This window comes from Thamnophis elegans, chromosome 14, assembly GCF_009769535.1.
Source record: "Thamnophis elegans isolate rThaEle1 chromosome 14, rThaEle1.pri, whole genome shotgun sequence".
NCBI classification, from domain to species: domain Eukaryota; kingdom Metazoa; phylum Chordata; class Lepidosauria; order Squamata; family Colubridae; genus Thamnophis; species Thamnophis elegans.
The window spans coordinates 11,476,592-11,548,680 of NC_045554.1; the positions used below are offsets into that span (position 1 = coordinate 11,476,592).

General features: G+C 44.0%; 2 protein-coding genes across 4 annotated transcripts; both read right to left on the bottom strand.

The window, feature by feature from the left end:
• Positions 1-7,015: 7,015 nt before the first annotated feature.
• PIGQ (phosphatidylinositol glycan anchor biosynthesis class Q) lies at positions 7,016-46,146 on the bottom strand. Of its 3 annotated transcripts, XM_032230306.1 has the most exons (12): positions 46,080-46,146; positions 44,427-44,671; positions 34,125-34,818; positions 25,402-25,533; positions 23,268-23,388; positions 21,356-21,482; positions 19,384-19,537; positions 15,252-15,363; positions 12,749-12,829; positions 11,548-11,662; positions 10,050-10,111; positions 7,016-7,390 (listed from the first exon to the last, which is right to left on the bottom strand). In XM_032230306.1, the coding sequence occupies exons 3-12, from the start codon at positions 34,805-34,807 to the stop codon at positions 7,238-7,240; spliced, it is 1,740 nt and encodes a 579-aa protein (XP_032086197.1). In that variant the 5' UTR covers positions 34,808-34,818; positions 44,427-44,671; positions 46,080-46,146; the 3' UTR covers positions 7,016-7,237. The 3 variants fall into 3 exon arrangements, with proteins under 3 accessions (XP_032086197.1, XP_032086199.1, XP_032086198.1); XM_032230308.1 differs by lacking the exon at positions 44,427-44,671 and having other exon boundaries at positions 46,080-46,143; XM_032230307.1 differs by lacking the exons at positions 44,427-44,671; positions 46,080-46,146 and adding an exon at positions 38,028-38,148.
• Positions 46,147-51,411: 5,265 nt separating this feature from the next.
• Positions 51,412-51,861, bottom strand: NHLRC4 (NHL repeat containing 4). Its single transcript, XM_032230434.1, has one exon. It carries the CDS (start codon positions 51,859-51,861, stop codon positions 51,412-51,414), a length of 450 nt encoding a protein of 149 aa, XP_032086325.1.
• Between the last annotated feature and the right edge of the window lie 20,228 nt (positions 51,862-72,089).

The window sequence follows — 72,089 nt, forward strand, 5'->3', positions numbered from 1 at the left end:
AATTAATCAGCTTGCCTCCAGAAGTTGTGGGTGCTTCAACACTAGTGTTTTTTAAGAAGAGATTGGACAACCATTTGTCTGGAATTGTATAGGATCTTCTGCTCGAGCAGGGGGTTGGATTAGAAGATCTCCAAGGTCCCTTCCAGTTCTGTTACTCTGTATTATGATATCAAGAAGAGAGGTGTCACATGTATTATGACTTCACAGGAACTATCATAGGAACTGGGCATGGCTAGTCTAGTGAAGAGAAGGACCAGGGGAAACAGGAGAGCAGTCTTCCAATATTTGAGGGGCTGCCACAGAGAGGAGGGGTGGTGGTGGTCAAGCTATTTTCCAAGGCACCTGAAGGCCAGACGAGAAATAATGGATGGAAACTGAACAAAGAGAGATCCAACCTGGAAATAAGGAGGAACTTTCTGACAGTGAGAACAATCAATCCATGGAACAGAAGTTGCCTTCGGAAGTTGTGGGAGCTTCATCCCTGGAGGCTTTCAAGAAGAGACTGGACTGCCACCTGTCCGAAATGGTGTAGGGTTTGCTTGGGCAGGGGGTTGGACTAGGTGACCTACAAGGTCCATTCCAACTCCGTTAAACTTCAGGAAAACGGCCCTTAGTATGGCCATTTACATAAAGTTCCATGGATGTTCTTCTAACACAGAGCTCTCCAAATTTGGCAACTTTTAAGACTTGTGGACTTCAACTCCCAGCACAGCTGCCTGAGGAATTCTGGGAGTTGACATTCTCAAATCTTAAAAGCTGCCAAGTTTGGAGAGCACCGTTGAAACCCAGGAGGTCACCATGGCGTCCACCACTCATCTCCTCCGGCATCTGCCTGCTTTGTTTCTCTTCCTGTCCTGACTAGCCCCGGAGCCTTTGGGGAAGGGCATCTTTTCACACCCCCTGCCTAGGGGATCCTTTTCCCAGGAGAGGCCAAGGCTCAGTTGTGCCTTGCATGCAAAGCACCTATCCTGCCTTTCTCTTATTCGAGAGACCGTGACTGAGCAATGGAAGGGACAAACGGAAGGCCAGGGCCCTTTTCCCCAAACAGCATTCAAATGAGCTGAGGGATGGTGCCAACTCAACTGGATCCAAATTTGATCCAAGCAAGGAATTCTTTGCCGGAAATGCTCTTGGTAGCCCGCAAGGTGTCACTAGGTTGGGAAAGGATAGAGAGAAGGTGGGGGAAACATTTAAAAATGCACCTAGAACCAGGAGGAGAGTGAAGGGAGAGGGAGGGAATGGTCAGGAAAGGGGAGGGGGGAATAGAGAGGGGAGGGAGGTGAATGGATGGGGAAGAGGAGGGAAGGGGGAGGGAGAAGAAGGTGAATAGAGGGAAGGGGAGGGAAGGGGAAGAGGGACGGGGAAGGATAGGGAGGTGGTGGTGAATAGAGGGAAGGGAAGAGGAGGCGGGAGAGGGACGTGAATGGAAGGGGAGGGAAGGTTCGGTGGGCAAGGGAGAGGAGAGGTGGGGAGGGGAGGGACGTGAATGGATAGGGGGAAAGAGGAGGGAGAGGGAGAAGGTGAATAGAGGGAAGGAAAGGGGAGAGGAGAGGAGAGGAGGGAGGGGAATGGATGGGGAAAGGGAGTGGAGGGAAGGAAAGGTGGGAATGGAGAGGGAGGTGAATGGATTGGGAAGAGGAGGGAAGGGAAGAGGAGGGGGTGAATGGATGGGGAGGGGAGGGAAGAGGAGGGAGAGGGAGGTGAATGGGAATGGGAAGGGAGGAGAGGGGTTAGAGGAGATGTGGGGCAGGGGAGAGATTTGACTGGATGGGGAGAGGAGGGAGAAAGAGGAGGAGGAGGGAGAGGAAGGTGAATAGAAGGAAGGGGAGGAGGGAGAGGGACATGAATGGATGGGGAAGAGAGGGGAGGAAAGGTGGCAAGGAAGAGAAGTAGGGAAGGAGAGGGAGGTGAATAGATTGGAAAGAGGTGGGGAGGGAAGAAGAGGGAGAGGGAGGTGAATGGATGGGGAGGGGAGGGAAGAGGAGGGGAAGAAGGTGGATAGAGGGAAGGAAAGGGGAGGGAGAGGAGGGAGGTGAATGGATGGGGAGGGGAGGGAAGAGGAGGGAGGTGAATGGGGATGGGAAGGGGAGGAAAGGGATAAGGTAGAGGAGATGTGGGGAGGGGGAGAGAGGTGACTGGATGGGGAGAGGAGGGAGAAAGAGGAGGAAGAGGGACGTGAATGGATGGGGAAGGGGAGGGGAGGAAAAGTGGGCAAGGAAGAGGAGAGGTGGGAAAGGAGAGGGAGGTGAACAGATTGGAAAGAGGTGGGAAGGGGAGAAGAGGAAGAGGGAGGTGAATGTATGGGGAGGGGAGAGAAGAGGAGGGGAAGAAGGTGGATAGATGGAAAGAAAGGGGAGGGGAGGTGAATGGATGGGGAAGGGGAGGGAAGGGGAGAGAGGTGAATGGGGATGGGAAGGGGAGGAAAGGAGTATGGTAGAGGAGATGTAGGGAGGGGGAGAAAGATGACTGGATGGGGAGAGGAGGGAGGAGGAGGAGAAAGAAAGTGAATAGAGGGAAGGGGAGGAGGGGGAGGGACATGAATGAATGGGGAAGGGGAGGGGAAGAAAAGAAAGGTGGGGAAGGAGAGGGAGGTGAATAGATTGGAAAGAGATGGGGAGGGAAAAGGAGGGAGAGGGAGGGGAATGGATGGGGAGGGGAGGGAAGAGGAGGGGAAGGGGAAGAAGGTGAATAGAGGGAAGGAAAAGGGTGGGGAGAGGAGGGAGGTGAATGGATGGGGAAAGGGAGGGAAGAGGAGGAGAAGGGAGGACAAGGCGAAGAGAGGGAAATGAAGGGAAGGGGGAAATCGTTTGTAAAAAAAGAAATAACCCCCCACTTTACAAAAATAAAGACACTCATTGGGAAGATGTCGGGTAGAAGTTTTCCACGTCCAGCTGAGAAGTTCCAATCTCTCTTAACTCTGGACATTTGCAGCCACCCCACCACCTCCCCTGAGCTCCCGTTGTTATCTTACGGGCAACACTAATTTTCTCAGCCCACTTCCTCTCTCTCCAGCAGTTGCTAGAAAAACATCAGGACAATGAACTCCGATCTGTCAGCCAAGATGGAGCAGCTCGGTGAACTGTGAAAAGCCAAATAATACTTTAGACCTTCCCTGCTTGCCTGGGAAGAAAGCCTCCTTGTCATCTGGCCCAGGAGTGACATTGAAAAAAAACACAAAAACAAACTCCTTTTCACGCCTCCGTGGAAGTCTTTAGCTTAAGCCCCTCTGCAGCCATTGAGTTGATCGGATGTCACGTTGAATGTTGAACGTCCAAAAAGGTCTCCATTGACAGAACACTGGGGGTGGGGTAGGTGGGTGGGGGAGACTGTCCTTGAGAGACCCAAGGACCGCAGAAGGATGAACGGAGGAGGACGTTGCCGTCTCTATTTTTTCCTCTTCTTCCCAAATTTGGAAGCGTGTGGGGACTTCAGAAGCATTGTGCATTTTTTAGAAAGTACTAGCCGATAAACCCAGCGTTGCCTAGCTATTTTATTTCTCCTAATCCATACATTTGTCCTCGAAAATAATTCCAGACCAAATGTAACTTCTAATGTTGGATATCTCCCCCTTACCAGAGGGAACCCCCTTATGGAATACTGTGAAGCCATTACCATGGCAACTCCACAGCACTGTACAGTAGAATCCATTTTACAGAAGTACAGTAGAAGCCATTTCAAGGCACAACAGGCTGTATTTTAACAGAATATATATATTAGATAGATAGATTTTGCAAGAGACAGGATGGTGTAAGAAGCTGGAGTAAGATCTGAACTCAAACCTCTGTGCCCAACAAACACAGAGAGACAGACAGAAAGAGATCGCAGCTATACTGTGAAGCCAAGTAGCTTCCTCTCTGGCTTGCAAGGAGGTTTATGCACAAAGGCTCGATAAACTAAAGTAGAAAGTAAGACATCAGAGCACTCAAAATTGGCCCACCACAACAAATACAGGGAGCCCTCGGCTTACGACCACAATCGAGCCCAAAATATATGCTCCTAAGGGAGACATTTGTTGGGTGAGCTTTGCCCCATTTTACGACCTTTCTTGTCCTGGTTGTTAAGTGAATCACTGCAGTCAATAAGTCAGCAACCTGGTTGTTAAGTGAATCTGACTTCCCCATTGTATTTTGCTTGTCGCAAAAGGGGATCATGTGACTCAGGAACACTGCAACCGTCATGAACATGAGGCAGTTGCCAAGTGTCCAAATTTTGATCAATGACCACGGAAATGCTGCGTCATAAGTCTGAAAAAAACTGCCATTTTTTCAGTGATGTTGAAACAGTCACTAAATGAATGGTTGTAAGTTGAGGACTACCTGTAAAAATCCAGGTCAGGTAAGTAATAGCCCTTAAAATAAATAAAATCATTCATATATATGTGTGTGTGTGTATATATATATGTGTGTATATATATATGTGTGTGTGTATGTGTATGTATGCTGGTCTTGTTGTATTCGGGTCTTTTCCTGTGTAAGATTGAGATTGTCTTGGCAACGTTTCGGCAAGGTCTAACTCTCCATCTTCAGGCTGGTGTTTTTGGGTTTGTGTTTGTGTGAGTAAAGTGTGATCGGAGCTGCCGTCTTTCTATAAATCTTGGTGTGTGTGTGTGTGTGTGTGTGGAGTGCTGGCTTTATTTCAGTAAGTGGATTGATTGGCTGTGTGGTTGTATCATGATTGGTAGATTGGTGCTGGCTGTGTGTCCGTTGTTTTGTGTTGTAACGGTCTGAGTGGTGGGCGGGGCTCATTTGTTGACTAGGGCTGGTTTCCAGATGTCTGGTAGGCGTGAGGTATCGTCACGTTTATTCATGTTGTGGGAGTGTTTCTCTATTTCAATAGCTTCCATAATTATTCTCTTGTTGAAGTGTTCTGTTTTGGAGATTAACCTGGTTCCTTCAAAATTAATTTCATGTCCTGTAGCTTTAAGGTGCTTAAAGAACTGAGACACAGAACAGGAGAACGGCATCGCCCTCCTCCCTTACATCAAAGGCACTACAGATAAAATCAGCAAAATTCTCCACAAACACAATATCAAGACAGCCTTCAACACTGACCAAAAAATAGCCAACATCTTAAGAAACCCCAAAGACAAAATCCAGCTAGAAAACCAAGGAGTCTACGAAATAGCATGCAAAATCTGCCCTGCAACATACATAGGACAAACGAACAGGAGAATAAATGCACGCATCGCAGAACACAGTAAGAAAAAAAGAAAAAACTTCCTCCCTTTTCCAGCATCTTAAAGCTACAGGACATGAAATTAATTTTGAAGGAACCAAATTAATCAGGGGTGAAATCCTCCTTGGCCCGGTTCAGCCGAACCGGTAGGGATGACCGTTGGTTCTGTGAACTGGTAGTAAAAAAAAAATTCCGAGGATTGTGTGGCTCACAATTGTCGGAAGCTTTCCCCCCGCTTTTTAAAGCATTTTTTTCCTGCCTATTCCCCCGAACTGGCAAGAAAAAATTACGTTAGGGTGAAAAAAAGTTGGCCACGCCCAATGAGTCACATGACACACCCCTACACCAAGCCACGCCCACAGAACCAGTGTCAAAAAAATTAGATTTCACCACTGCATCAGATGCAGACTTCAGACACTTGACTATTAACCTTTTTTTTTCTCTACGTCAAGGTGCACATAAGTGCAATGGTGTGATAAAGCTAATTATGATTGCCCCATTAAGCAAAGACACCAAATCCAGATCCGTCCCCCTCCCCCACCAGGAGAGGTTCAAAGGAAAGGTGCATCTTATCTATGACATATAATTAACGGGCAGGCGGGCGGGCTTAAAACCAGTTTTTAAAATAAACACCAACTGATGCACAATTGGCGGTGAATTCTAGTTTTCGTCAAGGAGAGTTTGAAGAGGATGAATAGCTAGGAATCTTTTGGGAGTCTTACTCCTGGCCTGGACCACCGACATGGCTTTTACACGCAGGGAAATTGCATTTCCCATCCTTTTTTGCTTAGGCTCAACACACATAGAGGGCATCCAATTAGCCAAAATAAAAGGTAAAGGTTCCCCTTGCACATATGTGCTAGTCATTCCCAACTCTAGGGGGCGTTAAAATCATGGCCTAGGGGTTGGGGATCCCTGCCCTAAAACCTTGCCACAGGAAGTTTCTGTGTCTGTGATTGCAAACACCAAGTTTTTCTCCGAGTGTTGACGTCCAAGCCTTGCTCCCACAATGCAGTATTTTTTCCCAACCTAGTTGGCTGGGGAATTCTGGGAGTTTAAGTCCACTTGTCTTCAACTCACTGAGGTTGGGAAACACGGCTCTTAGGCGTGCAGCTACACCTTTACAGAAGGAGCGGCAGAAAACGGGATGTCAGTGCAGGGCAGGAAGAGGCTCTTGAGAAACGGAACTGCACACAGAATCGCCAAGAGGCCCCCCAAACCCTCGAAAAGAATAGCCGGCAATTCTGTATTCCGGTGTTTCCACATAGAAGCAGTCCTAATGGCAAGTTACATCAGATGACGTGACCAGAAAGGACAGCTTGGTGGTGGCAGCCGAGTGAGGAATTCATTGACTCCGCAGGTGATGTGGCCCGCCAGACAGTGAGGAGGTTGGGGAGGAACATGGGCCAGTCCTGAAGATGGAGGAAGGCTCTGATGAGGGCTCTGCATTGGCTGTCCGACAGTTATCAGCTGCCTTCAGAGTCAGACATCAATGAGGCAGACGAGCAGCTGGAGCCTGTTCCCAGTGTGCGCATGCACAGAGTTGCCAGACCAAAGGAACAGCTAAAGAACAGGGGTTGACTTGGGAGTAAGGCCACAGGTGGACGGTGAATGGCCCCTCCCATAAGGAATAAAAGAGGAGTGAAAGGGGAGTGGAATTTGCGGTAGATCATTTGTTCGTTTAATTAGTGTGAAGATTTGTTCGTGACTCTTAGAGACTCCTTGCCAAGTATTTCCTTGTACAGCGTGGCGTTTGGAAGATATCGGCCTGGCTGCTCTCCAAGCCTGATAAGGTCTGTGGTTGTAAATTCACCCTTGAAAGACTGTTTGCTGGGACTTTGCTGGATGTGAATGAGAGGAATTCAGGTTAGCTTAATAAAAAGGGGTTTTGTCGGGACAAGGAGTCCCAACTTTGTGATTTGGGGAAGCCTAGGTTAGTCTTACCCTCAAGTTCTTGACAACGGAAGTTGCAACAAGGTTTAGTCAGTCAAGAGCTGCTCCCAACCCTGATAAGTTCTGAGTAAGTCTTTGGAGTTACTCCTGGTTGTCCCGTGCCCCCCAATCAGTCTTGCTTCTCCTCCTTGTGCTTCCAAGGGTAAATGAGCTCTCCGACGAACAACTTCTTGCACACAGAAGCCCAGGAGTCTTTTGGGTAGCCGCTGTAGGTTGGAAGCCTATAGATCTGTACCACGCGGCCGTAAGCGAGAGGGTTGATCTGGCAGGTTGAGAAGATGTGGGAAAAGAGATTCAGAGTGAGTAAATCAGGAGCAGGCCAAAGGGTGTACAGGGAGTCCTCGACTTACAACAGCCGTTTGAAGTTACAACGCCAAAAGTGAAAAAAGTGACTTGTGATCGCTTTTTACACGACCCGTGGCAGTATCCTCGTGTCCACAGTCCAAATTCAGACATTGGAGAACTGACTCAAATTCTGCAGTGTCCCAGGGTCACTTTTTGCGGCTTTCTGCCCAGCAAAGTCAATGGGAAAGCCAGATTCACTTAACGACCATGCCACTCACTTAACAGCTGCGGCGATTCACTTCGCCGCCGTGTTACTCGCTGAACCACTGCAGGGGTTCACTCAAAGAACTGCCTCAAGAAAAGATGGTAAAGCGGGGCAAAATTCTCCCTTAGTGGCAGAAATGTTGGGCTGAACTGCGGTCATAAGTCGAGGACTGCTGGTACGACACAATCACAATGCAGCTTGTGCAGATCGATCAAGAGATGCGGTTGTGGTTGTGCCTTTCCTATATAAAGGGGAATCTGTTTTGGGGAATCTGCTTCCAAGCCAGCCTTTAAAATGAAGATATTTTTCTTAACAGTTGGATGATTCATCTTCCCACTCTTAGAATAAGAAGCCCAAATGACATCACCAGTGGCGGGATTCAAAGAATTTAACAACCTGTTCTCTGCCCTAATGACCAGCTGGGTAGGCGTGGCTTGGTGGTCATGTGACCGGGTGGGTGTGGCCAACTCAACGTCACTCAGGTCGATGGGCGCTTCGCCTTAGCTGTTAGCACGTAATAAGGGTTAACCGGAGAGGCAGTTTCTGTAAGCAGGGCAATAAAGATGAGGCTAGAAACAACACCAGAATGTTTCCTTCCTTCCTGCCTTCCTTAGAGGATGAGCCCACTAGAGTGGCAAAAAACAAAAGGAGATTTCTTCCTATAACCGGTTCTCCCAACTGCTTAGAAAGTTAACAACTAGATCTCCCAAATAGGTGCGAACTGACTGAATCCTACCACTGGACATCACAATAAAAATGCACAAATAAAAATAGTAACCCAAGTAAATCTCATATTATAACTCCACAAGGAAGAAACTCTACATGTGTCAGAGATAAAGAGTGTGATTTTTAGAGATGGGAGTTTACTAAAACCAACCCAAAGAGTCTTCCTTTGAGGACAAGGCACTCAGCAGGTTAATATTTCTACGCAACTGAAATGTTTGTTTGCAACCCACCCCCTCACCCCCAATATGGTATATTTTCTGGCCCTGATCCAGCAAACCACTTCCATATAAGCTTGGCTCAGCATCTGAGAATTGAACCGTACTCAAACTGAACGCAATCCAAAATTTAATGCGGCCAGACCTGTTTGTTCCTGCCTCCCCCAGCGCGTGTAACCTAATAATTTATCCGGACAAGTGGCTTTCCACTGGCACTCTGGTCAAACGGCACTGAAATCTGGAAATGGCTTCCGGGTGATTTCACAGAAGGCCACTAGACCCAATAAAATATCTCCTCCCTGTCTTTGAAATAATGAAACGTTTTTGTGCACACACAGCTTCTTTTTAAAGATGTCAGGTTTGAAAGCCAATGCATGTTTTGTACATTTATTTTCCGGCCCGATTTCACATCAGGAAACACAGCAGAATGTTTTTCCAAGGAAATATCTGTTCAATTTGACAGGGCCACCAACCCTGTAGACATAGACTTGTTAATATGATGCCCTCAGTGTAAAACAGGTAAGAGGACAAATATCTGTATTGAGTTTAGTAACATACACTACTTGTTTAATTAAACATTATACTCATCTATTGCCAGTGGTAGGATTCAATTTTTTTTACTACCGGTTCTGTGGGTGTGGCTTGGTGGGCATGGCAGGGGAAGGATACTGTGAAATCTCCATCCCCACCCCACTCCAGGGGAAGGATACTGCAAAATCCCCATTTCCTCCCGATCAACTGGGACTCGGGAGGCAGAGAATAGATGGGGACGGGGCCAGTCAGAGGTGGTATTTACTGGTTCTCCGAACTACTCAAAATTTCCGCTACCGGTTCTCCAGAACTAGTCAGAACCTGCTGAATACCATCTCTGATTGATACAATATCTTGAGATTAAGGCAGCGCTTCTCATCCTTGGCAAATTGAACTAATGTGTGGACTTCAACTCCCAGAATTCCCCACAATTGCTGGCTCTCTGCTGCCACCTACCTAATGGTCAGGCAAATTCTTACAGTCCAATTGTGATGGCCCTACTCAATGGGAACAACACAACCATCCTTCCATGATTATTCTGTTGGACCTCAGAAGGATAAGACATAGCAGTAGCATTTAAGACTTATATATCAATGCTTTACAGCCCTAAGCAGTTTACAGGATCAGCATATTGCCCCCAACTATCTGGGTCCTCATTTTACCCACCTCGGAAGGATTGAAGGCTGAGTCAACTTTGAGCTGGTCAGAATCGAATTGCTGGCAGTCGGCAGAGTTAGCCTCCAATACTGCATTTTAACCACCCTGCCACCAGGAGTCATATTACTAGGATATTAGTAAATGAAGCATTGAGGATGTGTCGACGGTAGGAGAGAGTTGCAAGGTATTCTGAATATGAGCACATTCCCCAAAGAAACCAGAAAAAAAGAACGAGGGTTTACCTGCATCAGAAGTCGAAGAGGTATCCCAGTTTCCTGCTCCAGAACTCTGAATTTGACACCAGCTGAAAACACACAAAATGAAAGGAGGTGTGGGAAGGGAGAGGCTTCATTGACTGACCACTGCAATGAGCTGTAGGAATTTTGTAAAAATCCAAATTTGGTTTTAAAAACAGAGAACAACATGGAGATAAAAATCTCGCTTCCCCGCAGGAAGTTTAAATGCAACCAGGTTTGTCGATAGGAGTTTACGTTGCGAACATTGGTTATACGCCAACTTATCGTCGTTGAAACTCCACTTATCATCATCCTTTAACGACCCCATAATCCCTTGTGGGGTGGAGTCTGGGCAACTGAATGGAGCTAGTGGAGCGTTTTCATGGCCGGATGCCCTTCCCTGTTGCCGATGCGGAGTTTTGTTCGGCAGATATATTCTCAGTGTGCCCAGAGAGAGAAATATCTGCCTCTCCCTAGGATCGAACTCACAGCCCCCTGATTGTGAGGCGAGAACTCCACCTCTAGGCCATCGCACCACTCTGGTGAAACTCAACTTATAGGTCAGTGATGGCAAATCGTTTTGGCGTGAGTGCCCAAATTGGAACGCACATGCATTGGTGCACATACATATGCCGGAGCACTGGGAACCTGAAGACTAGCTGGCTGGCATGCACATGCTTGTTTTTTGGCCGTTTTCCCAGCCATTTTCTGGCCTTTTCCAGGCCGTTTTGGGGGCATTTCTCAGACTAAAACCAGTCGGAAAATGGCCTGGAAAACAGCCTGGGTTTTTTTGCCAGTTTTGGCCATTTTTCGGGCTGTTTTCAGGCACTCCGGCACCCATGAAGACCGGAAACCAGAAGAGCAGCTGGCAATGGCATGCATGCCCACAGAGAGGGCTCTGCGTGCCCTAGATTCATAATCACGGTTATAGGTAGTCCAATTACAACTACAATGCAGCCTCAAATTTCCATGGCCAACTGTGGCAAGAAAGATCATGAAAGGGGGCAAAACTCAACTGTCTTGCTTAGCCACAGATATGCTGGGCTCAATTGTGGTCGTAAATCAAGGACTATCTGTAGTGAGTTGGAATTTACAGGACTTAACCTGTTAGCTGGTAGCAAGTTAATTCTCTGTCCAATTTAGCAGTTAGACTTATATACCGCTTCATAGGGCTTTCAGCCCTCTCTAAGCGGTTTACAGAGTCAGCATATCGCCCCCAAAGTCTGGGTCCTCATTTCACCCACCTCGGAAGGATGGAAAGCTGAGTCAACCTTGAGCCGGTGAGATTTGAACCGCTGAACTGCAGATAACAGTCAGCTGAAGTGGCCTGCAGTACTGCACCCTAACCACTGTGCCACCTTGGCTCTTTAGTGTATATATCTATTTGTGTGCCATGGATTTCCTGATTTTAAGCCCGTACGATCAACATAAACGAGAGTCCGGGCAAAATGTTCAACCCCACAATTTACTTGTTATCACAACAATATAGATTGGTAGAGCTTACAGGCGAGTCTGTAGCCTCGGCAGAGTCGAAGGACGATGGCATAAAGGGGCAGTGAGTTGATGAGGTCCACCAGCAGATGGATTAGGCCTTGCACAAGGACCACCAGGAGACGAAGCTAAGAGGAAAGATTCGTTTCTGTTAGATCTTGGTGTTAATATTCACTGGCCAACCCCTGGCAAGTTCTACAGCCAGTATAAAAGTTTCCATCTTAACTGCATCCCTGTTTGGTTTGGTGGCAGCAGTGCCTCAGATAGAAAGTCCCTACAGAGAGTAGTGAGGACAGCCGAGAAGATTATAGAAAGCTTGCTTCCCTTTATTCAGGATACTGCTTATCACTTATAAAGCCCTTCATGGTATTGGACCTGGGTACTTGAGAGACCGCCTGCGGCCAATTACCTCCCAAAGACCCATTAGATCACACAGGGTTGGCCTCCTCCGGGTTCCGTCTACCAGCCAATGCCATCTGGCTACTACCCGGGGGAGGGCCTTCTCTGTGGCAGCGCCGGCCCTTCGGAACGAACTCCCCGCCGAGATTCAGACCCTCACCTCTCTCCAGGCCTTCCAAAAAGCCGTTAAAACCTGACTGTGTCGGCAGGCCTGGGGTTGATGAGTTCCCTTCCCCTCTCGATTGTGTGTCTGTTGGTTATTTTAAATATTTGTATTTGTAGTTCTAATGTTTCCCTTCCCCTCTTGGGTTTGTGAGCCGCCCTGAGTCCCACTGGGAATAGGGCGGCATATAAATAAAACGAAACCTGAAACCTAAACCTGCTTATAAGCGCTATGTGCTTAGAGCTCAAAGTATCATTAGAGACCCCCACACACCCACTTTATGGTCTGTTTCTGTTGCTCCACTCTGGGAGGAAGTTTCGAAGTATCTGTAGCAGCACTCCTAGATTCTGTAACAGCTTTGCCTCCTATCCCATCCATCTAGAAACTCACAAGATTCGTTTTTCTTACCATAAACACGTATACATCTGAACTAGACTGTTGTTTCTCTGTGTCATATATCATATGTCGGTATATACATAATTTTGTATGTATTTATTTATCTTGTCAATGTTTATGTAGTGTAAAACTGGAGGTGGTGACCCCTTTAATTCTCTTGACGTTATCTGGTTTTTAACAATCCTTCCAACTTTTCACATTGCTTTGAATGCAAACCCCCTCAATCATGCATTAATTCCAGAAAAGGCAGACTCACCAAAGTAAAAACCAAGTAATACAATGCAGTTGTGGGTAGCAGAAACAGCAAGATGGTAAACAGCAAAGTACCAATGAACAGCTGGAGAAGAAAAGACAAGTAAAATTATCAGAGATTATCAGTAAACAATAATTTTAGGAAAGGAGGTAATAGAAAGCTGCCCCATCTTGAGTACATAAAAAACCCTAATATTTCTTAATTGATCTGAATTTTGACATGGGTATGTTTTAATATGACCTAGATTTACGGTGATAACATGTTAAAGGGCTGAGCTTTCTTGATAGTAATATTATTCATTACTGGACTAGCAGATCTTCCTTTTTTCCCCCTCTTTGTCTATCTCTGCTCTCTGTTGTCATTATTCCTTTTGATTGTATGCATGTCTTCAAATTTCTTGGTTGCAAGCATGTATTCAAATCTGTTGGCTGCCCAACTCCAGGTTTATCACTGTGTTTTTGATATGTTTTGCTCTTAATTATTAATTTTGTTTGGCAAGGGGGAGAAATGATTTTTCTATCAGAGGAGAGACCATCCCAGAGTTCTCACATGAGGTATAAATGACCAGCCTCAAAACCTCCTATTTTGGGTATATTATTAAGCCCAGCTTTTTGGAGAAGGCTCAAATGCTACCGTGTTTTCCCGAAAATAAGACAGGGTCTTATTTCCTTTTGACCCCTGAAATAAGCGCTTGGCCTTATTTTCAGGGAGGTCTTATTCTTTTTGAGGTGCAGGAGGCGGCGAGTGTGGTCACCTCTTGGCTGCTGCTGTGTTGCAATCTTTTCAGGGAGGGTGTCAGGCCTGCAATTATATTCCTTTTAGAATTTTGGCCTGCCACATTTTCTCTTATTTCATTATGCTGTTTCTTTAGGATAGTTGATGGGAGGGGGGAATAGACAGGAGTGAGATTGTGGAATGTATTGTTTTCATTCTTTACTAGAAGCCAAGGTCATCCTTTGTCTCCGCACCAGTACACCTGACCGGAAGCAGCTGGGCGTGGATGCCAGTGTGGAAGAAGAAGATTGGACCATGTGATGGATTGTGGGGTTGGGGACAAGATCATGAACTTTTAACTGGGTGGAATTCTGATGTCATTTCCAGTATTGGGATTCCATAGCATGATGCCAACATGTCTGTCTTATTAAATTGGAACTTTAAGGATAGTTTTGCCTTGGTCTCTGATTTAATTCTGCATGATATTTGGAACGCTGACAGAGGGCTTATTTTCAGGGGAGGGCTTGCGCTCAAAAGCCCGATTGGGCTTATTATCCGGAGAAGTCTTGTGATCTCTTGTTTATAGGGTGACCAAAAGAACAGATTCCTGGGGCCCAGAGATTTTTCCAAGACTTTGCCTTCACTCCTTTTCTTTCAAGAAACTTAATGGAATTGGGAGCCCTGCAGCTGATCAGGCACTTGTCTTGACGTCTTAACACGGGGTGGAAAAAGCAAAGACTCTGTCGCAAATAAATTCCACCCTCCTCACCCTCCTGTTGGGAATGTGTGGGCCCAGCTCCCTTCCAAAAGCCCGTGAAATGGGGGGCTTTTAATAGAAACACAAATCAGCAGGTAACTATGGCAACCCTGTTGGCTATGGCTGTAATTATTTGGTGTCTTGTTCCCTACCGCCAACCCATTATCACACACGGGCTGCGACTTACGTAGCACCTGCAGCAAGGGGTCTCTTAAGACTAAGACCCCTCCTGCTATAATTGTCTGAAAATGGGATGGGAGAGAAAGGTGACATTCAGGGCTCGGTAATAAACAGGCTGCATCTGGGTAAAGAGTGGACCTGAGTTGGCGCATTCGGCACTTTGATCCTGACAGGGCTCAAGGTTGACTCAGCCTTTCATCCTTCCGAGGTGGGTAAAATGAGGACACCAGATTGTTGGGGACAAGAGGCTGACTCTGTAAACCACTGTAGTACTATGAAGTGTGTATGTGTATATGTATGTATGTATGTATGTATGTATGTATATACATACACACATCTATATATACTTATATACTCCATCCATCCATCCATCCATCCATCCATCCACACATACATACACACACACAGACACACATACTTTGGAGTCAGACATCAGCGAGGCAGAGGAACAGCTGGAGACTGTTCGCATTGTGCACCTGTAGAGTGGCCAGACGAAGGGAGCAGCTAAAGAACAGGGGTCGACTTGGGAGTAAGGCCACAGGTGGACAGTGAATGGCCCCTCCCAGAGGAAACAAAAGAGGAGCGAAAGGGGAGTGGAGTTTGCAGGAAACAATTAATTTGCTTAATTGGTTTGTGACTCTCTGAGACTCCTTGCCAGGTTTTGCAGATATAGGCCTGGCAGCTCTCCAAGCCAGAGAAGGTCTGTGACTTTTAATCCTCCCTTGAAAGACTTTGCTGGATGTGAATGAGCAGAATTCACAGTCAATTAACAAAAGGGTTTTTTGTCAGGACCAGGAGTTTGCTGCATGCTCTTGGGAAGCCTCGGTCAGAGCGGTGCCCGCAGAGAGCCTTTACCTGGTCTAAGTCATAGGAGCAGGAATCTACGCGTTGCCTCAAGACGTTCCATTTCTTCCCTCGGAATAAGCGCCACAGAGATGACAAGCCATAAATCTTGAAGCAATACAGCCTAAGTCCCAAGGAGGAAAAGAGAAAGTCAGGACGGCCCTGAAAATAAAACCCCACACTTTTACCCAAGGCTCCGTTCTAGTGGGGTCCATTCAAATAACCAAGGCTCTGTGAGTGACAAGCAATCCGGACGGCTGAAAATACGTTTATTCACTGCTGATGAAACTTTACAAGAACCGTGCCAGCAATGCTCAATTGGACCATGTGGGTGTTAGGGAAGGGTCTTGAGCTTTCAACCGGGTGGGAAACACCTGGGGGGCTTTCAGATTCGGGTTTTCCCAGATGTGTCAACATGACATCTCTTAATAAAATGGAAACTCAAGCCTCGGAGTCTTCTTTCGTTGGGGGCGTCACTTGGAACCCTGACAGTATAATTCTGTTATTCTGATCGCTGCAAACACCATAAAGGTGAGGAGGTTGCCAAGTGTTCGAGATGCAGCCATGTGACCAGAGGGGGCTGCCACTGTTGGAGCTCCAGAATTGGGACATGAGTATCTTTTGAGGGGGATCTGTCGTAACTTTGAATGGTCACCGAAGCAAGGATTACTTGCACTCTGGTTTGGTCCCCAGATGTTGACTGCAGAATTTAGGTTATGGCCTGGATGTTACCACATCAGTGGTGGGATTCAAATAATTTAACAACTGGTTCTCTGCCCTAATGACAAGCTGGGTAGGTGGGGCTCAGTGGTCATGTGATTGGGTGGGCGTGGCCAACTCAACGTCACTCACGTCGAGGGGCACTTCGCTGTTACAGTGTCATAAGGGTTAACCGGAGAGGCAGTTTCTGGAAGCAGGGCAATAAAGATTAGGCTAGAAACAACACCAGAATGTTTCCTTCCTGCCTTCCTTACAGGATTAGCCCCGCAAAGTGGAAAAAAAACAAAAGGAGATTTCTTCCCACAACCGGTTCTCCCGAATAGGTGCGAACTGGCTGAATCCCACTACTGTACCACATGATGGGTGATCAGGTTTAGGATTGCCCACTCTTGTAAGAGGTGCGTGGGCAGCATATAGATTTGAAACCACAAATATTTTTATTGGGCATTCTGCTGAAAAAAATTGATAAAAGAACTATATATTTGATTTTACATGGATTAACTGCAGCTAGAATTGTATTTGCACAACAATGGAAGAATGATGAGATCCCGACAGATGAAAATGTCAGTAAGAAAATATTAGAATTCGCAGAAATGGATACACTAACGCTTACTATTAAGAACAAAGAAGAAAATGATAATCATCAAACAAGGAGGTATATGTATGAAACAATAGGCCTTAGAATGGAAAATTAGAAATTATTAAAAAAAAAACCTATAGTAGAAAGCTGTAAAAGTGTAACTGTAATTTTAATGTTTAAAAATGCTGAATAAAAATGAAGGATTAAAAAAAAAAGGACGAAGAAGAAACTGAATATTTTTTGATAGGGGACCTATTTTACCAATGGTTAGACAATAGAAACAGAAGTTAGAAATGTGGGGACATAAAAAGGATAAATGTTAAAATGGAGGTTTGTTAAAGTAGATAAGTATTATTGTTACTATAGTATTACTATTATTATGATGTAAACATTTTGATTATGATTATTTTGATTATGATGTAAACATTCTGATTATAAACAATTGTACCCAGACAACACAGTTTGATGGAAATTGAATTTTTATATGTCATATAAATAAAATAAACAAAACAGGACGGAAAAAAAAGGTGCTTGGGTGGGACAGTACTTCTAAGAGGACAGGGATTTTGGCTACGAGACCAAGCCGCAGTCTGAATGGGATAGCAATAACCTTTATTGCACATATATATGGAAAATGGAAAATTGTGAGGGTTGGCCGCTGGCAGGCTTAGCAAGGGTAATATGAGATCCTGAGGTCAGGGCAATGGGGAAAAAGGCAGTCTGAGAACTGTCCGGCTTGCGAAAAAATTCCCACATGTAAAAAGTGGCCTAACAATGTGATTCCCATGACTTCCTATACTTTCCCAAAGAGAGAGAGCGTTGGGGTTTTATTTTGGTTTTGGCTACTTCAAAAGAAAAGCCTTTTCAAATGGAAATCAATCTACGAAGCGGGCTTGCTTAACGAAGGGATCGAGAATGGAATGCACGGGCAACTCTTAGCTTGTTTCTGCGCTTCTGAGGCTAAATATTGGCATTTTTGTATTTTGATAAGCATACGTGGTGGCTCAGTGGCTAAGACGCTGAGCTTATCGATCAGAAATGTCGGCAATTCAGAGGTTTGAATCTCTAGCCCTGCATAATGGAGTGAGCTCCTGTTACTGGTCCCCGCTTCTGCCAACCTAGCAGTTCGAAAGCACTTTAAAAAATGCAAGTAGAAAAATAGGAACCGCCTTTGGTGGGAAGGTAACAGCGTTCTGTGCGCCTTTGGCGTTTAGTCATGCCAGCCACATGACCACAGAGACTTCTTCAGACAGCGCTGGCTCTTCGGCTTTGAAACGGAGATGAGCACTGTCCTCCTAGAGTCGGGAACAATTGGCACATATGTGCGAGGGGAACCTTTACCTTTACTTTAAGCATAAGCCTGCCGGGGGCACTCAAGTGTTTGGGGCATTTTCAAGTCTGCTAGAAGGCATTTATAGGAAATATATCATCCAGATCTGGTTTCCTTTGTCTGCTTGCTTTGGATTTAGTCATAAATTAAAAGAAGCTCTCTTTAATCTGTACTGTCCTCTTCGTTCATTATCTGTCTGCCCATCTCCCTTTTAATTTCTTTCTGACTTGCTTTCCAAACAATGAGAAATTGTTTCTCCAATCTCTGATGATTTCTTTCGTGCAAGTGTGTGTGTCTTTTTTGCCTATCATTCCAGGAACAGTTTTTTTTAAAAAAACAGGTTTTGGTTCCTTTTTCTCAACATTTACGTTCAAAATATCATTTTCCAGATCGGAAGTCAAGTGCTTTAATCAAACTGAAACTATTAATAATATACAATAACAGAGTTGGAAGGGACCTTGGAGTCCAAATACCTGCGCAGGCCGCAAACCCTATACCGTTTCAGACAAATGGCTGCCCAATCTCTTCCTAATTCTATTCTTAATAAAATATTAATAGAATTCTTAATTTTATTGAATTAAGGCACAGGAGCAGAAGGAGTCCTGGCCTGAGAAACCTTAATGGAGGAGCCTGGGAAGAATTTTAGGCAGGCCGATGTCTTGTTTTTTGTCCACAGTTACAAAACACAATTACTCTTAAAAAAAACCACAAACACTGCATGCACACGCGAAAACGTATTACTAGTTTTTTTCTTTTTCTTTCTTCCCCCCTAATTACTTGCATAAGAATTCTTCATTATACTATTTATGTTGCTTGTTTTTGTCATCATGGATTGCACCAGTGAGGCTAAAACCAATTTCATTGTATACATGATGTACAATGACAATAAAGGCTATACTACTACTATTTACTACTCCTACTACTACTTAATACTACTTAATACTACTACTTACTACTACTTACTACTACTACTTACTATTTATTACTACTACTACTACTACTACTACTACTACTACTACTACTACTACTACTACTGTGTTTCCCAAAAACTAAGACAGGGTTTTATTTTCTTTTGACCCCTGAAATAAGCACTTGGGCTTATTTTCGGGGAGGTCATTACTTTTGAGGTGCAGGAGGTGGCGAACGTGGTCACCTCATGGCTGCTGCTGTGTTGCAGTATTTTTGGGGAGGGCTTATTTTAACGCATATGCTCAAAAGCCCGATTGGGCTTATTATCCGGGGAGGTCTTATTTTCAGGGAAACAGGGTACTACTCCCTCATTTAATAGAAGGTGAGCAGAAGGTGAGTGAGGAGAACTTCTTTAACAGAATAACAGAAGGGACCTCTATTCCAACCCCCTGCAAAGCTAGAGGAGATCCTATAGCATTTCGGATGAACGGTTGCCCAATCTCTTCTTAAAAGCCTCCAGTGATGGAGAACCCACAACCTCTGGAGGCAAGTCGTTCCATTGATTCATGGTTTGCCTGGTAACCCAGGGAATCTAGCACACCTACCTGGCTCCATAGACGTAAAAACAGTAGATGTGGAATGTCAGGAGTGCAATGATGTCGGAAAGGATGGAAAGGGCCACTGTTAAGCCAAGGCAAGCTGACAAGCCAACATACCACAGGATCTTCTCAATGAATGGAGACAACAGATGGATGTAGCCTGAAGGAGGAAACGGCAGCACTTAAAAAAGAGCAACCACCCCTCTTCAATGAGAGTTATCACAAATAACAGAACAAAATAAAAGAATTGGAAGGGACTTTGGAGGTCTTCTAATCCAACCCTCTGCTGAAGCAGGAGACCATATACCATTCCAGACATGTGGCTATCGAATCTCTTCTTAAAAACTTACAGTATTGGGGCATTCACAACATCTGAAGGCAACTTCTGTTCCACTGGTTAATTGTTCTCACTGTCAGGAAATGTCTCCTTAGTTCTAAGTTGCTTCTTTCCTTGATTAGTTTCCACCCATTGCTTCTTGTCCTACCTGCAGGTCCTTTGGGGAATAGCTTAACTCCCTCTTCTTTGTGACAGCCCCTGAGATATTGGAAGACTGCTATCATGTCTCCCCTAGTCCTTCTTTTCACTAGACTAGACAAACCTGCAACTCTTTCTGCAAAGAGCGCTAAAACTTTCTATCTCCATCAAGATAAAGATCAAATCTCTTACTAAATGATACTGGAAATGATAACCATAAAGATTATAATTGGTTGAGAAATAAATAAAATCTGATATCTGAATTCAACTTTGCCTGTCTATTAAAATAACCTTTCAGGTGCTGTAACACCAAGGTGCTAAGCAAGTCCTAAATATGAACCTAAACCTTAGACATTTGGGGTGCATCATGCCAAGATAAGAGTCAATGGAGAAGATTCCCAATACTTAGAAAAATCAAATGGAAAAAGAGACTGAAAGGAAAGATGGTCAAATACCACCACTGATGACCCAAATCTGAGCTTATAACACTCCAAAGGAACAATCAATGCAATCTTGATGAAACAATGGTCATCGAGGATTTGGAATTACTGAACAAGAACAAATAAAACAGAGCCTAAAATGACATCTTTGTATCTCACCAACAGTCCAAAGAACAAACAAGCATGACCTCTATAACAAAGTAGAGTAGAGTAGAAAAGAATAGAATAGCAATATAGAATATAGAATATAGAGTATAGAATAGAATGTAGAGTAGAGTAGAGTAGAGTAGAAAAGAATAGAATAGAACAGAATAGAATAGCAGTATAGAATATAGAATATAGAGTATAGAATAGAATGTAGAGTAGAGTAGAGTAGAGGTATATAACATATATATAATATAAAGTATATAATAGAATGTAGAGTAGAGTAGAATAAGAATAGAATAAGAATAAGAATAGAATAGAATAGAATTCTTGATTGGACAAGTCTGATTGGATACACAAGGAACTTGTCTTTGATGTATAAGCTCTCAGTGTACATAAAAAAATACATTCATCAAGAATCATAAGATACAACACTTAGTGATAATCACAGGATACTAAATAAGCAATCAAAATCATAATAGGAAACTAAATAAAACATAGATCGTAAAGTTACAAGCAACAAGATTGTAGTCATAAGTAGAAGAAGATAGGTAATAGGTAATTTATAAATCTATAAATTCATTATCTATTTATGTGCTTGTTGGGTATCAAAGAGAATTGCATAGCAATCTAGAGAAGAATGGGGCATGCAACTCTCAGGTGTCCTGTCCTATTCTCAAATCTTAGGTCCCTGGTTCCAGAGCACAGCTTCTAGAACCTCTAAAAGAGATTCCTCATTGAACGACACATTCGGATGTGGGCAGTTCTTGCTTTCTCTGGCCTGGTGCCTGCCAGCCAGCAAAGTCAAGGATGATAGGATTTGTAGTCTTAAACGATCAGATGGCATCGTCTGATTTTCCTCAACTGGAACAAAGGAGTTTGTTACATGGCACAGACAAAGGATGAGAAGGGCACTTACTGAGCCAGAGGTGGATGTGGTAAAGGAAAAAGCGTCCCAGCACCTGATCCAAAGCTCTGTTCATTTTTAGACCGGCTGGCACACCCATCAGCCACTGCAGGAGGTTCTGGAGCTGCTGGGCGATATGCTGCCGAAAGAGGAAGATATGATCAGCGTCAGTGGAAAACAGCTTGTAAAGTACAGAGTGATTTTCAAAAAAGCTAAAATATGATTTTATTCCCTTTTTTACTCATGGAAAGAAAGTGCATTGGAGGCATCAAATACAGTGTTTCTCAACCACGGTAACTTCACAATAGGAGGACTTCAACTCCCAGAATTCCCCGGCCAGCCATATCTTAAAATTGCTAAGGTTCAGGAACACTGATCAATATATCATTCTATATCAATATATCACTCTAGTAACACTGCAGAGAAGAGCAACCAGGAGGATTAGGGGACTGGAGGCTAAAACATACGATGAACAGTTGCAGGAACTGGGCCTGGCTAGTCTAGTGAAGAGAAGGACCAGGGGAGACAGGATAGCAGTCTTCTAATATTTGAGGGACTGCCACAGAGGGGGTCAACCTATTCTCCAAAGCACCCGAAGGCCAGATAAAGGAATAATGGATGGAAACTGAACAAGGAGAGATTCAAACTAGAAATAAGTGCGAATTTCCTGGTAGGTGGAAACAATCAACCCATGGAACAGAAGTTGCCTTCGGAAGTTGTGGGAGTTTCATCACTGGAAGCTTTCAAGAAGAGACTGGACTGCCCTTTGTCAGAAATGATGTAGGGTCTCCTGCTTCGGCCAGTGGTTGGACTCGATGACCTACAAGGTCCCTTCCAACTCTGTTAATCTGTACATATTTAAATGCCATTGAGATCTTTGGTGGCCAGATTTTGTTTTCTGCATACTAGTTGCTAGCCACAATTAAACCACGATAGCAAATTAGGATGATGTTTCTCAGCCTGGATGGGGGGTGGGGGGGGAATGACTTTGGTGCCCAGCGACCTGGGGCCAAGGATCATTAATGGGAACGGAAACTAGAGAGGCAGGGGGAAGGAGAGCAAAGGAATGCAATTTTACACGAGGGATGTAATTTTTTTTACCAGTATTTGGGAACGGATCACACGCTCTTATGATTTATGGACGGAAAGGTCTTGTATGTATTTGCCACAGGGCTTTTAGCAGTCAAAAGCCGCAAGAATTCATCATGGGAATAACAACCACAGCCATTACCACCACAAATCTTCCTCTCTCTGGCTGGGCTCTAAGTCAATTCAACTTGCATCAGAGAGAGAGAGATTTTGCTTTGAAATGAGGAGTGCCGATGCATTTTATCAAACAATGAACAATGTTAAGTGAAGCATTTACCTAAGAACACGCTAACTGCACAGTGACATTGTGGTCACGCAGCTTTTGGAGGGAATCCAGGAGAAACATTTGATCCTGGACCAGAAGGAAAGGAATCTGAAGTAGTTCAGGCCTTTATTTGCAACTAGCTGATAACCCGGCATTGTATTTATTTATCCTAAGCCTGTATTAGACAGGAAAAACCCTGATTTTGGCGACAATTAAATGAGTTACAAATATTTTCCCTGTGCCCCCAGAAGTGTTAAGAAAAGTGATACCACCTTAATTTTTAATGTTGGATTTTCCCTCTTACCAGAGGGAGCCCCCTTGTGGAGTACTGTGAAACCATTATCATGGAAACTCCACTGCGCTGCACAGTAGAAGCCATTTTATGGCAGTATGGTAGAAGCCATTTTAAGGCACAACAGGCTGCATCTTAACAGAATACACACACTCTGAGGAGTGTTAGGGGTGTCTTACCCCCACAGTATTTGCGCCGCACGGTTTTGTTGGGGTTTTGTTGGGACCAGGAATCTGCTTCGTGCTTTTTGGGGAAGCCTAGGCCAGAACAAAACTTACATCAGCCACTGGGACAAGGCCACTGGCAAGATAACCAATCCAGTTCATTTGATACAACCAGGACATGAGCAGGACGCCGAGAGCCACGTCAATGAGGAGAGAGATAAAGATGTTGGCTTTCCTGCATTGGGGAAAAAAAAAACATTGTTTGCCATGTCAGGTAGAGTTACTGTATTTTTCGGACTATATGACGCACCAGTGTATGACACACACCAAGATTTTGAAGAGGTAAGTAAGAAAAAAAAGTTTTTGTCCTGCTGAAAAGTGTCTCTGTTCTTGCGAAAAATGTCCTGTTTTTCTGCAGAAACGGGGGCATTTTCCCCTTCCCCCAGCCCTGCTGAAGCCTGCAGAGTGCTTCTGGGGGCTGGAGGAAGGGGAAAGCGCCTCAGTTTTTACGAAAAATGGCCCATTTTTCGCAAAAATGGAGTGCGGAGGCAGGGATTTGGGAGGCCAAAAATGGCTGTATTCGATGTATAAGACACACCCACATTTCCACGCTCGTTTAGGGGCGGGGGGGGGAAGGTGCATCTTTTATTCCGAAAAATATGGTAAGCGTTCCTCAAAATTCAGACACATTCAAGCTTTTCTTTTAAGGATGAGAACCAAATTTGTAGGCTGCATTGTTTGTTGAATAAGTGTCAAGCACCAGGGGGAATCAGGGGATCCACGCCATTCAATTGTACATAAAGATTTATTGCAAACTTGATCCTCTCTACAAGAATCTGAACTACTAGCAGTCAAAGGAAAGGAGCGGGAGATAAGAATAGAAAGGAATTCAAGGTGGACTAGACTTGGATCTCTTGTGGGTGCTCAAGGACTTATGACTGATAACGCCTTTGACTCCTCCCTCAGGCTCAGCCTGGTCGTCTCCTACAAGAAAACGCTATTGGCTAGATTTTCCAAACATGCTATGCTACAACTGTGGGGATGGCTGTGTCGGTCGTAACTGTGAGTAAGCCACTTTTTCCAGTGCCATTGTAACTTTGAATGGTCACCAAATGAATGGGGGATAAAGCGAGGACTATGTGTAAAGGGGAAAGTAGAATCCAGGAGTTCTCCAAAAGGCATTTGAGGTTTCTGCAACCACGCAGAGGCAGGTGCTGTGCAGATATTTTCTACAGCTGTGCCAGGGTTGGCATGCCAGCTTCTGTTTCCTGGGCAACTCTCTCATTTGTTGGATAGAAATGGAAGTTGTGTGGGCAGTGGTACGGGGGCAGCAGCAGGAGAAAAAAAAGCCCAAAATGTTCAGTCCAATGTGACTCTCTCAGGTGCAGCACCACAAAATATAAACACAATGGAACAGAATGTTTCCAGAAACAATGAGAAGTCTGCCCACACGCACAACTATATTTTGGGAAACAGAATGTTCTATCCTCACTTATAAAAACCTTCTCATTCCCCCCACCTCCCCTCAAACAGAGACAGACAATACCTCAATATTAAGAGTCCCTTTTTTTCCGCCCCAGGAAGCTCTTTGCATATGAACCTACTGGGACACCAAAATGGCAACTTCATGATCTGCCTTAGGCTGATTTCTTTCTTTCTTTCTTTCTTTCTTTCTTTCTTCTTTCTTTCTTCTCTCTCTCTTCTTCTTTCTTTTTCTTTCTCTTTCTTTCTTTTCCTTCCCCTTTCCTTTCCTCCTATCTTTCTTTCTTTCTTTCTTTTCCTTCCTCCTTTCCTTCCATTTCTTTCTTTCTCTTTCTTTCCTTTTTCTTTCTTTCTTTCTTTCTTTTTTTTCTTTCTTTCTCTTTCTTTTCCATCCTCCTTTCCTTTCCTTCCATTTTTTCTTTCTTTCTCTTTCTTTCCTTTCTTTCTTTCTATCTTTCTTTCTATTTTTCTTTCTTCCCTTCTTTCTTTCCTTTCCTTTCATTTCTCTCTCTCTTTCTTTCTCCCTCTCCCTCTCTCCTTGGGTTGGTTACGGGTCGGTGCTATCTCTGGTTGATTTGGATTCTGAAGGCTTCATAGGCTGATTGTAGGTCAGTATGTCTCTTGACGTCACTCTTTTTCAGTGATGTTGTAACTTTGAACAGCCACTAAAGGAACTGTTGTAAGTCAACATTACTGTGGTGTCTTTGGATATCGGTCATGGAGCCCATCAGAATACAGAACATATTCCGTGCAGCGGAATTCTTACCTCATTGCTTGGGCCTGATCTGAAGCTGCCTTCTCACTGCTGATGACTTGGAGATGTTGGAACCGATGCCTCAACTGCTCGTAGGTGGAAAGTTTGCTCCAGATGAAGGACAGGGGCCAAAATGTCAGAGCCCTGGAGGAAAAAAACAAACCCAGACCAATGAAACCAACACTGTTAATGAAGGATTCCCTCCTTCTGAGAACTTCTTTCTCATAAAGCAACACAAGTAGTATTCCTTTGGGTGTCGGGCAAAGGCATTTGCTAGACAGTCCTCAACTTACAGCAGTTCATTTAGTGATCGTTCAAAGTTACAACAGCACTGAAAAAACCGACTTAGGAGCATTTTTCATGACCATTGCAGCCTCCTTGTGGTCACACGATCAAAGTTTGGCAATTGGTTCATATTTATGACGTTTGCAGTGTCCCGGGGTCATGCGGTCTCTTTTTGTGACCTTCTCACAAGCAAAGTCAGACGGATTCACTTAACAGCTGTGTTACTAATTTAACCATTGCAGTCACATTGCTTCACAATTGTGGCGAGAAAAGTCTTAAAAATGGGGCAAAACTCATTTAACAAATGTCTCCCTTAGCAACAAAAATTTGGGCCTCGATTGAGGTCATAAGCTGAAGACTATCAGTAGCTGACAGCAACAAGGTAAAAGGTAAAGGTTCCCCTTGCACCTATGTGCTAGTCGTTCCCGACTCTAGGGGGCGGTGCTCATCTCCGTTTCAAAGCCAAAGAGCCAGCCCTGTCCGAAGACGTCTCCGTGGTCATGTGGCCGGCATGACTAAATGCCGAAGGCGCACGGAACGCTGTTACCTTCCCACCAAAGGTGGTTCCTATTTTTCTATTTGTATTTTTATATGTTTTCGAACTGCTAGGTTGGCAGAAGCTGGGACAAGTAACGGGAGTTCACTCCATTACGCAGCGCTAGGGATTCGAACTGCCGAATTGCCAACCTTCCTGATCGACAAGCTCAGTGTCTTAGCCACTGAGCCACCGCGTCCCTACGACAGTAACAAACTCATGCCTAAATCAAAATTTACTCTTTGACATCCTAGCTTTCCACAGGCTGGGAATTTTGCCCTGGAGGGTTGATTAAAATATGCCATTGCTCACTTGGACAATAAACTGGCATAGTTCTGATAGTTCAATTCTGTATGACATTTCAAAATTAATGATGCACTTTTAGAGGCATCACGGTGTCATCTCCTGAAGGCTAATTACATGGGGTTATTTCCTCCACATGCCTTCTAATAAATTATGTCCACAAGTGGGATAAAGAGCAACTGCTAGAGCTAAAAATCGGTGCTTGGAAGTGACAAGTGCAGTCTCTTCATTAACACATTTTCAAAAGTCTAGTATTTAAAATCTGGAGAGGAGAACAGAGATGCAGGATAAAACAGCTGCTGTCTGCAACATCAAATTACGGAAGACATATACAAAGCAATGAGAAGATGCACTTGCTCCCAAGAACTGAAGGGATTGCTACAGGATATATATTTGCAATAAATAAATGTATAAGCTTTACATGCAAAGGGACCGCCATCCTTTGTTCAATCCACCCTCTGTATTCTTCAATCCAATTCCCAAGAACAAGACTTGCAACAGTTCCAAAGTCCAGATATTCCCACTGGGATTTAGATGTGGCATTTCGTGTAGAAAAGAGCTGTTGGGGCCCACCAGAGGAGCTGGTAGCAGATTCGGACAGTGAGGAGGTTGAGGAGGAACATGGGCCAGTCCTGGAGTCTGGGGAAGGCTCTGATGAGGGCTCTTTATCCTATCTATCCATCTATCCATCCATCCATCCATCCATCCATCCATCCATCCATCCATCCATCCATCCATCCATCTATCTATCTATCTATCTATCTATCTATCTATCTATCTATCTATCATCTATTTATCTATCAATCAATCAATCATCTATCTATCACCTATCTACCACCTATCTATCTTTCTTCTATCTATCTATCTATCTATCTATCTATCTATCTATCTATCTATCTATCTATCTATCATCTATCAATCTATCATCTATCTATCTATCTTTCTATCTTTCTTTCTATCTATCTATCTATCTATCTATCTATCTATCTATCTATCTATCATCTATCTATCTATCATTCATCTATCTATCTATCTGCCCATCCGTATACAGGCACGCACGCACGCACACACACACACACACACACACACACACACACACAAACACACCCCAGGGGTGGGTTTCACGCCGGCATTACTACTGGTTCGGTGCCTGAAACATTTTGTGCGGGCTGCTCGCTTTGCTCCAGTATACATGCACATTTGCCCTTAAAAAGGTCTATGCATGCGCACATTTAAAAAATGAAGATTGTTCTGTGCATGTGCAGAACAGAAAATCAAGATGACGCCACCGAAGATAGAACCAATTCGGGCGCTTGTCCGGCCAAGTTACTACCGACTCGGCCGAACCGGTCCAAACCGATAGAAACCCACTTCTTATCCAGACTAAACTCTATTTCACGCCACTCAAGGATACGATAATAATGAAGTAGCAGAAAGCTGACAGGTAAAAAGAAGAGGCAAAGGGGCCCCAGTGAATAAACATTCAAACGTGGCATCATCTAGCTACCAAGTACAACTTCCCCAAAGAGAATTCCTTGGAAATTGGTGAAGGAATTAAAAAAAACACAAGTTAATGTTGAGGAATGGCTGCTTATGCGCAATGTGTGACCTCAGGTTCATGTGGCTTGCATTCCCCTCTTCGGCTTGATGGGATTTCATTTCCTCTTATTATTCTATTTAGGGGTTGAATAGGAGCGTTCCAAACACCGAGGCGGGATATAAATTGAGCCAGGCTGAAATGGCTCCATATTCCATTGAATTTGACACACGCTGCTTGCATAAAATATACCCACTCCAGGTTATAGCAGCAGTAGTGACTATTTTTTGTTGTGGTTCAGTTTGTCAGATCAGATGGCAACCATTTCGCTTTTAATCTCCCTGTTCCAGGCCCTGCTACGAGGGAAGGAGCAGTTAAGGAATGTAATGGATCAGATAATATTTTCAGGGTTTCTATTTCGTAAGCATCCAGCCTATGAATCAGCAAAAAGCAAGCAACTTTATGCCCAAACTATTTTTTTTAAAAAAAAAACTAGCATTTGTGGAAGCCATTTTTTTCTTTGAATGGCTAATTCCAATTTCCGTAGATGTCAACAATTTTTATGAAAGAATCTATCAATCCCGTATGAATGGGTGAAAGGCTGCAGCACAAGACTCAGAAAAACCTTTCTAGGGTTGGAATAATAATTATTTTTTGCATAGACTGTCAGAAAAAAATGACAAGCTTTGCTCTTTAATAAAAACACGACCGTGGTTCTCCGGAATACTTTGTCGACTTTCTGTAAAACTGTATGAGATTTCGCCATTCAAGGATTGTTCAGTGAGCACTTCCTGTGCCTTCTAGGAACTCGACATTTCATATTTTCAACTGTTGAATGAATTTAAACAAATTAACTCAAAGTCATTTCCCAAATGGAGACCATTATGTACCTAAAATGCACAACCTGGAAGGTTTGGACTCTAGAGCAGTGTTTCTCAACCTTGGCAACTTGAAGATGCCCGGACTTCAACCCCCAGCATTCGCTGGCTGGGGAATTCTGGGAGTTGAAGTCCGGACATCTTCAAGTTGCCAAGGTTGAGAAACACTGCTTTTAGAGCCTTGATGGCAGGTGGCATGCAGAACCCTCTCGCCAGCCACCGACTCAGCCCAGCTCCACCGCACATGCGCAGGCGCCTCCCACCAGCCAGCTGGTCTTTGGGTCTCTGCCATGCATGCCGGGTGGCACGCTCACATTGCATTTTGGGCCCCCGTTTTGGGCCTGGACAGCTTCCTGCACCAACCTGGAAGCCAAAAATGGGCGGGGGACGGGACGGGATGCCTGCACAGGAGTGTGTGTGTACGTGAGGGAGCAGGGGGATCATGCACACATGCATGGGGGGGTCACACACAGATGCGCGGGGCTGGGTCAGACACACATTGCATTGCATTATGGCTGTGGGTTTTCGGCATGCAATGGCAAAAAGTTTCTTTATGTTTATTTATTTATTTACTCTTATTTTGCAGCAGTAATTGTTTGGAAGGCTCACTAAAAATTGAATCCAAATGCTCTTGAAAGGGGGAAGAAGAAGGGAAAGAGTCTACAGAATGTCAGAAATATAACAAAAGCTCTACACAAGTAACCATAAAAAGAAAAATGGGCTCAAAAGTGAATAAACAAGAGTTCTGGTAAACCTAGGAAAAAAAGCGAATTGAATAAAAAGTGCTGGGAAACAAAGCATCCTAACCCAGTTAGGATGTTAGTGTAACATCCTGTTGTAGATTTTGTCTTATCCCAAAATAGCTTTATGGTGTGGTTGCTCATATCCCTGTACAATTATGTTAATCCTACATCCTCGTTTTAAGCAATTTCTGATCCATAAGATGAACATTAAGATTAGCAATGCAATGCTAAAATGTTTGATGCCACTTACAAAGCATGTTAAAGGACGAATGGTTTAAATGGAAACATGAATTTGGAGAAGCCAGACTGATATTTTTCCTCAGCTCGTTCCAGAGTTTATATTTGTCTGCAGTGAAAAGGACGTATATTGAATTATTTTGCTATTTCTTCTCTCCTGGATATTTTTGATTGAACTTTTCTGTGTAAAGACCCACTGCCCAGCTCCTAAAAATAAAGTTTACGAGCAGGTTTTGCATCTTTCACAAAGTGTGCTATTTTTTTTCTTGGCAGCCTGCGCCCAAAGAATGAGTGGCAAGGTGATGTCCTTTTAACGCGCATCCTGATAGGCCTATTTGCCACAAGACATGTCTGTGCATGTGCAGGAGGGAAGATCGCAAGTAAACTCGTTGACCCAAAGGTGCTTTTTCAAGAGGCAACTGGGCTCTCTGGTTTTTCTTTGAAGACGTTTTGCTTTTCGTCTGAGAAGCTTCTTCAGCTCTGAAGACATTTCTTGGATGAGAAGCGAAACGTCTTCAAAAGAAAAAACAAGAAAGTCCTGAAATATTTTTGCTGGAGATTTTACCAGAAAATTATAATAAAGAAAATGTATATTTGATTATTCATGTTATAACAGCAGCTAGGATTGTATTTGCACAAAATTGGAAAAGTGAAGAGATCCCTACAGAGGAAAATGGGATTAGGAAAATATTAGAATGTGCAGAAATGAACAGATGACACTGGCTATCAAAGAGAAAGAACAAACTGATTGTTACATAATTTGGGAATCATTTACCGGCGGTTAGAGAATAGACATAAGAATTAATAGTAAAAGAAGTTATCTAAAGTATAGAAAATATATTAATAGATATAACTAATAGAGTTAAATAAATTACAAGGGGATTGTTATAATATTAGATACTTAAGATATTGGAAATTAAGCTAAATTGGTATTAAATAATGAATCAGATTGTATATTTTAATGGTGGCACAAAGTATTTGTACCCAGGCGGCAGACTGGGTACGAGCAATGGATTGTTTATATAAAAATAAAATTAAAATAATAAAAAAAGAAAAGAAAGTCCAGTTGCCTCTTGAAAAAAGCAACTTTGGATGACTGAGAATCTCCACAGACAAGTAAACCGGCTCTTTTAAAAGATAAACGTAAAGTAAGCCTTTATAACCAAGAGATGGCGCTAAAGAGCAACCAAACCACTCTCTTCTTTCTCCTTTAAATCTACAATCAAGGTAACTCCACATTTGTTGCATGATTTTTCCTCCCCTTCGTTTCAATCCTGTCTGATTCTCGGAGATCGCCCGGACAGGTCCCTGCAGTTTTCTTGACCAGGTTTTTCAGAAGTGGTTTGCCATTCCCCTCTTTCCTAGGGCTGAGAGAAAGCGACTGGCAAACTGCGGCTCTGGAGCCGCATGTGGCTCTTTCCTCCCTCTGCTGCGGCTCCGTCACCGGTCGGCACCACAATTTTGAGATGAGCTTCCGGTGGGGGTGGGGAGAGAGAGAAGTACAGTGCGCCAGGAGAAGACTCTATGGCAAGGGGAGGGTTTTCCAGTTGTCTCCACAATTGATAGGGCTTTCGGTTATGACAAATAGAGGAAAATGGATGCCGCGCTAGGAGGAGACTCTATGGTGGGGGGAACTGAACTTCCGGTCAGCTCCAGAATTGAACAGGGGGCTTCCGGTTAGGACCTTTGTGGCGCCCGGTGTTTTCTTTTCTATAGGAAATGGGTCCAAATGGCTCTTTGAGTGTTTAAGTTTGCCAACCCCTGGACTAGTTGATTTCATGCCAAAGACAGGGCTGGAACTGATGGCCTCCCAGTTTCTAGGCTGATGCCCTAACCACCTCAAACTGACTTTCAAAACATGTACCATTTATAAATATAAACTGATCTCCGTTTGCAATGCTCGTTGTTCGGAATTTAATTGGCAAAGCTCAATAACTTCCCATAGAAAAATTGGTAGGATGCAGTTTTGATTTGCAGAACGAAGGTATCTTGGGTAAACAGCACAGAATTGCCTTACTGTGGGTTACAGAATTTCATACGCACAAATACACACACACACACATACACACACGTCTCAACTTCGACCACTTTAAAATGTGTGGATCTCACCTTCAACATGCTGGCTGGGGAATTCTGGGAGTTGAGGTCAACGCCTTTAAAGTTGACTGGGGAATTCTGGGAACGCAGGGAATGCTAACTGGAGACTTCCAGGAGCTGGAAGTCCATGCTTTTAAAGCTCACTGGGGCATTCTGGAAGTGTAGGGAATGCTGGCTGGGGAAATTCTGGGAGTTGAGGTCCACGCCTTTAAAGTTGACTGGGGAATTCTGGGAGCGTAGGGAACACTAGCTGGGAAATGCTAGGAGTTGAAGTCCAGATGTTTAAAGTTGACTGGGGAATTCTGGGAGCGTAGGGAACACTAGCTGGGAAATGCTAGGAGTTGAAGTCCAGATGTTTAAAGTTGACTGGGGAATTCTGGGAGTGCAGGGAGTGCTGGCTGGGGAATTCTGGGAGTTGAGGTCAACACCTTTAAAGTTGACTGGGGAATTCTGGGAACGTAGGGAGAATGCTAGTGAGGGAATTCTGGGAGTTGAAGTCCACACATTTTGTCTATCCTAATATGTTTTCCCTGACTTCATCTCAGGAAAAAGACCACTAGTTCTCATCGTCCATTAGAATACGATCCAAGATTCCCTGTGCGGCAGCAAGAATCCTGAGGAGGTGAACAACATTCAGCCCATTTATTTAGCCATTCAACAATCTAACTTTCAATCAATGCTTCATGAATAAACCTTGATTAGCTCAAACCAGGCTGATGTTTGTCATCTGTATGCTCAGGACTGTAGTTTATCCAAAGGCCTTCAGTTCCCCCAGGCATTTCAAATACATGTGAAAGCTATTAGACTTCTACTTCCAACAGATAGTATGAATACCTTAGCTGTAATCTTCTACGACAGTATTACTCAGTTGGAAAACCTGCCTATGATGGTTTCTGTTTTCGTAGCCCGAGGCTGCACTTGCTAAGGTTCGAATGGCTGAGAAGCTGCTATCCAAATGGAATTAATCAAACTGCCCTTTGCCAGCTTGGAAGCAAAACTTCAGTCCCCTTTTCCATGTCTTGGCAGTACGAGATCCTCTCTGACGGCCCACTCCGCTTTAAGGTATAAACTTACCCCCAAAAGCTTTTTTAATTTCACACCCACTCAGGATTACAGGTGGGAGGTTTGCATTTGGGGGCTCTTCCAGGGATTTTCCATCCAAAAACACTGGGAGGATTTAGCCTAGATGGGAAGTCGGCAACCTTGAAACTGCTAACACCCCACTTCTGAGTTAACAGAAGTTAACTTCTGACAGCCAGTGTATCTAGTGGGTGAAGGCAGTAGGCTACAAGCTAGGAGACAGTGAGTTCCAGTCCTGCCTTAAGCATGAAAGATGGTTAGGTGATTTTGGATCAACCATTAGGAGACAGTGAGTTCTAGTCCTGAAAAATTGAGTGTGCACCGAACCGGCAGTAATGCCGGTAACAACTCCCCCTTTCGAATCCCTAGCGCCGCGTAACAGAGTGAGCTCCCGTTACTTGTCCCAGCTTCTGTCAACCTAGCCATTTGAAAGTAGGTAAAAATGCAAGTAAAAAGATAGGAACCACCTGCAGCAATTCCCCTGTTCGAATCCCTAGCGCCACGTAACGGAGTGAGCTCCCGTTACTTGTCCCAGCTTCTGCCAACCTAGCCATTTGAAAGCAGGTAAAAATGCACGTAAAAAAATAGGAACCACCTGCAGCAACTCCCCCGTTCGAATCCCTAGCGCCGCGTAACGGAGTGAGCTCCCGTTACTTGTCCCAGCTTCTGCCTACCTAGCCATTTGAAAACAGGTAAAAATGCAAGTAAAAAAATAAGAACCACCTGCAGCAACTCCCCCGTTCGAATCCCTAGCGCCGCGTAACGGAGTGAGCTCCCGTTACTTGTCCCAGCTTCTGCCAACCTAGCCATTTGAAAACAGGTAAAAATGCAAGTAAAAAAATAAGAACCACCTTTGGTGGGAAAATAACAGTATTCTGCGCGGCCACTTGACCACGGAGACGTCTTCAGACAGCGCTGGCTCTTCGGTTTTGAAACGGAGATGAGCACCGCCCCCTGGTGTTGGGAATGACTAGCAGATATGTGCAAGGGGAACCTTTACCTATGATTGCCTGTCCTTTCTTCCCACTCATCCCACCTACCTGCTTTTACAGATGCCAGCCACGAAGGAAAGGAGGAGTGTTATCAGCGCACAGGCGGGGACGGAGACTTGTTTCAACAGTTCTACGATAATGCTGGCCTCCACCCCTTCAGACTGCCAGTGGGTGAGCCTGATGGGCCCCTCGTCATACCGGTCCTTCATGAACAGCAATTTGCTTTTGGCAACAGTGTCAAACACAGCAGCGAGCTTGGAAGCGTCGGCTGCCTTCTGGCTGGAAGCTACCCCGGGATGGTTAGGCGGGTGAAGCTGCGACAACATCACTTTACGCTGGTCGTAATAGATCACGATGATTTCTTCGATGCCGAGGCTGCTGCTGCTGCTGTTGCTGGATTCCTTCCAGGTGGCCAAACAGTTCCAAAACTTGCTGTCCTTTTGCCTGCCGAGTTGGATCCAGGGGCCCTGGGAAAAAATGGTGCCCAGGTCTTCCAGGAACCTTTGCAAATTCTGCTTTTCTTCGCTGTTAGTCCAAGAACCCAATACGGACAGTTGGACTTGGGTGGCATGTTGCATTTTAGAGAGGTACTGCTTCACTTGACCGGGAATCAAAGGGAAATGGATCACAGCCAGGATAACAATGGAGTTCTGTTCGGGAATCCATCGTCCAATCAGAAGGCCACTTTCAGCCGAAGCGCAGCAAAGAGGGAAAAAGACTTTAAACGCCATGATGTGGAAATCTGAAATGTGTAAGGGAACAGAAAAAAAAAATGAAATAAACAAGCTGCTTTCTGAATCAGTGCACTGGAGCAAATTAAGAGAGTTTAAGCCTTCAACTAACTGAAGGAAGTACTTGTTGTGACCTGCCAGCAGAGCTGACAGCAGATTCAGACAGTGAGGAGGTTGGGGAGGAACCTGGGCCAGTCCTGGAGTCTGGGGAAGGCTCTGAGGAGGAGTCTGTGTCGGAGGCAGAGAGGGGGCAAAAGCCATATGCCAGTTATCAGCTGCCTTCAGAGTCAGACATCAGTGAGGCAGAGGAACAGCTGGAGCCTGTTCCCAGTGTGCGTAAACAAAATTGCCAGATGAAGGGAACAGCTAAAGGACAGGGGTCGACTTGGGAGTAAGGCCAGATGATGAATGGCCCCTCCCAGACAAAATAAAAGAGGAGCGAAAGGGGAGTGGAGTTTGCAGGAGACAATAGTTCGCTTAATTGGTTTGTGACTCTCCGAGACTCCTTGCCACGTTTTGCAGATATTGGCCTGGCAGCTCTCCAAGGCAGATGAGGTCTGTGACGGTAAATCCCCCCTTGAAAGACTTTGCTGGAGGTGAATGAGCAGAATTCACAGCAAATTAATAAAAGGTTTTTTTGTTGGGACCAGGAGTTTGCTTTATGCTCTTAGGAAGCCTAGATCAGAACAGTATTTTCATTGCTATTTCTATAGAGAGTATGTGACAGGAGAACAGCTGTATTATTCAAAAACACACACTTTCCCTCTCCCCCCCTCTCAATTCAATCTACTTTACAGGGTTCTTTGTGAGGAAAAAGAGGAGATGGGAACATTATGTACGCTTTCTTGAGTTGTACAACGATGGAATATAAATATAACAGAATAAATATGTTAAACAGCCATCTCTCAGATAATCACTTATTACAGGACAAAGGGGAGCTAAAGGGTCTCCAATTGTTATTATTTTCCAACTATGAAATGTGGATAAAGTGGCATTTCTCTGTACAGCTGCCACGGGAACAATTAACTTCATTAATCAGATGATTAAACTAAACAAGCACAAGGGCTGCCACGGCAGATTAGATTAATGAATCAGCTCCAAAGCCAGTTGCAACTGAATAGTTCAGAACTCAAGTTCTCTTGAAAGGAAGAAAACTGGGTGGTCTAATTAAAAGCAAGCATTTCATCTATTAAGTCAAATGCTGGGGTTTCTTTTTATACTCCAAAGGCATTTGAAGTCACTATGCTGATGATGCCACTCTCAAAAACAATACAGGATTCCTTTCTAAATCCCAGCATAATGTGGGGTGTTACGTACCCACATTTTTGCAGTTCAAAAAAGCCATTAAGTACTTAATGGGAAGTTTCTATCGAGAGCCCAGCTGGAGTACCCAGCGTTTAATCGTGGAAGGCTCCAATGTCTTTAGCAATAGCCTGATTGCCCTGCATCCCACCCCCCTCAAAATACTGTATATACTCGAGTATAAGCCTAGTTTTTCAGCCCACTTTTTGGGCTGAAAAAAGCCGCCTCGGCTTATACTCGAGTCAGTGAAAAATTTGCCCGAAATGGAGGAGAAAAAGGGGCGGGGCCATGCCGCTGGGTGACGCTTGTGAATGGCCCGGCGCCCCTGTGAGTTTCCCCTCCCTCTGTGTCAGTTTGCCGCGCAGCGCGCACCGCACCATCCCCCCTCCTCACGTTCTAATGTAATGCAGGGCTGTCTTACGATTCCCCTTCCTCCCCCTCCTGCCGCTCTGCAACGATGTCCCACCTCCTCCTTGTTATGGCAAGCAGCCACATAGCGATGTCCCACCTCCTCTGGTACAGTGATCCAATGATAGGAATCACTGTGCCGTGTGTCATAGGAGGCGGGACATCGCTCCCGCGGCTGCACGGGACATCATCATCACAGCGGGACATCAGCATCATGAGGTGAGTGAAGTATTTCATTGAATACACCGCTAGTTTACTGTTTTTCTTTGAAATAAATATTCAAAAACATTATTGGTATCTATTTTTATTTTTGAAATTTACCGGTAGCTGCTGCATTTCCCACCCTAGGCTTATACTCGAGTCAATAACTTTTCCAGTTTTTTGTGGTAAAATTTGGTGCCTCGGCTTATATTCGGGTCGGCCTATACTCGAGTATATACGGTAGTACCTTAATGGCTTTCATTATCAGCAGCTTAATTTCATCAGTACAGTCCTACAGAGAAGGCACAAAACAGCAGTCACAAAAGATCTCTAGGGCAGTTTTGTTACTCTCCCTGTTACTGTACTTTTTACCAGCAATCCAGTTTTCCCCGAATTCCTGCTGCTTTCTTCTTGCTGGCAGATTCTTGTGAGATCCAGCAGCCGGAAGACAAGACACTATTTAGCTGTTGACAAGGTCACCATTGCCTTGGGTGTTCCAAAAGGAGGCTAGTCCACATTGCGCCTGCTACATGACACAGGCTTAGCCACCCCATGAGTAACTGCTCATACATAATTTCAATTTTATACCCAATTGTATTCATCCCTTGTGCTGTGCGTTTTTTAAAACAATTCAACTGCTCTGATGTTTTATATTTTGATAGACATTTGATATGCAATTTTTGTGATTTTTTGGGGGGTATCGATGTTGTGTTATGACGCCATAAAAAATAGTATAGAAGAAAGGTAAAGTTCCCCTTGCACATATGTGCTGTTTATTCCTGACTCTAGGGAGCGGTGCTCATCTCCATTTCAAAGCTGAAGAGCCAGCAGTGTCCGAAGATTTCTCTGTGGTCATGTGGCTGGCATGACTAAACACTGAAGGCACACAGAATGCTGTTACCTTCCCACCAAAGGTGGTTCCTGTTTTTCTACTTGCATTTTTTACATGCTTTCGAACTACTAGGTTGGCAGAAGCTGGGACAAGTTACGGGAGCTCACTCCATTACGCGGCACTAGGGGATTTGAACTGCCAAACTTTCTGATCAACAAGCTCAGCGTCTTAGCCACCGAGCTACTGCATCCTGTAAAATACAAACAGCATAAATACAAACAACATAAATAGTATAAAGAATAATCCCTATGTAAGTAATTAGGGAAAAAGAAAAACTAGTCATGTGCGTGAAGTGGTTGTGGTTGTGTTTAAGAGCCTGACAATCCAAAGAGAGAACCTATTTAAATAAATAAATAATAAGCAAGCAGCAATCCAACACCACCGCGCTTAGTCAATGACATTGGTCCCACCACTTACCTCCCTTCTAATAAGTGAATTGCCTTTTAGGTTTCTGCGTCAGAAGAACAAGGAGAAGAGAAGAAGTTTTTAAAAAACCCTAGAGATTGTGGCTGTGGCATGTAGGAGGTTTTACGAAGGACTGCAGGATTTCCTAGGTGGAAGGCACGAAAGAGGGATAGTATCAACTTGTTTGAATTCTCCGCCCCAATCGACCCCTCTGTTTTCACTCTAAAATCCAAGGTGACATCTGAGCATGTGACACGTGACCTTGGAACGAATGAACTCTTATCTTTTTAAGTAACTTAAATAACAAAACATAAACATTACAGTCAATAAGACCAGTTTACAGTATCCAGCCGCCTGCTGTCCTTCAGCACCATTCCAAGGTTGTTGTGCAAAAAAAAACCCTCCTGTGGGCTGTTTTTATAAGTCCAATCAGCAGAATGGAAATGTTAGTTTAAAGCAGGTAGACGGAATAGAATAGAACAGAACAGAATAGAACAGAACAGAATTCTTTATTGCCCAAGTGTGATTGGACACACAAGGAATTTGTCTTTGGTGCATAAGCTCTCAGTGTACCCAAGGAGAATAAAATACATTCATCAAGAATGAAAGATGCAACACTTAGTGATAGTCAAGGTTACTAATAAGCTATCAAATAGTACTAGGAAACAAATAAAAATTATATAAATTGAAAGATACAAGCAACATAGTTATAGTCATAAGTGGGAAGAGATAGATACTAGGAAGAAAGAGAAGAATAATAGTAATACAATATTAGTCAATTATTTGACAGTGTTGAGGGAATTATTTGTTTAGCAGAGTGATGGCATTTTTTGGGGGGGGGGAAACTGTCCATGTGTCTAGTTGTTATGGTGTGCAGTGCCCTATAGCCTTGTTTTGAGGGCAGAAGTTGAAATAATTTATGTCCAGAGGTCTGTAGTTATTTTCACAGCCCTCTTTTTGACTCTGTGGTCCTCAATGGAAGGCAGGTTGGCAGCAATTGTCGCAATTCCCTTGAAGTCTGTGTTTGTCTTGTTGGGTTGCAGAGCCAAACCAGACCGTTATGGAGGTGCAGATGACAGACTCAATAATTCCTCTGTAGAACTGAATCAGCAGCTCTTTGGGCAGTTTGAGCTTTCTGGGCTAGATTGGAAATCAGGTAGGTTGGAAAGCATATATGCAGAAAAGGAAGCTGTTGCCGACTTCCTTTCTGTTAAAATAAAGTACAGCTGATCTCTGACATTTTCCCCTGGAAAAGGGGACAATTCATTTGCATTGAAAATCCCTTGACTTACCCAGGGAAGAAAAAAAAACCACAGCCTGTCAAATGGTGTTGCAGGAGGCAGTGTCTGTTTATGGATGAATTCCCAGTCTCTTGAGGCAGAAAAGAGGTGTCTGGTTGATACATGTTCTTTACCATGTATATGGAATTTATAAGAAGAGAAGGACTACAATTTCTGGGACGGGGCTATTTCCTCTTCAGCCCACATTCACTTAGGAATGTGGGGCAGCTGTCAGTGTGGGTAAATGTTGGAGAGTCAATTGATCTCCAGACTTAGAAGGAAGAAACAGGAATAAGATTCACAGTGCGGCAACTTTTAGGAGTAGCAAGCACTGAAAAACCTTATACACCCCGTTGCTTAGCTCAGAGGTCAGGAACCCACAGCTCTGGAGCTGCATGTGGCTCTTTCATCCCTCTGCTGTGGCTCCCTGAGACCGGTCAGCTCCACAATTGATAGGGCTTAGGCTGAATGGTTAGGACAGGGAGAGGAAAAAGGATGCTGAACTAGGAGGAGACTCTATGGTGGAGAAACCAGACTTCCGATCGGCTCCAGAATTGAATGGTGGGTTTTCTGGATAGGACCTTCGTGGCTCTTTGAGTGTTTAATGTTACTGACCCCTGGCTTAGCTGAAGAGATCAACTGCCAGGAAAGTAAGTCATTGGGGGGAGGAATAAACATTAGACGTATTTGTGCTTTGCAAAATTGTTTCTCTGCCACAGGGCTATTTTTCTGTAAAATATTTGTACTTAAACACGTGAGCACTAATATTGGTGTTTCATTCTACTCAAGCCTACCCTGTATATATTGCAACCGGATCCCCATGTCTGTTTTTTCCCAGCCACAACATATATGCCAGGGAAACTCTTGCAAAAAGAAAGTGATCAACTGAAGACGTAAAAAAAAAAATCACACTGTTCACTATGTCTTACTGTAGAAATGGCTCCATAGGAAAACAAGAACTGGGTATTTTACGTTTTGCTGGCAATGTATGCTTTACAATTTTAAATAAATAAAAAACCTCAATGCTCGAAAAGGGAAGATTGACATAATGTACAGAAAAAAAATTGTTCCAAAGAATGCAAACAAATTTAAGAGAACACACTAAGAAATCACAGAAAGATTTCTTAGCAACCACATAGCCCTGAAAAGTTTGAGGAACTGCTTGTCAACGTAGATTTTTCTGGAATAGCAAGAAAGATCTCTTGATAGCCAAGCTAGATTTAATGGTTAGAGATAGAAAGGGCTTAAATTTTACCTACAGCATCCAAACTATACATAATGCATTTTCTCAATAATATGAAGAAATGTTAGGGTTTTTTTTTAATTGTTTAGACAGAAGACATCTAAAAGGCCTCAGGTTTAGAGGATGCTATCCCTGTCATCTGCTTACACCTCAGACTAAGTAACTACAACTCCAGCAGTTATAAGTACAAATTGCTGGAATGGAATCATAGAAACAAAACAAGTGTCAGGCCTGCAATTATATTCCTTTCAGAATTTTAGCCTGCCACACTTTCTCTTATTTCATTATGCTGTTCCATTAGTATAGTTGATGGGAGGGGGGAATAGAAGGAGTAGGATTGTGGAATGTGTTGTTTTCATTCTTTACTAGAAGCCAAGGTAATCTTTTGTCTCCGTACTTTTACACCTGACCGGAAGCAGCTGGGTGTGGATTAACACAGATGTGCTAAGATGTCTGCTTTATTAAATTGGAACTTTAAGGATCGTTAAGCCTTGGACTCTGATTTAATTCTACATGATACTTGGAATGCTGACAACAAGAGCATGGCACAGAAGAGCAAAATATCATTTTGTGTTTAGGTGTAGTTTTTTTTAAAAAAAAATGATTCTCAATTAACAATGATCAACACTTAATAATAAAATTGTAACAGGAGAAGTTAACAAAATACAAAGACCTACAAATAAAAATAGAACAACTATGGTGAAAGAAAGCAACCACATCAATAGTAATAGGCACCTAGGGTGCATTTCCAAAACAACTGGTGTCCCGATTGAACATCATCGCCTTTATTTATTTATTTATTTATTTATTTATTTATTTATTTATTTATTTCTACGATTTATAGGCCGCCCAATCCCGGAGGACTCCGGGCGGCTTACAACGAAGGAAAAAAAAGTAATAAAAAAATGAAAATAAAAACAGGTTAAAATCAACACACATACATTCGTTATGATCGGGGCTGGGCCTCAACAATGAGGTCAACAGCCCCAGTCCTGCCGGAATAGCCAGGTTTTAACAGCTTTTCTGAAGGCCATGAGAGTGGGTAAGATCCGGATTTCTGGGGATAGCTCATTCCAAAGGGTCGGAGCAGCCACAGAGAAGGCTCTCCTCCGGGGAGCCGCCAACCGACATTGTCTGGCTGACAGCATCTGAAGGAGGCCCACCCTGTGGGATCTCACTGGCCGCTGGGAGGAATGTGGCAGTAGGCGGTCTCGCAGGTATGCTGGCCCTAAGCCATGTAGGGCTTTAAAGGTAATAACCAACACCTTGAATTGTGTCCAGAGACCAATAGGTAGCCAGTGCAGCTCACGGAGGATAGCTGTAACGTGGTACACCGTACCAACGTACCTAGGTACACCCAATATCGCTCGCTGCATTCTGGACTAGTTGCAGTCTCCGAACACTTTTCAAGGGTAGCCCCATGTAGAGCGCATTAACAAAAGACATCAGTCAAAAGGCAACTTTAGTCAGAACAACCTATACCCTGTAATCAACATCTGACTACCCCGGGTCCTTAGGAAGGACTCGACACATAAAAATGTCAAATCCCAAAACATCTGGAGCACCACTTAAACACCAATGGCACTGACAAAATGACTGTCAACTGCAAAAAAGCAGCTTTACTTGAAACAGCATGCATCCTGCAATAAGACCTTTAACACCATCAAACAACATCATTTGCCTATTTCAGGTCTTTGAGAAAGAGTCAATAGGTGGATAAAAATATAAAATCAAGTCTAAACATTTGGCCGACTGCAACAAACCATAAGAAGTGAGGGTTTTTTAAAAAAAAAAAAGTTAAAGGGAAGTTTAAAAAAAACACCACTAAAGGGAAGTTCAGCAGTTCTAAAGGATAACATTTTACTTAGTAGTTGAAGAATGAACATTTGCCCAACCTTCATAGAGGGAAGGCATGAATAAATAAAAATCTGGTTGTTGGACCAGGGTGCTTGGAGGACCCCAATGGGTGGTAGATGTTGGTGGGACACGTGGCCTACCGAAATTGCCACCTTGCTCTTCTTTCTAGATTCTATTTATTATAACACAAACAACCCAGGGTTTAATTCAACTCTAATTTTAAAAAATGCAAATATGTGAAAAATCTCCTGAATCTTAAAAACAAAAAACTGATTGCACCATAAGCTGTCAAGACTTTAATGCCTCCATTTGAGCCTGCATTTACTACCTTCCCTTTAAGCAAGCGACGAAGACCTTAACTGGGCAGGTACATATAACCTCCTGCGTCATCACCCATGTTCAGGCCTCCCTTGCAGGAGCTGGTCTCCCCCTAAAGACCCAACTCCAAAGATCTTCCCCCAAAGATCCTCCTCCCCCCAAAACCCCAGCTCAAAGGTCCTCCACAAAGACCCCACTTCAAACATCAAGCCAGCCCAATATCCTCTTCTAAAGATCCCATCCCAAATATCTTTTCTAAAGACCCCAACCCAAAGATCCTCCTCAAAGACTCCATGCCAAGGACTCTCTTTGCAAGAGCCCACCCCAAACATCTCCCCCCCAAGAACCCACTTCAAAGATCCACCCCAAAGATTCTCCACAAACATTGTCTTTCAAAGACCCCCCCCCCCAAGGTTGAAGAAGATGATGCAGCAACATATTGATTTAAAACCTGAATTGTTTTTGTTGGGTATCCTACCAGGGAAATATAGTAAAGAAAATGTATATTTGATTATTGTGTAATAACTGTGGCTAGAATTGTATTTGCACAAAATTGGAAAGCTGAAGGAATCCCTACAGATGAAAACGTGATTAAGAAAATATTAGAATGTGCAGAAATGAACAGATTAACATTAGCAATTAAACGAAAGGAAGAACCTGATTATTATATTATATGGGAGCTATTTTACCATTGGCTGGAGAATGAGCATGGGAAAATGTATCATACAATTAAATAAATTGGGAAGAGAAATGTTACAATAGTAGGTATGTTAAGATGTAATGTTAAGATACGATTAAACCTATATAAAGAATATAATGGCAAGCTTTAATTACTGTGACACAAAAAATTGTACTCAGATGACACACTGATTAATGATGAAATGTTTGTATTAAAGGAAAATAAAAATAAAAAAAAATTATAAAAAAAAGATCCTCCCACAAAGACTCTCTTCCCCAAGACTGCACCCCAGTGTCCCCACTGTCACAGGATGATGATTGGGGTGCTTGGCAACGGCACACAGTTACAATGGTCACAGCTTCCCACAGTCACATCATCACCCCTTGTGATCTTCACTGCCAGCTTCCAATATGTCAAGTCAATGGGGAAACAGCCTCCACCTGATGTCTTGCTTAATGAAGGCACATGATTCCTTTACCAACCACAACCTGAACTGTCATTGTACACTGAAGACTGCATTTAATTTTGTTGTACAAGGTGCAATGACAATGAACTAAACTAAAGTAAACGTCTTCTCCCAAATGCCCTCCCTCCAAAGACCCCCATCCCAACCCATTCTGCCTTAACCCAAAGCAGATCCCAGCCCTTTTACAATCCGCCAAAGCTTCTTCCCCTACGGGGTCCCTCCTAAGGAACAAGGCGACCCTGTTCGCCCATCTGCTTCCCATCCAGGCACTTCCAGGACTCAACTGGGGAACCTTTGGTGGCCCAATTCACACAACACCCCCCCACTCCCAATCCCTGGGTTTGATTCCTGCATCAGGCGAGCCCTCCCACGGGAATTCTAGATCGGTGAAAGGCCCAGTATCCCAAGAGAGACCCAACCCATGGTGGTTTATTCAACAAACTCAGTTTAAGCGATGCTTATTCTAGGGTTCGAATAGGTGCACGGACCCTAGGCAAAAAATGGGGGCTACCTTGTCCTCATTTGCCCCCGTTTTAGTGGAGAGCCCCCCTTTCTTCCCCAAACTTACCCCCCTCGCTTTTGCCGCCCCCCGAAACACGGAAGAGGCAGAAAAGAACTCGCGCCGCTTGACATTCAACCCACTTCCGGGTGCTCCTGGATGGTTACTAGGAGACGCAGTCCGTCCCTCAAAGACGTCCGTCCGGGCCGTCCTTGCCTAATAGCCTTCCGGCGATCTCCTGCGTTCGTCTACATTGAGTTCCGCTTCATCGAGCTTCCCTTTTTGCCAAAAGAATGGAGGCGTTCCCCGTTGCCCTGTATTTTTGAAACGGATCCCGCTGTTTAATTTTAGATTTTTACTACTATTTTATTTGCTCCCACCAGCAGTTCGACCCATTTTTATGGAGGGGGGGGGAAGCTGCTCTTTTCGTTTTGCTTAATGACGATTCCCCCACTCGCCCGTTATTGTTATTGATGGACAATATCAATAATAAAGTTAATAACAATAATACAATGTTAAACATTAACAATAAAGGCGGGTCGTTATTCTGATAATGCTGAGCTTTCCACACGTTGCCCCTCAGAAACAAATTCACTGAATGCAAATAAAGGAGCGGAAGTTTGTCCTTTTTGGGGACATTAAAATGCAGTGTTTCTAGAATAGAATAGAATTCTTTATTGGCCAAGTGTGATTGGACACACAAGAAATTTGTCTTTGGTGCAGATGCTCTCAATGTACATAAATGCACAAGATATATTTGTTAAGAATCAAAAGGTACAACACTTAATAGTCATAGGGTAAAAATAAGCAATCAGGAAACAATCTATATCAATATAAATCGTAAGGATACAAGCAAAAAGGTACAGTTCTGCAGTCATAAGTGGGAGGACATGGGCGATAGGAACAATGAGAAGACTAATAGCAATAGTAATGCAGCCTTAGTGAATAGTTTGACAGTGGTGAGGGAAGTATTTGTTTAGCAGAGTGATGGCGTTCGGAAAAAACTGTTCTTGTGTCTAGTTGTCTTGGTGTGCAGTGCTCTCTAATGTCGTTTTGAGGGTAGGAGTTGAAACAATTTATGTCCAGGGGCCTGTAAATATTTTCTGTAAATTTGGCTGATGCGCGGATTACAATTCCCCAAATTCCCCAGCCAGATGGCTGGGGAATTCTGGGAGTTCAAGTCCAAATGTCAAGTTTCAAGAAGACTGAAATAAAAGATCAATAATATAAAAGTCACACTACATCGGTCAAATTGGTTAAAAAAATCTCTGAAAATTCTCAAAGATGTTGTCTTACATTCTACAAATACAGAACCACCTGAAATATTTTACTTTATATTTCCTACCATAGTGAAAATAAAGAAATAAACCATGACTTTATTCTTAAGCAACTTGGTTTTGACTTGAATGATCTTTTTTAACTTATAGCAATACAGCAATAGCAGTAGACTTATATACCGCTTCAGTGCTTTGCAGCCCTCTCTAAGCAGTTTACAGAGTCAGCATATTCCCCCCCAACAATATTAAATTCATGTGTGTATTAATTACACACCCCCCATGCACACAACCATAGAACAGAACTTGCAAGTTTACCCATGTGCAGCATGTAATTTGATGCCACAATACAGACATTACAGACACAAAAATTCACTGACAATCTACACACATATGAAATGCGGTTTGCTTACATCAGGAATGAATCTGGCTTTTATTTCATACCAACCTGATTAAATGTACAGTAATGCAGAAAGTGGAAGCTCTTGTAGCGGCTTTTCAAATTGTCAAATGCGCCCTGCTCATTGCATGAAGAGCCTTTAGTCTGCAAAGCAAAATTAACCGTTGCTGTCCACGCCCTGGGCAGATACATAGGTTTCTTTCAATGGAAGGTCTGGATCTTCCAATTTCCTGATAAGCTTCATGCCATCTCAACTGTTATCTGTTTGAGGATTAGCCTTGTCTGCCTCCAAACTATTTTGTTGGAAGCTGATAATTCTACCGAATGGCTCAGAATCTCCCCATATGCAATTTCCCTCTTTAATATCTGTCTTTGGCACCATGGCAGTGTGTCTTTTATTATAAAAGGCAGTCTTTCATTACAGAAAGTTATCCTTTAGATTTATAGTGTAGGACGTTAGCACCCACCCCTCTCCTAGAAAAATGAAACAATTTAGGAAAAATTAAAAAGGCAGAATATTATATTTCCTTGGATGAGAAAATGGGGAAACATGTTTTTAGGCAGGAAACAGACTCACTCTTAATAGCCCCCACTCCCCCTCAATAGCCCACAGCAGATGTCCTTACTTAAGAGATAAAGAGATAGCTAGATCTATTCATAGGCAAATGCCCTCACCCAGGATCCACCAAAGGTAGGATTAGCCCTCTACCAATGGTGAAATTCATTTTTTTTTACTACCAATTCTGTGGGCATGGCTTGGTGGGCATGGCAGGGGAAGGATACTGCAAAATCCCATTCTCTCCCCACTCCTGGGGGAAGGATATTGCAAAATCCCCATTCCCTCCCCACTCTGGGGCCAGCCAGAGGTAGTATTTGCCGGTTCTCCGAACTACTCAAAATTTCCACTACTGGTTCTCCAGAACCTGTCAGAACCTGCTGAATTTCATCCCTGCCCTCTACCCATCTCAGCGCAAGGCACCCAAGAAGATTACATCATCAGGAGTGGGTTCCTGCTACCATTACTACCGGATCAGTGCCCGAAAATTTTTCTCAGTTGAAAACAGCAAAAAATAAACTGGCATAAATACAATGAAAACCAATTAAAATGAAAATCAACAGATAAAAACACAGAAGCCACTGTGCCACAGAAGCTTACTATATTTATTTATGCTTCACTGCCGTCTTAGCCAAATAAGTGGCTTGCAATACAACTCTACAATATTGGTTTTAAATAACAAAACACAAGTATGATGCAAATAGGTTCATGGCTGACTGAGCAATTCTGGGGGTTGAAGTCCACTCATCTGAACACGGTCAAGGTTGAGAAACATTGTCCTACACAGGATTGCTTCTGGGGTTCATGACTGAAAATACCATCTCAAAGAGGGAAACTCGTCATCCTTGCCCAACCAGGTTTCAATAATAGCTGGAAATTGGGATTCTCTTCTGGTCAGAAGAAGAGATGCCTTAAATTTTCAACGGCTGATTCTTTAATCTGCCAATTTCTCCCATCATACCTCCTTTTGCCTATCACAAAAGAGTGGAATAGAACAGAGCAGAATAGAATAAAATGATAAAGAATAGAATAGAATAGAGGAATAGAATAGAGAATGGAATGGAATAGAATAGAATAGAAAATATGGAGTGGAGTGGAGTAGAACAGAACAGAACAGAACAGAACAACAGGACAGGACAGGACAGGACAGGACAGGACAGGACAGGACAGGAATAGAATACTGTATATACTCGAGTATAAGCCTAGTTTTTCAGCCCACTTTTTGGGCTGAAAAAAGCCGCCTCGGCTTATACTCGAGTCAGTGAAAAATTTGCCCGAAATGGAGGAGAAAAAGGGGCGGGGCCATGCCGCTGGGTGACGCTCGTGAATGGCCCAGTGCCCCTGTGAGTTTCCCCTCCCTCTGTGTCAGTTTGCCGCGCAGCGCGCACCGCACCATCCCCCCTCCTCACGTTCTAATGTAATGCAGGGCTGTCTTACGATTCCCCTTCCTCCCCCTCCTGCCGCTCTGCAACGATGTCCCACCTCCTCCTTGTTATGGCAAGCAGCCACATAGCGATGTCCCACCTCCTCTGGTACAGTGATCCAATGATAGGAATCACTGTGCCGTGTGTCATAGGAGGCGGGACATCGCTCCCGCGGCTGCACGGGACATCATCATCACAGCGGGACATCAGCATCATGAGGTGAGTGAAGTATTTCATTGAATACACCGCTAGTTTACTGTTTTTCTTTGAAATAAATATTCAAAAACATTATTGGTATCTATTTTTATTTTTGAAATTTACCGGTAGCTGCTGCATTTCCCACCCTAGGCTTATACTCGAGTCAATAACTTTTCCAGTTTTTTGTGGTAAAATTAGGTGCCTCGGCTTATATTCGGGTCGGCCTATACTCGAGTATATACGATAGAATAGAATAGAATAGAGAATGGAATGGAATAGAATAGAATAGAAAATATGGAATGGAGTGGAGTGGAATGGAGTGGAGTAGAGTAGAGTAGAACAGAACAAGAGGACAGGACAGGATAGGACAGGAATGGAATGGAATAGATTAGAATAGAGAATAGAATAGAATAGAATAGAATAGAATAGAATAGAATAACAGAGTTGGAAGGGACCTTGGAGATCTTCTTGTCCAAGCCCCTGCTTAGGCACGAAATCCTACACCACTTCGGACAATTGGTTATCCATTCTCTTCTTTAAAACTTCCCATGTTGGAGCATTCACAACTTCTGGAGGCGAGTTGTTCCACTGGTTAATTGTTCTAACTTAAAAGTTAACTTCTAACTCTCCTTTAAAAGGGGAGTACATCTCTCCTTCTAAAAATCTTCTACATACTACATGCAGGCTTATACCCTGAAAATAAGACCTCCCCGGATAATAAGCCCAATCGGATTTTTGAGTGCATGCGCTAAAATAAGCCCTCCCCTGAAAATATTGCAACACAGCAGCAGCCATGAGGTGACCACACTCGCTGCCTCCTGCACCTGAAAAATAATAAGATCTCCTCAAAAATAAGGGCAAGTGCTTATTTCGGGGGTCAAAAAGAAAATAAGACCTTGTCTTATTTTGGGGGAAACAGGGTACCATTAAGAGTTCTCCCAGAGACCAAGTGCCAACATGTTTGCTGGGGAATTTGGGGGTTAAAGTCCACAGGTCTTAAAGTTGCTGAGGTTGGACACCCCTGCCATAAACCTTGCTTGTTTTCTTCCCATTCTCTGAAGATGCCTCTGGTGGGCCACACCCCTCAATTAGAGTCACTCTTTAACCTTCTCTCGTCTCTACCTTTAAAATCAGTCTCCTTTCTCTTCCATTCCATACTTCCTAATCACCACCTTAGAGCCCTATCACCAATCCACATCCTCTTCCATTCCCATTGTCCCGACCAGCCTAAAAGCTAAAAATTGGGTCTTCTCCCCCTTTCCAGATCAAAATATTCTCACTAGTACCATCTTAAGAAAAAACCTCCTTTTCCCACCTTCTGACGTCTCTTCTGACGTTTTCCTTGCTACACAAAAGTCCATTAAGGAAGAAAAAGTTAATTATCGGACAAACTGTTCATTTAGCACCAATTTCAGGTTCTCTTCTTGCCTGTGTCATTTGTTGAGGCTGTTTGCTTTCTTTGGGGCGGCTGCGGGTCTTCTCCATGAAAAAAGGAATCACTGCAAATTATATTTCCTCGCTAGAGTAGGTTGAAGTATTGTCGGACAAGTGAATGCAGATTTGATGCGATAATGTGGCAAAGAAATGGGTGCATTTATAAAAATAATACAGGTAGTTCTCGACTTACAACCCTTTCTTTGTTCAAAGTTATGAAGGCACTGGAAAAAAAGGGACTCATGGCCATTTTTCACACTTACGACGCTTGCAGAATAACCCTGGTCACATGATCAAAATGTGGGTGCATGGCAACTGCTTCCTATTTATGATGGCTGCAGTGTCCCGGCGTCATGCAGTCCCCTTTTGCGACGAGCAAAGTCAGTTGGGGAAAACAGATTCACTTCACAACTGTGTTACTAACTGAGCAGCTGAAGGATCAGATGATGGAAGGTACGTACAGACGAAGCCCTGGGGAGCAGAGGAAGGGTCCCATGTGGAGATAGGACCCAGGTATGGATGGAATGGGCATGAGAGTGAGGAATATGAATTCTGATAAAACATTTTCTCTTGTCTTCATTTCTTTGCCTTGGCAATTAAGAGCTTTGTGTCTCTCTCTCACTGAGGAAGGAGGGGGGGTCATGGGGCAGGGGAGCTGCTTCAGATAACACTGTTCTTTTATTCTGCTCTGCAATAGGAAGGGGGGGGGGCTGCACATTAACAACGAGACAGAACTTAGCATCTTAAAACCACTAGCCAGGATATTAGGAACAAGAATAACTCACTTATAAGAGAACCACCAAAACCCACATAGCTGTCACACTTTGCAAGATACCCGTGACCTGCGATGAAAAACAGGTGATGTGACATTTAGCTATTTAACATAACAAGCGTAAGGGTTTAGGGGGGTCTGAAATCCAAATAACCAATCAATATTATCTGTTATGTATCAGTAGTGGGTTTCAAAATTTTTTAAAACCTCTTCTGTAGGTGTGGCCTGCTTTGTGGGAGTGGCTTGCCGGCCATGTGACTGGGTGGGAGTGGCTTGGCAGTCATGTGACTGGGTGGGCATGGCCAACTTGTAAAATGTGGTGAAACTCACTTAACAACGCTCTTGCTTAGCAACCAAAATGTTAGCTCAGGAACTCTGGCATTGAAGTGTGCAAGTCTTAAAGCTGTCAAGTTACAAGACCCTTGCACCCCTAACCCTTTAGAAAAAAAAACCTAGGTGTGTTCAAACTTGACAGCTTTAAGACTTGTGGACTTCAACTCCCAGAATTCCTCCTCTTGCTCTTCATCTTGATGATGTGCGGATGGGCGGGGGAGGGAGCTGGAACCAGTTCTATAGATTTGTGGAACCTCTTCTATAGAAGAGGTTAGAACTGGCAGGAACCCACCCCTGGTTATGCATGCATTATTAGGGGAAGGGCAAAGGGTTGAATGTGACCATCCCTTGACTATAAAAATTGCTGTAAGATTCTAATCTTGGCCCTTTGGTTAGATTTTCAAACCGGGGTTCTTATATCTTGGTACCAAAATAAAAATATAATCCTGTATCACACCTTGTGTCCGGTGAATTATCGGCTTCAACACCGAGCAAGAACTCACTTTTGGGGACAACACAGCCACAGTGATTCACTTAGCAACAGTGGCAAGGAAGGTCACAAAATAGGGTATAAAGCTCACTTAACAGCTCTCTTGCTTCAGATATTTCAGGCTCGGCTGTGGTCGTAAGCTGAGGACTACCCGAAGAGGACAGTGGAGGGTCCTATCCTGCCTTCCCTCGCGGCGAATAACTTGGATTGTCAGCAGGTATAATGTCGGGAATGTAATGGGGCCTGACGCGATATTTGAAGACTTTGATGTCATTGTCCCCGCTGTCGGTGACAAAAAGCGAGCCGTCTATGGCACAGGCGACGCTGGTCGGTCTGAGAAGGCCTTTAGAAACGAGGCAGATTGCCGAACCGTTCTGAGGGAACAGGTGGATTTTCTGCCGCTGTTCGTCCGCAACGATAATATTGCCTTCTTTATCGGCACAGAGGCCCGCAGGGTTGCCAAACCGGTGGCCGTATTTGCTGCTGACGGAAAAGACCAACTTGTGGCTGCTGTCGAAGAGCTTGACCTCCCCGCATTCTTCGCTGATGGCAAAACCCCCGTTGGGGGTGCTGCAGACGTAGCGTGGCCCGCTTAGGTTGGAGATGGAATGCGCGTTCTGCATCTTGAAAGCTCGGTCCAGGGCGAAGATGTGGACTTTCCCTTCAGTGTAGTCGGCCACCAGGATCCGTCCCGAGGTGTCTACGGCAATCCCTCTGGGGGAGCGGAAGTTCCCAATTCTGAGCCAAGCCCCTTTGGAGAACATGGAGCGGTCATTGAAGACGTGGACGGTCCCGTTCAGCATGTCCGTGACGGCCACCATCCCGGCTCTGGTGAGGGTCACGTCCTCGGGTAGAAAAACCTCCCTCTTCCATTCCACGCAGGGGATGGACCGAAACACCTGGCCGGAGCGATTCAGAAGGTCCACTCTGGGTGCGTTCTCAGTAGTGAGGTAGACCACCCCGTCTGGGGAGCAGTGAATTCCACCTACGGCCCCGTAGTGGTTCCTATTGGGGTTGGAGACCCTCCGGACGAGGTCATCTTGCCGATAATAAAGGTGGTTTTTGATATCGTCGAGGTCATGGCAGATGACTCTGGCTTTCTCCACCAGCTGGTGAACTTGTTGGTCAGTCACCATGCCCATGCCTGGGTGGCTGGTCAGGAGCGGACTGGCTTTCTGAAAAGTGGAGTCTGATTTGACTTGCAGGGTGTAAACCGTCTTCAGAAGTTTCTCCTTGCGTTGCGTGTCTTCTAAGGTATAATCCATCCTTTCAAAAAACAAAATCATCAACGTGGTTATAAACTATCATACAGTCTGGGAAAGGTTTTGGGGAGAGGGGGGAGATAGTCCTGAAGAGACTACATTGGGAGTGAGTAAAGGCCACAGATTTAGATGCTGAAGATTCCAAGTGAAATAAAAATGTTCCACTCAAGTGGAATGTATTTAAAAGTGTGGCGTTCTTGGTGCTCTCTGAGCTTGGTGGGGTTTTTTTGCCGATCTTTCATTACCCAATTAGGTAACACCATCAGTGCTAGAAGGGAGTGGGGTTTACAGAGTAGAGGAGAAAGGGAAGAAGAGGAGGAGGAGGAGGAGGAGGAGGAGGAGAAGGAGGAGGAAGAGGAGGAGGAGGAGGAGGAGGAGGAGGAGGAGGAGGAGGAGGAGGGGGAATGTTGGTGTTCTCTGAGCCTGATTATTTTCTTGCAGACCTTTCATTACCCAACTAGATAACATCACCAGTCCTAGAAGGGAGTGGGGTTTACAGAGTAGAGGAGAAAGGGAAGAAGAGGAGGAGGAAGAAGAGGAGGAGGAGGAGGGGGGGAATGTTGGTGTTCTCTGAGCCTGATTATTTTCTTGCAGATCTTTCATTACCCAACTAGGTAACATCATCAGTGTTAGAAGTTTGCTTCCTGTTTAGATGCCCCCTGTTAAGGCAAGCCACTTGCACACAAAGAGAGAGCAAACCCAACTCCCTTCTAGCACTGATGGCGTTACCTGGCTAGGTAAGAAATGTCTTCAAGAAAACAACCAAGCTCAGAGAGCACCAAGGAGCCCACAGTTCAACCCTGAGCTAGAAACATTCCCCTCTATCATTACTTGAAACTAAACCATCATTCCCCACCCACCACCTTCCCATCCTCGTCCTTTCCTTGCTAGATAGAACCTGAAACCTAGATTAGCATAGAGGTAGTCCTTGACTTGCCACTCTTTGTAGAGAGACTGATTAAAGTTATCACGGTGCTGCTGGGGGGAAAAAGACTTACAAATGATTTTTGCACTTACGACCGTTGCATCATCTCAGCCGTCAAACAGTCACAATTCAGGTGTGTGGCAACAACACTTCCACGAAAGTTGCAGCATCCAGCAATCGCGCGATCACCCGTGGGGACCTACTTAGCAGACCTCCAACGTGCAAACTCAACGGAGAAGCCGGCGGGGAGGGCCACAAGTCACGATCGTGTGATGCTTCCCTTAACGACTGCACCACTTAACAACAAAATTCTCAGTGCTTAATTACAGTCCTAAAGGCAAGGATTACCTGGAGAATGGTCCTAAAATCTAAGTCCGTGATGGCAAACCTATGGCACGCTTGCCACAGGTGGCACGCAGAGCCCTAGCTCAGCTCCCCTGTGCATGCCCGTGTGCCTCCCAGCTGATTTTTTTACTCTGCTGCGCATGCACAGGGGTGGAGGATGTGGGAGACGTATGCGCATGCGCTGGTGGGGTCAGGAGCGCATGCATGAGGTGGGGAGGCAGCGGGAGGACAGGGGGGGTTTGTGGTCTGCGCATTACATTATGGCACACGCTTTTGGCACGCGCCGACAAAAAGGTTAACCATCACTGATCTAAGTGGTTCTCACACTGGTGAACAGCCTTTCTTTTTGTGAAAAAGTTTTATTGTTTTAATTAAACAAAAACACACACACAAAAAAGAATCCTCTTTCGTGACATCTTGTAGAAAGCGTGTCGATTGGTTACAAATAAATTTCGTGCGTTTCTTTTGCAATCCTTACATATACTTCATTCAAATTGAATTGTACATTTTAGATCAAAAAAGAAAATTTATGTATTCTCCTATCCCTGTACCACAATTCTCATTTAATTACAATTATTTAAACGTGTTTTTTTTTAAATCTAAAATCATTTTTATTTAAAGACACAACCACCTACTGGCATTCATTCGCAGTTTCAATAAACCTCCAATAACATTACACCTTTCTGACATATTCTGAAACAAATTCAGTTAGTAAGATATCTAAGCATTTCCCCCCCTTTCTCCCCTCCAACTCACAGTTTAAAGCTTATGTCCAATTTGATTTTACTAGTATAACACACATATATAGCCTTTCTTCACCACCCCTTCACTGCCTGCCTAACGCCTGTTTGAGGAAGTAGAGGATGATTTTACACCAACAGGCTTCAACACCAAACGATACCGTTGTGGATGTGATCCCCCAGCTGCCCACCTCTCCCAGCAAGAGTTTCAAAAAGCCAACGGTCCAATTTTAACCAAGCCCGCGTTTCATGTACCCGTGGTCCAAGTTGAATAAATAATGTTCTGCTCTTTACCTGAACACAAGAAGCAGGTGAGAAGGATCTGTTTCTTGTGATACACGGCTGAAATTAGTCACCCAGGGTTTTGTTGTTAGTGACAGGAATTTCCTTTGCTGACCAATACCTGTGTCAACAGGATAGTTTCACTCTGTAAACACAAAGACGCTCATATCAAATACGTGGCAGAAGGATCCTTGATTGCATTTGGGACGCATAGAGTTTAACATTGTAAATGAAATGACATTTGGCAGCCTAATATCGATCTGATATTCTGTGCCAGGTTCTTTGAAACTGGGCTTCACCCTTTATGATTTGTCTTTTCAATGTCTTGGGTGAACTCAGCTTTTGGGTCTCATAAATCAAGTCTTTTGCCTTAGTATGATATAAGAACAGATAGAGATGACAGATAGATTAAAAGATAGCTAGATATAGATAATAGATAGATACATAGATTAGATAGATAGATAGATAGATAGATAGATAGATAGATAGATAGATAGATAGATAGATAGATAGATAGATACATACATACATACATACATACATACATACATACATACATATATATATATATATATATATATATATATATATATATAAAGTCACAACCCCTGGTATGCCCAAATATGGGAGGAAGGTCACACTTCCACTCTCTGTCTTCAGCTCGTCACAAGAGACCATCCAGACAGAAACCCAATATTTTTTACTGTTGCCTTTTTGTTACATTTGTTATATTTATGCTGATAAATAAATAAAGGGAGACTAGTATAGATCTATTTCAAGCTATTTAGCTCTCATCAGCTAGCCACACCCTTGTTGGGAATCGAACCTGTGCTCTATTGCCTCTTAGGCAGATGTGTTAACCATTGAGCTACAGAACTCGACTCCTTATCAGCCAGCCAGGGTGAGAGGTATATATTTAAAGTCACAACCCCTGGTATGCCCAAATATGGGAGGAAGGTCACACTTCCACTCTCTGTCTTCGGCTCGTCACAAGAGACCATCCAGACAGAAACCCAATATTTTTTACAGTTGCCTTTTTGTTACATTTGTTATATTTATGCTGATAAATAAATAAAGGGAGACTAGTATAGATCTATTTCAAGCTATTTAGCTCTCATCAGCTAGCCACACCCTTGTTGGGAATCGAACCTGTGCTCTATTGCCTCTTAGGCAGATGTGTTAACCATTGAGCTACAGAGCTCGACTCCTTATCAGCCAGCCAGGGTGAAAGGTATATATTTAAAGTCATAACCCCTGGTATGCCCAAATATGGGAGGAAGGTCACACTTCCACTCTCTGTCTTCGGCTCGTCACAAGAGACCATCCAGACAGAAACCCAATATTTTTTACTGTTGCCTAGGGTTTATATATATATATAAAATTCATCTATATCTATATCATCTATATCTATATCTATATCTATATCTATATCTATATCTATATCATCTATATCTATATCTATATCTATATCTATATCTATATCTATATCTATATCTATATCTATATCTATATCTATATCTATATCTATATCTATATCTATATCTATATCCATGCCCATGCCCATGCCCATGCCCATGCCCATACCCATACCTATACCTATACCTATATCTATATCTATATCTATAACTATAACTATACCTTTATATCTATACCTTTATATCTATACCTTTATATCTATACCTTTATATCTATATCTATATCTATATCTATATCTATATCTACATCTACATCTACATCTACATCTACCTATACCTATACCTATACCTATACCTATACCTATACCTATACCTATATCTATATCATCTATATCATCAACATCTATATCATCTATACCTATACCTATATCTATATCCATATCTATATCTATATCTATATCTATATTGAGATGCTTTGGAGAAGTTGACCCCTTCTTCTCCATGACAGCTTCTCAAGTACTGGAAGACTGCTATCATATCACCTTTGGTCCTTCTCTTCATTAGATTAGACATACCTAGTCAAGGTTGTGGTTTTCCCTGTTGCAATGTATGGCTGAGAAAGTTGGACCACAAGGAACGCTGAGCGCCAAAGAATAGAGGCCTTTGAACTCTGGTGCTGGAGAAGACTCCTGCGAGTGCCTTGGACTGCAAGGCGATCCAACCAGTCAGTCCTAGAGGAGATCAACCCTGGCTGCTCTTTAGAAGGCCAGATCCTGAAGAGGAAACTCAAAGACTTTGGCCACCTAAGGAGAAGGAAGGGCTCCCTGGAGAAGAGCTTCATGCTGGGAATGATGGAGGGCAAAAGAAGAAGGGGATGACAGAGAAAGTGGTGTCTGGATGGAGTCACCGAAGCAGTCGGCGTGACCTTGAATGGACTCCAGAGGATGGTACAGGAGAAGAAGGCCTGGGGGAACGTTGTCCATGGGGTCAAGTTGGGTCGGACACGACTTCGCAACTAACAACAACCACCTAGTAGTTTGAGTAGGATCCAAGAAACCTTGATTCAAGTTCTTTCCATTATTATAAAGTTCAGTAGCTGCCTTGGGTCACCTTCTCCCCTAATGTAGCTTGGCAGTAAGGGCCATGTCATCAAGAAGAACCAGGATTGTGGTCCAGATGGATGGATGGAGACTTTAACAATGAGAAAGTAAATTAATAAGTGATAATTTGATCCCTGCTACATGGCAGGTCATAAATTCAGGAACTGGCAGAAGGCCTTTTTGGACATTCAGAAAGCCACTGATTTTAGAGGGGCCATTAGTGACTTTTGGTGGCTTCTAAACAAGCTGTGACAAGTCTTCATCTCTGGAAAGGTGAAGGAATGCCTGAGGCCCTCTTGATATGTTTATCTCCGTGATTAAAGCCACAACAGTTCCACAAGAGGTCAGAGTTGGTTGCCAAGGGCCATTGTTCTCATAAAACAAGGAGGAAGCAAAATAGAAACGCAATTCTTCACCTGCTTCCTGGATCTGCAGCTGAGGCCACTCAGCTTACCTGTTGGGTTGAGTTATTGAATTCTCACAATAAAATGACCGTATTTTTCCAGAGAAAGAACAAACCGAATATTCTGTGATATGGGAGGTATTTTATCAATGGCTGGAGAACAGTGGTGGGTTGCAGGCGGTATACCCCGGGACAAGCGTACCGGTGCCTGCTTGGAGCACCGGCTACCGTTCCGGTACAGTGCTCCCCATCTGCCCAAGCTCCTTATCAGTATTTGAGCTCTTCGAGGCTTATGTGCACAGAGCGTATGGTGCCTGTGCGACCCTCTGCTGAGCAGCTGGAGCATCGCGGAGGCTCACGGAGGCGTCGCAAGAGGTAAGGATGCATGCGGTACGATTGCAACGGGATCTGGAACCCACCACTGCTGGAGAATAAAAAAGGAGTTTGGAAATGAAGAAGATTAAAAATACCCTATATGTACCCTATATTGCCAAAAGTATTCGCTCACCCATCCACATAATCAGAATCAGGTGTTCCAATCACTTCCATGACCACAGGTGTATGAAATCAAATACCTAGGCATGCAGACTGTTTTTACAAACATTTGTGAAAGAATGGGTCGCTCTCAGGAGCTCAGTGAATCCCAGCGTAGAACTGTGATAGGATGCCACCTGCGCAACAAATCCAGTCGTGAAATTTCCTCGCTCCTAAATATTCCACAGTCAACTGTCAGCTGTATTATAAGAACGTGGAAGTGTTTGGGAACAACAGCAACTCAGCCACAAAGTGGTAGGCCACATAAACTTGTCCAACATCAGTGTGTGACCTCACAAATGCGCTCCTGGAAGAATGGACAAAAATTCCCATAAACACACTCCCGAACCTTGTGGACAGCCTTCCCAGAAGAGTTGAAGCTGTTATACCTGCAAAGGATGGTCCGATGTCATATTGAACCCTATGGATTAGGAATGGGATGTCACATATGCGAGTAAAGGCAGGGGAGTGAATACTTTTGGCAATATAGTGTGTGTGTGTGTGTGTGTGTGTGTGTGTGTGTGTGTATGTGTAGATAGATAGATAGATAGATAGATAGATAGATAGATAGATAGATAGATAGATAGATAGATAGATAGATAGAGAGAGAGAGATAGAGAGAGATATTAAGGATGTTTAATTTTAAAATGTATTATTATAAGATATCAAGAAGAAAATGGAGAGCATCATAATGTTTAAACGTTTAACATACTATAATATGAAGCTTAGTGAAATAATGTTATATGAATGCGAATGAGATGGAAAATGGTGAATAATGTTGCACAGGGATGTTTGTAACCAGAGCACATAGTGCAGATGGACAGATGGAATATTTATGTTTGTAAATGAAAAATAAAACATTTTTCATCTTAAAAAAAAAGACCAGTGATGGGGTTCAATTTTTTTTTACTACCAGTTCTGTGGGCATGGCTTGGTGGGCATGGCTTGGTGGGGGTGGCTTGGTGGGCGTGGCAGGGGAAGGATACTGCAAAATCCCCATTCCCTCCCAATCAGCTGGGACTTGGGAGGCAGAGAATAGATGGGGGCGGGGCCAGCCAGAGGTGGAATTTACAGGTTCTCTGAAGTACTCAAAATTTCCGCTACCTGTTCTCCAGAACCGGTCAGAACCTGCTGAATACCATCTCTGTATAAGATGCTCCAGAGTATAAGACACACGTTAGTTTTTGGAAAGGAAAATAGGGGAAACATTCTGTCTACCAGGTATTCATGTGGCTAGCGTCCTTAGCCTGGTCAGCTTCAGCTGTGAGCGAGCATGCACGGGCCTCATTGGGGCTGAAAGGCAGCTTCTAAAGCACAGCTGATCATCGGAGGGAGCTCCAGTTAGTAAAGCAGGAGAAGCACAGAAGTGGTCAGAGAAGGCAATAGCTATTCCGGGTTGCCATTTTGGGCTCCGTGCCTCACGTTTTCAACCTCCAATGCTCTGTTTGAGACTCGTTCAAGGCTGCTGTGATCGTCAAAGTATATTGCTGCCGATCGCCGCCCAAAATTTGACACCCAGGGACCAAAAATAGGGCATGCGGAGGCTTAAAATGCAATGCACGGAGGCGGCGATTGGTGGCAGCCAGGAAGAGGATGTGCGGAAGCCGAAGGGTGGGGGCCGGTGGGTGGGTGGGGCTATATTTAGAGCATAAGATGCACCCAAATCTTCAGCTTCTTTTAGGGAGGAAAAAGTGCATCTTATACTCTGAAAAATACCATAGTTTTGGATAGAAACATTGAGCTTCAGCCCAGCAGTGAAGTTAGAAGTCTGAGATAGAACTTCACACATCATTTTAAGCCATAAGATGGCTTGGTTGCAATGCATAAGCCCACGTTTGCCTCTGGCAAATCCTGGTTGACAAATTAGCAGGTATGAGAAACAAGGCTATTACTGTTTACGAATATTAATTTATTAATATGAATGGTCCCACCATCCACGCATTGGCCACGTGGCATCTTTTAAAGTCAGTGTCTCTCAACCTGGGCTTTCCCATTAGTTTTAGACTGCACCTTCAATAATTTTCTGCAATTTTGGCATTCTCCGTTGTCCCCTTCTTCTTTTGCCCTCAATCTCTCCCAGCATGAGGTTCTCCTCCAGGGAGTCCTCCTTCCTTCTCATTAGGTGGCCAAAGTACTTGAGTTTCCTCTTCAGGATCTGGCCTTCTAAAGAGCAGTCAGGGTTGATCTCCTCTAGGACCGACCGGTTGAATGCCCTTGCAGTCCAAGGGACTCGCAGGAGTCTTCTCTCCAGCACCAGAGTTCAAAGGCCTCCATTCTTTGGTGCTCAGCCTTCCTTATGGTCCAACCTTCACAGCCATCCATTGCAACTGGGAAAACCACAGCCATGACTAGACGCACATTTGTTGGCAGAGTGATGTCTCTGCTTTTTAGTCTGCTGTCTAGATTTGCCATCGCTTTCCTCCCCAGCAGCAAGCGTCTCTTAATTTCTTGGACGAAAGCTGAATTCTTGGTATTGTAGTCCAAAGCTGATGTGGGAGATGCCTTTTCGAAATGTATTTATTTATTGTCAAGAATTATTTCTAATTTGTAACCGAGTGCCTTAGTAGACTGGTTCCACAAGGCATCGAGTCATTCATAATGGTTTACAAATTATCTGGATTGCAGCTAGACCAATTACAAACACATAAACACAGCATGTTTTGGGCAAAACACACTACGCAAACTCCAGATGCATGCTTTTTTTTGCAATTCAATCAGATGAGCACTAGGTGGGGCTGTCCAGCCAAACAATCAAAGAGCAATAGGTAATTGGCCTAAAAAAATATTCTTCTCCAGGATGAGGATATTTCTGGAACAAAAACAACTTCTCTGTCATTTGTATGTTAAAATTAGAAAGCTTGCACAAAGCTGAGTGGCTATTAAGCATGCCAGGCATACAACAGTTTAATATGGAAACAAGAAAGAAACAGCTGCCTCCCAAGTCAGGATAATCAATAATCCAACAAATGTGTTAAGACGATGTTGGCAAAACTTTTCGGCACCGAGGGCCAAAGCAGAAGCGCACGTGCCTGCCGGAAACTGGAAGAGCAGCCGCCCGGTGCGCATGCATGTGCCAGGAAGGTTGCTGCTCTTCGGGTTTCCGGCACTCCTGCGCATGTGAAGACCAACTAGCTGGAACCCGGAAGAGCAATGGGCGACGGCTCAGCGTGCCTGGGGAGATGGCTTTGCGTGCCACTTCTGGCCTGCGTGCCACAGGTTCGCCATGAGGGGGTTAAGAAGTATGCCTGCCAGAGGCCGTTGTTGAGAGGAGACTCAAACTTTAACCCTAACCCTAACCCTAATCCAATCAATCAATCAAATCAGTGGTGGGATTCAAATAATTTACCAACCAGTTCTCTGCCCTAATGACCAGCTGGGTAGGTGGAGCTCAGTGGTCATGTGATCATGTGGGCGTGGCCAAGTCAATGTCACTCAGGTTGATGGGCACTTCGCCTTAGTTGTTACAATGGTAATAAGGGTTATCCGGAGAGGCAGTTTCTGTAAGCAGAGCAATAAAGATTAAGCTAGAAACAACACCAGAATGTGTTGTCCTTCCTTCCTGCCTTCCTTACAGGATTAGCCCTGTAAACTGGGAAAAACCAAAAGATTTCTTCCAACAACCGGTTCTCCAAACTGCTTAGAAAGTTACCAACCGGTTCTCCCGAATAGGTGTGAACTGGCTGAATCCCACCACTGAATCAAATACATCTGGAACACTGCAACCAATTTCGGTCCCCATACTAACAAAAAACATGTTGAGACTTTGGAAAAAGTTCAGAGCAGAGCAACTAAGAGGATCGAAGTCCTGCAAACGACAACATACGAAGACTGGCTGGATTTGGGTTTCGCTACACTAAAGAAAAGGAGAATTGGTGGGGGGGACATAACAACAGCATTCCAGTACTTGATTCCCTTCTTCACCATGGACTTATGCTGGATCATGTTGGCTGAAGAGCTGTGGTGGCAGTGATTAGAATGCAGTACTGCAGGCTTATTCTGCTGACTGCCCACTGCCAGCAGTTTGGCAGTTCGATCCCGACCGGCTCAAGATTGACTCAGCCTTCCATCCTTCCGAGGTGGGTAAAAGGAGGACCCAGATTGTTGGGGACATAGAGGGCTGTAAAGCACTATAAAGTGGTATATAGGTCTATGTGCTATTGCTTCTTTCCTTCCTTTCCTTTCTCTCCCTCCCTTTTCTCCTTCCTTCCTTCCTTCCTTCCTTCCTTCGAATGCAGTACTGCAGGCTAACTCTGCCAACTGCAGTTCGATCCTGACTGGCTCAAAGTTGACTCAGCCTTCCATCCTTCCGAGGTGGGTAAAAGGAGGACCCAGATTGTTGGGGACATAAACCGCTTAGAGAGGGCTGTAAAGCACTATAAAGTGGTATATAAGTCTATGTGCTATTGCTTCTTTCCTTCCTTTCCTTTCTCTCCCTCCCTTTTCTCCTTCCTTCCTTCCTTCCTTCCTTCTTCGAATGCAGTACTGCAGGCTAACTCTGCCAACTGCAGTTCGATCCTGACTGGCTCAAAGTTGACTCAGACTTCCTTCCTTCCGAGGTGGGTCAAAGGAGGACCCAGATGGTTGGGGGAAAGAAGCTGACTCCAAACCGCTTAGAGCAGGGCTTGCAGAAGCTCCACAAAGCGATATATAAGTCTAATGGCTAAGTGCTAAGTGCAGAATCTGAGAACAAGAGTTTTCTTAGCAGCACAATGTGGCCTCCACGGATGAAGGCACGCGAGGTGACTTTCCTTGCCGCCTTAGGTCGGAGCAAAGCGGGCTTCCATCTTCACTCACCTGAGACCAGCCCAGATGCCTATCAACCCTCCAAAAGGCTGGCTATCAAATGCCCGTGGGTGGATCAAATCACCGTGTAATGGGGCTGGCGCTGGAGCGAGCTAGGTGCCCGCGGGGGCTGATGAGAGCCGGGATAAGGCGTGAGAGTCCTTTGACCCTTATTCAATTATTGAAACGTAAAGCTAAACGCCTTTGCCTTTTGAACTTGGAGTCTTGCTGGCCTCGTTCACTCTCTGTCCTGCAGCCTGTAGCGTCACAAAAATCCTCTCCCTTTCGCCTCGTTTTACCTTCCCTGCCAGCTATGTTCTTGCTGTTCTCGGTGGCTTTTTGTGTTCTTTCGTTCCAGTTAAGAACGAGAGCAGCAAACTCGGACATAATGTGCTTAAAGCCGTTGACCTTGGCTGTGTTGTCCGGAATCGGGAGTCCAGAATATAGAACAAAATACAGGTAGTCCTTGACTTGCTGTCAGGCCTGGGAGACATCTTTTGCATCGGGACTTCAGACCTGCCACATTTTCCACTGTGGGAAAATGGGATGGGGGGGATTGCATGGAGCTGGGGAGATATATAGTTAGTCACAATAACATTCCTTTCTCAGAGAGTCAAGGTCATCTTGCCCTGCACCTGGAGGGCTGTGACTCAGAGGCATCTCCAGTTGGGACGGTGCTTTGATTGGACCATGTGGGTGCTGAGCAGGTGCTTGAACTTTTATTTGGGAAAACCTGGAAGGTTTCAGATTCGGGTTTTCCCAGATGTGCCAATAGGACGTCTCTAATAAAATGGAACTTTGAGGAACCTCAAGCCTCAGAGTCTTCTTTCATTGGGGGCATTATTGGGACCCTGACATTTGCAATGGTTCATTTAGTGACCAAAGTTACAGCAGCTCTGGAAAAAAAAAATTGACGTGTGACCGTTTTTCACACTTATTTCTGTCGTGGCATCCCTGTGGTCCTGTGATCAGAATTCAAATGCTTGTCCTTGTCCTGGGATCACGAGATCACCGTTTTTTGATCTTCTGCTGAGCAAAGGCAATGGGGAAGCCAGGTTCACTTCACAACTTTGTTAGCAATTGAACAACTGCAGTGATTCGCTTAATGGCGATGTTCAGTGGAACAACCTGCCTCCAAAAGTTGTGAATGCTCCAACACTGGACGTTTTAAAGAAGAGGTTGGATAACCATTTGTCTGAAGTGGTGTAGGGTTTCCTACCTAAGCAGGGGATTGGACTAGAAGACCTCCAAGGTCCCTTCCAACTCTGTTATTCTATTCTATTCTATTCTATTCTATTCTATTTTATTCTATTCTATTGTCCTGTTCGACTCAACTGGACTCGACTCTACTCTACTCTACTCTACTCTACTGACTGTGGCATGAAAGGTCATAGGGCCAATGTTTGTACTTGGATTAAGGACAGTGGTGGGAATCAAAAATTGTTACTACTGGTTCTGTGGGTGTGGCTTGGTGGGCGTGGTGTGGCTTGGTGGGTGTGGCATGGCTTGGTGGGTGTGGCATGATGTGGCTTGGTGGCTGTGGCAGGGGAAGGATACTGCAAAATCTCCATTCCCTCCCCACTCCAGGGGAAGGATACTGCAAAATCCCCATTCCCTCCCGATCAGCTGGGACTCGGGAGACAGAGAATAGATGGGAGCAAGGCCAGTCAGAGGTGGTATCTACCAGTTCTCTGAACTACTCAAAATTTCCGCTACCAGTTCTCCAGAACTTTTTCAGAACGTGCTAAATACCACCACTGATTAAGGACTAGAATATTATAGGGCTGTAGATTACCTTGAGAAATCAGGACAAATAAGACAATGGCCACAACTTCTAAATTTTTATTATTGTGAACAACTAGGTACCCCAACCAATGGGGTCTTGCCCATGAAGTCACCAACATTTAGCTCCTCCTGGAAGAATACTTTAATTTAAATAGAAAGGCAATCAAAGTCAAGTTAAGTTGTTTAAATGGGAACAAAGGTACTGTATGTATGTCCACCTCTATAAAGGTATAGTACGAAGTGGCATCAGGTGGCTTCCTGGTTTCCATTCAAAAGTCCTTGTATGTTGGCTCTTTTGAAGCTCACCCAAGGCAAACTGAGCCTTCATCAACGAGGCGTAAATATAATACATGCAACTTACTTGCATACAAAACAGATCTCTAGGTCAATTGCAAAACTTCTTGTGATAAGATCGTGCGATCCAGAGAAAACCATAGGTGGAACAATCAAGCCCTATTGCTACTGGAATTTCTCCAGGTACTTACTAATGCACGGGGAGAGAAAAGGCTGTTGCTATCACTGGTAAGCAAAAATTCACTTTTGTTGGCATTTGTCAACCTGGGTTCATTATTACTTGGTCGTTTGAACTGATGCATCTTTTCCATAATATTCTGACCGAGGCTTTCCAAGAGCATGAAACAAACTCCTTGTCTCGACCAAAAAACCCCTTTTTTATTAATTTACTGTGAATTCTGCTCATTCACATCTGGCAAAGTCTTTCAAAGGAGGATTTACAGTCACAGACCTTCTCTGGCTTGGAGAGTTGACAGGCCGATATCTGCAAAACTTGGCAAGGAGACTCGGAGAGTCACGAACTAGTTAAGCGAACTAATTGTCTCCTGCAAACTCCACTCCCCTGTTGCTCCTTTTATTTCCTCTGGGAGAGGTCATTCATTGTCCACCTGTGGCCTTACTCCAGTGGTGGGTTTCAAAAAATTTTGGAACCTCTTCTGTATGTGTGGCCTGCTTTCTGGGTCCACTGGTGGAATCTCTTCTAACCGGTTTGGTAGATTTGATGAACCAGTTCTACCGAATAGGTGTGAACTGGTAGGAACCCACCTCTGCTTTACTCCCAAGTCGACCCCTGTTCTTTAGTTGTTCCCTTTATCTGGCAACTCTGCGCATGCCCCTTCTCTGCCCCATCAGAGCCTCCCCAGATTCCAGGACTGGCCCATGTTCCTCCCCAACCTCCTCACTCTCTGAATCTCCTGCCAGCCCCACTGGCTGCTGGCGGGCCACAATACATAGTTGATTGTCAACTCACCTGGGTGGATTGGTTGAGTGACAGTTCTAGGGGACTCTCATATAGATTATTGTAGGGTCCTTGACACTCTCTGAGCTTGGTTGTTTTCTTGCAGACGTTTCATTACCCATCTTGGCAGCAGCATCAGTGCTACCAAGGGATGGAAGATTGTTCTCTATTTACATACAAGTGGATTGCCTTGTCAGTGTTGGTATGAGTGGTCTTGGTAGATCCTGACTTTGGCTGTTGTTTACTGTTAGATTGTTTGTCTGAATTGGTTGTTACCTAAATGGGGTATTGCTTCCTGCTTGATTTCCAATGATGTGAGCTGCTATTGAGTCCTTATGAGTGCAGTCCTTGCATTAAAATAAAATACTGAGGTAAATTTTCCCTTAAATTATATCAATTGGCTTTAAGGGCACTTGAGTACCATTTATCTGGCTATAAAAATACAGAGAAGATGAAAGGCTGGGAAATTTGAGAGCAAGGATATTTAGGGAAGAATTGGTGAACTGGAGATAAATGCAAGGCAGAATTGAAAATCATAATATACACTGGAGAATGCATTATGTGGATGGATCTGTGTAATAAAAATAGTAGGTTTTGATGCAACAATTCCCATCACATATGCTCATCTACTACACATGTTCAACTTCATTAAATGTTCCCTAAATATTCATTTCTTTTTGCTAAAGGAAATGGACATGAGGAAGATTTAGATCAAGGTTCTCCAAAGACAATGTCAACCCCCAAGGACCAATGACTACCCACAATTGTTTTTGATGCTAATAATATTCATAGTACAATTAAAATGGTATTTATCAAATTGGTTTCATATAATAAATGTTTGGAGGTCAATGAAGGATCTAAAACATCATGAAGGGGTTGATGAGCTGAAGTGTTTTGGAGACCCCCTGATTTAGATGAATTTGAGAAGAATAAGCAGTGGTGCTACTATGACATTATCTTCTAATAAAACAGAATCTATATTACACCATCACAGAACAAAATTACAACATTGGAAAAGACTGTGGAGGTCTTCTGCCAACTCCCTTCTCAAGCAGGAAACCCCGTACCATTTCAGACAAATGGTTCTCCAATCTTTTCTTGAAAACCTCGAGTGATAAGAGCATCCACAACTTCTGGAGGCATGTTGTTCCACTGATTAATTGTTCTAATTGGCAGGAAATTTCTCCTTATTTCTAGGTTGCTTCTCTCCTTGATTAATTTCCATCTGTTGCTTCTTGTCCTGCCTTCAGGGGATTTGGAGAATAATTTGACCCCTTCTTCTCTGTGGCAGCCCCTCAAATATTGGAACACTGTTATCATGTCACCCTCACTCCTTCTTTTCATTAAACTGGACATACACAATTCCTGCAACTCTTCTTTATTTTTAACCTCCAGTCCCCTAATCATCTTTATTGCTCTTCTCTGCACTCTTTCTAGAGTCTCAACATCTTTTTTATATTGTGGTGACCAAAACTGGAATATTCCAAGTGTGATATTACCCAGGCATTATAAAGTGGGTACTTCACAGGAAAATCCCCCGTTCAAAATGAGCAAACCTCATGAACATTATGTTCCAATTGTTTTTAATTGAATTGTCTATATTTTTGTACATATTTCCAACGGTGGACAATAAATAACACGCTCTCTCCCACCCTTTCCCTCTTTCCTCCAAACACCATTCCACATTATAAATAAATAACTTTAGGACACATGTTCTCCCCCCCCCCACACAGTGATTGTCAGTGGTTGACACACACACGAAGTGCAGTGGAAATTTGTCCCAGCTTTGACCGAAGGGTTACATTTGAGAGATGGTTAGAGAGCAAGAAGCGATGGGTATATCGTTGTGGCATCACACAATTCGGTCTGATGACGAGGAACCATTATGAAAGCAAAAGGATACTGCAGTGGCAAATGCTTTTATTTTGTCCCTAATTTTTGTGTGCGTTTGTACTCAACTTCAGAAGTGTGTTACTGCATCCTCAGCAAAGGCGTTGAGCTCTGTGCTGATGAATGTTAGTTTTGGGTCCCCGGGATGATCCGCCAGTGCTACTGACCAAGACGGCTGGACATTGATGCTTCTAGGGAGCGAATATTTTTGCAATGTTTGATATTTTGCAATATCAAAGAACGCAGGAAACCCCTGGATTCAGGAAACTGTCTTGCCATTGTCTAGCTCAGGAGTCAGCAGCCTTAAACACTCAAAGAGCCACAAGGTCTTAAACAGAAGCTCCCCATTCAATTCTGGAGCTGAACAGAAGTCCAGTTTCCCCACCATAGAGTCTCCTCCTAGCACGGCATCCTTTTTCCTCTGCCGACTGGAAGTCCAGTTCCCCCACCATAGAGTCTCCTCCTAGCCCAGCATCCTTTTTCCTCTGCCGACTGGAAGTCCAGTCCCCCCCCTCACCATAGAGTCGCCTCCTAGAATGGCATCCTTTTTCCTCTGCTGACTGGAAGTCCAGTTCCCTCATCATAGAGTCTCCTCCTAGCGCGGCATCCTTTTTCCTCTACCTGTCCTAACTGAAAGCCCTATCAATTGTGGAGCCGACCGGAAAACGTGCCGTTTGCTATAGAGTCTCCTCCTGGCATGCGGTGCTTCACACACCCCCCCAAACCAGAAGCTTCTCTCAAAATTGTGTCACTGACCAGTGACAGGGAGCTGCAGCAGAGGGATGAAAGAGCCACATGCAGCTCCAGAGCCACAGGTTGCTGACCTCTGGTTTAGCTAGAAAGCTAGTAGGTCAACTAGTTCTCCAATAGTCTCTGAGAATCCTTTGCTTCCTTTTCTGTAATCGTCTTTTCCTAAAGAAGATGAAAAGTGTGATGAGGTCCCGTTTAATTGTCCTCTCAATCTTTGAGAAGTCTACTCTAATTTGAGGGCAGAGGTTTTGCTTGGAAAGGTCTATCTCCATCGTGAAAAGGCCAGAACGATTGTGCCTGGAGGCAAGGATGATTAAATCAATCTGCAATGTCCAGAAGATGACCTCTCATGTAAAAAAGCTTGTCAAGGAAGGAGAAAAGTCTTCGTATTTGCTCAGAACTCTTCTACCCCAACAAAGCTTCAGGCAAAATTAAAAATGGTTCCCCATCATTGTTCAGCACTGAGATAACTTATATGGTGAATTCCAGAGGAAGAATTTAAATCAAAAGAAGAATTTAAACTCAAGCAGGGGCTAGGAATGGGATCCCTTTAGAAGAACCTGGACAACCATAGTGGGTTCTGGGGAAAAAAGTGATTTCTCATGCATGCTCTTTAATTGTTTTCTGCCAAAAAGGCAACTGGGATTGTAGTCAATCCACAATTTATCTTGCAGCTCTTTTTATTTGGGTCAGAAAGACTATCGTTGACTCTGGATTCTTGGGAAAAGGAACGCTATCCAGAAATTGATTGATCCCAAGGAGATTTGGCATCAGACAATGCTTCTTGTTCAAAGGCTGGTGCGGTGGCCTAGAGTTGGAGCTCTTGCCTCACAACCAGGAGGCTGTGAGTTCGATCCTAGGCAGAGGCAAATATTTTATCTCTCTGGACAGAATATATCTGCTAAACAAAACTCTGCATTGGTGACAGGAAGGGCATCTGGCCATTTAAAATACTCTGCTAGCTCCCTTCAGTTGACCGGACTCCACCCTACAAGGGATTATGGAGTCTTAAAAAGATGATGAGGAATGCATCTTGCTGAACCGGCCAGAGAAGAGTTGGGTTGGATCTTCTAAAATGCAAAGGCACCTGTCCTCCTGAAACCCCCCCCCCCCCAATATCACTTCTCTCTTACTCTCTCTTCCCACTCCGCTCACCTTGTCCAGGTCTGCAGAGTGAGGATGCCATGAGAAATTCTACTAATGGAGAAACAGACCTTGCCGAGTTGCATGTCATTCATAAAACGTGGACGAGAAATGCTTTACAAAACCCATCTGGATCCTCAATGTTCCAAATACTATAGTGATGGACCAAAGGGTTTCCCAATTTGACTGTCTTCTTTCTTTCGGCTCAAAGGGCAAGTGTGAAGTTTTGGATTCTATACCTCACCGGTCTCGCTGGTCAAATTGCAGGACAAAGAACACGGAATTGCCTGGCATCCTATCGGAGTTTCTTCAGTCACAGAAAGTGGTGGGGCTTGGTTGACATTTGATCTTCCATCGGTGCAGAGCAGGACACTGGAATCTGCCTCGCATTTGGTAGTATGGCTGTAATAAGGTTCCATGACGTGCCTGAATTCTAGTGGGACGTTGAGGGGAAGCACTTCGGCCTTGATTACGGCTCCCAGGTGGGTCTCAGAAGAGGAATTTTGGACGTTCTTGGAGTGGCTCATCTTGATGAGCAGGTCAATGGTTTTATTCTGCGTCTCAAGGAAACCATCGGAGACCTTTTCTAGATCGGCTTCGCCCACCTCCAAACATGTATTGTCTTTGCCTTGGGCTTTCTCTCCCTGGATCCCAGCCTTGGACTCTTTCTTGTCTCGGTGTCCTTTCTCTGGATTCTTTGAAGACCTTTTCACCGAGAGGTCCAAAGGACCTTCATTGAACTTGTTGGCCTTCTCTAACGCCTGGTGGATATGGAAAAGTTCCTGCCGGATTTTGACTAACTGGTCCCTAAGTTGCTTCTGTGCGGGAGTGTCCTCTTTTGCCAAATGGGAGAGCTTCTTCTCCACCTTCTGGTACTCTTCCAAGGTTTTTGACAAGTCTCCAATGAGCACTGTAGTCATCCCTTGGTCCCTTGGACCAACAGTTATGACTTGATCATTGTTTGGCTTTAAAAAGGTCTGGTCTGAAGCTGTAATTAACCCAGAGCCCCCAGTTTTCTCCTGGCCTTCAGAGATGTTGTCATGAAGTTCTACCTGCCAGTGGTCCCTGGTCTTTGACGCTTGCATCGGTGTAACTTGCAAACCACTGCTGGGAGAAGTGGGGAAAAGCAGATAGAAGGAAACTATTAATAACATAGAACAAAAGGGTGAAGGAGTGTGCAGAATCCACTATCTAACCATGATTTAAGGTCTCTTTCCTTTTCTCAAATTGTAGTACACAGAGCAGGCTGCATTACTATTACTATTAGTCTTCCCATCGTTCCTATCACCCATCTCCTCCCACTTATGACTGCAGGATTGTAACTTCGTTGCTTGTATCCTTACGATTTATATTGATATTGATTGTTTAAGGTTGCCAACCCCTATCCTGGACAGAAGGGTCAGACTAGATAACCTGCAAGATCTCAAGCCACTTTACAATTCTGCCAACTTTGTTCCTTGTATCTTTACGATTTATATTGATATTGATTGTTTCCTGATTGCTTATGTGTACCCTATAACTATCATTAAGTGCTGTACCTTATGGTTCTTGATGAAAGTATCTTGTCTTTTTATGTATACTGAGAGCTTATGCAGCAAAGACAGATTCCTTGTGTGTCCAATCACACTTGGCCAATGAAAAAGTCTGTTCTATTCTATTCTATTCTATTCTATTCTATTCTATTCTATTCTATTCAGAGTAAAACCTGCAATCAGTAAGGTAAAGGTTCCCCTCGCATGTATGTGCTAGTTGTTCCTGACTCTAGGGGGCGGTGCTCATTTCCGTTTCAAAGCCGAAAAGCCAGCGCTGTCCGAAGACGTCTCTGTGGTTATGTGGCCGGCATGACTAAATGCCCAAGACACATGGAGCACTGTTACCTTCCCACCAAAGGTGGTCCCTATTTTTCTACTTGCATTTTTACATGCTTTCAAACTGCTAGGTTGGCAGAAGCTGGGACAACTAACGGGAGCTCGCTCTGTTATGCAGCGCTAGGGATTCGAACCACTGAACTGCCGACCTTTCTGATCGACAAGCTCAGTGTCTTAGCCACTGAGCCACCACGTCCCTTCAATACAGTATTGCAATCAATGCAGGCTGATAATTACACACCATACAACAAGCCCAATTCTTATATTCTGAATTTTTTGCATACTATACATATCAAAGCAGAAACCATGTGATCCTCATTTTAACAAGAGTCCATGGCTTCCCTAAAAGCCAGGAGGACTCATTGGAGAAGACCC

Coding starts and splice junctions, on each gene's coding strand:
- PIGQ (XM_032230306.1), bottom strand. CDS start 34,807: ATGGCGTTTAAAGTCTTTTTCCCTCTTTGCTGCGCTTCGGCTGAAAGT. Junction 25,534..34,124: donor GCTGGCATCTGTAAAAGCAG/GTAGGTGGGATG, acceptor TTTTTCCTCCAG/GGCTCTGACATTTTGGCCCC. Junction 12,830..15,251: donor GCTCCTATGACTTAGACCAG/GTAAAGGCTCTC, acceptor TTTCTTCTCCAG/CTGTTCATTGGTACTTTGCT.
- NHLRC4 (XM_032230434.1), bottom strand. CDS start 51,861: ATGCAGAACGCGCATTCCATCTCCAACCTAAGCGGGCCACGCTACGTC.